Source organism: Mauremys mutica, unplaced genomic scaffold (genome assembly GCF_020497125.1).
Source record: "Mauremys mutica isolate MM-2020 ecotype Southern unplaced genomic scaffold, ASM2049712v1 Super-Scaffold_100290, whole genome shotgun sequence".
Classification (NCBI taxonomy): Eukaryota; Metazoa; Chordata; order Testudines; family Geoemydidae; genus Mauremys; species Mauremys mutica.
The window spans coordinates 515,955-568,834 of record NW_025423305.1 but is presented as its reverse complement, the minus strand read 5'-3'; the positions used below and the strand labels follow the sequence as shown (position 1 = coordinate 568,834).

At 51.1% G+C, this 52,880-nt stretch overlaps 2 non-coding genes across 2 annotated transcripts; one reads left to right on the top strand and one right to left on the bottom strand.

Annotated features, from left to right (window-relative positions):
- Positions 1-33,269: 33,269 nt before the first annotated feature.
- TRNAV-AAC lies at positions 33,270-33,342 on the bottom strand. The gene has a single exon. It is a non-coding gene; the product is annotated as a tRNA-Val (tRNA).
- Positions 33,343-38,276: 4,934 nt separating this feature from the next.
- On the top strand, positions 38,277-38,349 carry TRNAF-GAA. Its single transcript has one exon. It is a non-coding gene; the product is annotated as a tRNA-Phe (tRNA).
- Positions 38,350-52,880: the final 14,531 nt, after the last annotated feature.

The window sequence follows — 52,880 nt, the reverse complement described above, 5'->3', positions numbered from 1 at the left end:
CAGTTCCCCAGATAAGAATCCTCCATGTGATTTCCCTGGCTTCACCTCCAGATAAGAACATTCTGTGGAGGGGGTGGGAGGAAGGTTGTCTGGCAGATCTGTAAAGGGGGACTGTGTCTCCCTGTCTGGCCCAGGCTCCTGGGAGGAAGTGATCTCAGTGTGTCTGGCTGTCTCCATTCTTCCCGCCCATAAGAATCCCTGGTGTGTGGGTGCACCCTAGACCATTAAGGATCTCTGGTGGGTGGGTGTCTCTCTCCCCCTAGTCAGGATCTCTGGGGCGTGCCTGTATAAAAAGAGACTTTGACTCACCCAGGCTGGGCTGCCATCATGGAACAGACCAGGTCCTTCTGTGGAGGGTTTGCGTTCCTCCAAGGACGTGATCTCAGTGTGTGTGGGTGTCCCTGTCCATTCAACCCTTAACAATCCCTGGTGCGTGGGTGCGCTGGGCCCCATTATAATCCCCTCTGTCTTACCCCCCATGAGGGATCCGGTGGATGTGGGTGTTCTCCATGCTACGGGGGGTGTCTGGTGCCCCTGTCCCTCCTGGTTAATGGAGTGTGTGGGTGTCCCCCAGCTCGTTAAGGATCCGTGTTGTGCGGATGCCCCCGTTCTTCTCATTAAGAATGGTGCAATGGAGCATATGGGTGTGTCCCCCACCTCATGAACTAGCTCCCGTGTGTGGTTCCCCTGCCCCCATCCAGGCTCTGTGGTGTGTGGGTGTCGCTGTTCCTCTTTTCAAGTGTTGCAGAGGGGTGTCCCTCCTCCCAATTCAGAATCCCCAGCGTGTGGGTGCTCCCATCCCCCCAGCCAGGCTCTGCGGGGGGTGTCTGTATAAAAAGAGACTGTGTCTCACTATCTTGCCCAGGCTACGCTGCAGGGGCTATTCACAGGTGCAACCCCACTACTGATCAGCACGGGAGTTTTGACCTGCGCCGGTTCACCCCTCCTTAGGCAACCTGGGGACCCCAAGCTTCCCCGGGATCACCATATTGATGCTAAAGCAACAAAGAATCCTGTGGCACCTTATAGACTAACAGACGTTTTGATGCTGATTGATGCTGAACTTAGTGCAGACACCCGATCGGCACAGCCCCCTGCAGCCCAGAACTCCTGAGCTCAAGCGATGCCGCCAGCCTCAGCCTCCTCAGGCGCTGGGATCACAGGCACCAGCCATGGGGCCTGGCTTGTGTTATAGCCTGGCAGCTGGAGCTTTAAACTCTGCTTGTGAGCTCTGTGCCTTGGCCAGACGGGGACAGCCTGGAACTGGGAAATGCTCCTGCTTCCCCCGGGGTCAGGTGTTGAGCGACTCACAGCGCCCCTCCCCTCCCATTACATTCCAGGAGGGGGTGGCAGCACCCCCCACCCAATGCAGGGGAGAGGGCTGAGTGTATCTCTGCACCCTGAGCCCAGGGCACCCACTCTCTCTGCCCCACACATCGAATCTGGCCTTGCAGCAGAGTGACCCCTAAGAACCAGCAACTTCCAGGACAGCAGATTTGGCCTCAGAGCAGGGAATGTGTCCCTCATGCTGCTTTTAGGCCACTAGGTGCTCTGGAAACAGGAGGGCTCTGAATGTAACCTATAGCACAAATGGCCCATCTGGGGATGTAGCTCAGTGGTAGAGCACATGCCCAGAGGTCCTGGGTTCAATCCTAGCATCTCCAGGTTCTTTTCACCCTGCTGCTTTGCTCCTGCCCTGCAGGAGTTTCAATCCTGCTCAGTGAGGGGTAAGTGCCAACTGCATGGAAGGTCTGGGGGGGTTTCTGCTCCTAAGTCTCCTCTGCACATTTAAGATTCCTACCTGCTGTGCTGCTTGGGACAAGGGTAGATGAGAAGGGCAAATCCTCCAGCACTGGAGGAAAAGGTCCCATCTGCAAAGACTAGACTTATTTCTTGTCTGGGCCCAATCTTTTCACCTGCTATAGCCCTTGTTCCAGCTCAGGTGGTAGCTGGGGGATGTCTCATGACTGCAGCATGTTTGTTCAGTTCCACCCTCTTATAGAGCTTTGGTACAAGGCAGGAATCTTTTGTCTCTCTCCTGGGGAAGAGCCCCAGGTTTAAGATGGATTCCTGTACCAGGTGACATGGTCACATGTCCCGTGAGACCCCCCCCCCCAAGCCTTCATTCTTCCTGGCCTGACTCACAGATGGTGCAGGACAGAGCCATCTCCAGTCAATTGTCCTGGTTAATGGGAGCCATCAAGAGTCCAAACCACTATTAATGGCCCACACTTTGCATCATTACAACAGGACCTCAGAGTTATAGTTCATATTTCTAGTTTCAGATGCAAGAATGATCGGTTCATACAATAGGATGAATACACACAGTAGATTATAAGCTTTGTAATGATACCTTACAAGAGACCTTTTGAATGAAGCATAGTCCAGTCACTTTATATTCACACTCATTAGCATACTTTAATAAAATCCTATGGAGTGCAACTTCACAACAGGGAAAGGGTTTTACTGTGGCACCTGGGAACAGTTGAGTTGCATGTTCAGGCTGTGGTATGAGTTCCTTCACGTTTCTCGTAAGCACACAGGGACCTTCGCGGGTGCTCTCGATACAGGAATGGCCCAGATATGATAAAGTGATGGGAATTGCATTTTCCTTTTTTATTTCTGTATTTCCAATGACATTTCTGTTTGTGATTTCATTTTGCTTTGTATAACTGTGTTTTCTCCTGGATTTGATATTTAACAAAAAAAAGAATACGGCCTCAGGGCACCAGATGGAGGAGTAGGCGGGGCTAGGACTGCTAAGAGAGCGAGAGTAGCAGGTTTTCTGTATAGTTTCCTGCCCTCATTTTTCTTGACTAGTTTCTCTTCTGTACAAAATTTGCTTTTTGTAGAGTGTGAGCCTGGCTAGCTCAGTTGGCAGCGCATCAGCCTTCTAATTTGAGGATCCAGGGTTCAAGTCCCTGGTGAGGCAAAGAAACACTTTCCCCCTGTGACATACCCAAAGAGTTTTAGAAGGACTCTCCTTGACTTTAGTTTTTCCTTTTCAGGACATGGCCTTTCCCAGGAAGGGCCCTTTACTGCCTGGGACTGAAGGTGCTACTGCCTCACCTGTCCACTGTCCTCACAGTCTGGAGGAAGAAAGGCCTCTGGGCCTGCAGCAAAGTGCTGTGTGCTGACTTTTTCAGCAAATGCAGGGCTGGCCAGAGAGGCATGTTCCCACTGAGTCCTCCCTGCCAGAAAAAATTGTCCCCAGACACAGGGGCGGCTCCAGGCCCCGGCACACCAAGCACATGCTTGGGACAGCAAGCCACGGGGGGTGCTCTGCCGGTCACCGCGAGGGCGGCAGGAAGGCTGCCTTCGGCGGCCTGCCTGCGAAGGGTCCGCTGGTCCTGCGACTTCGGCGGACCTCCCGCAGGCAAGCTGCCGAAGGCAACCTGTCTGCCGTGCTTGGGGCAGCAAAATGCCTAGAGCCGCCCCTGCCCACAGAGTCCTCCCTGCTGGAAGTCTACAGTAATCAACAGGTGCTCTGCTGGTCCCATGGTGTAAGGGCCAGCACTCAGGACTTTGAATCCTGCAATCTGAGTTGAAGTCTCAGTGGAATCTGAGAACAATTCCTGGGCCACAAACCCTGCTGGGTCTTCCAAAGCTCTATCTTGCTTTCTCAAAGGCCACGAAAACCTCTACAAAAGGTTTTTTTCTCCTGCTGATAATAGCTCACCTTAACTGATCACTCTCGTTATAGTGTGTATGGCAACACCCAATTTTTCATGTCCTCTCTGAGTGTGTGTGTGTATTTTCCACTGCATGCATCCAGTGAAGTTGGTTTTAGCCCAGAAAAGCTTATGCTCAAATAAATTTGTTAGTTTCTAAGGTGCCACAAGAACTCCTTGTTCTTTTTGCAGATAAATTAATGGAGGTTAAGTCCATGAATGGCTATTAGCCAGGATGGGTAAGGAATGGTGTCCCTAGCCTCTGTTTGTCAGAGGGTGGAGATGGATGGCAGGAGAGAGATCACTTGCTCATTACCTGTTAGATTCAGTCCCTCTGGGGCACCTAGCATTGGCCACTGTTGGCAGATAGTAAAGGTCCATCCAACCTCACATCCTATGTGGGAATCAGGAAAATTATTAGAGAAAAAAAAGTATTGATAGCCCTAGAGGTGTTTATGTTGTTGATCTCCCTTGCAGATTCTCTGATGACTAACATGGGCTAAGTGCCCACAGAAGGTTTTCCCGCACTCACTGCATTTATAGGGTCTCCCACCGGTGTGGATTCTCTGATGTTTAGAAAGGCTTGAGCTGCGAGTGAAGTTTTTCCCGCACTCACTGCATTCATAGGGCCTCTTCCCTGTGTGGATTCTCTGATGCCTAATAAAGTCTGAGCTGGTAATAAAGGTTTTCCCACACTCACTGCATTCATAGGGCCTCTCCCCTGTGTGGATTCTCTGATGTTGAGAAAGGGCTGAACTGTTAGTGAAGCATTTTCCACACTCACTGCATTCATAGGGCCTCTCCCCTGTGTGGATTCTCTGATGTGTAATAAGGTGTGAACTGCGACTGAATTTTCCCCCACATTCACTGCATTCATAGGGCCTCTCCCCTGTGTGGATTCTCTGATGTTGAGAAAGGGATGAGCTGTCAGTGAAGCATTTTCCACACTCACTGCATTCATAGGGCCTCTCCCCTGTGTGGATTCTCCGATGTTGATAAAGGCCTGAGCTGCAAGTGAAGCATTTTCCACACACACTGCATTCATAGGGCCTCTCCCCTGTGTGGATTCTATGATGTTGAGAAAGGGCTGAACTGTTAGTGAAGCATTTTCCACACTCACTGCATTCATAGGGCCTCTCCCCTGTGTGGATTCTCTGATGTGTAATAAGGTGTGAACTGCGACTGAATTTTCCCCCACATTCACTGCATTCATAGGGCCTCTCCCCTGTGTGGATTCTCTGATGTTGAGAAAGGGATGAGCTGTCAGTGAAGCATTTTCCACACTCACTGCATTCATAGGGCCTCTCCCCTGTGTGGATTCTCCGATGTTGATAAAGGCCTGAGCTGCAAGTGAAGCATTTTCCACACACACTGCATTCATAGGGCCTCTTCCCTGTGTGGATTCTGTGATGCTTTATAAGGATGGAGCAATCACATACGTTTTCCCCAAACTCAGTGCATGTATTTTTTCTCTTTCTGCTGAGGATTTCCTGTTGTGTTGTGGTTTCCTTGAGGTCCTTCCGAGTTTCCTTACAGGAAATACATTTACCCACTTTCTCCCCTGGCTGGTTTCCCTGCTCTCCTTCTGGTCTGTGCTGAATGTCATGGGATTTTTCCTGCTTATGACTCCAGGACACATTCCTTTTCGATCTTTGTGATAATGCTCTGTGTTTATCCACTTGCTCAACATTTTCCTGCTGAGAATTCCGCTCCTCTTTCTCACATACCATTGCGTCACCTGCTGTGATAGAGACAGAAACCTCAAACAGGGATGGAAAGGGGAAGGCCAAACCAATACAAGTACTGGAGAGACGTCAAATAAAAATCAGGAACTGAACTCCCCCAAGTTCTTCCCCAAACAGGAGAGAGGAGGGGATCAATTCAGGCTTCACATCCCATCCAAATTCACAGGGGGAAGGGAGGAAGCTACTGCCTGGTGTCTGCTAGTGTCTACAGGAAGCCATGAGCTATATTTACCCTAAGGATACGACCCCTGCTAGGGACAATATTGAACTGAGAGACCTTCCAAGGGCATTGTAGGGCATCCCAGATGTTTCCTTCAGGCACTTACAGATTCTGAGTTGGTTTAATATTGCCTCACCTGTGCAGGGAGCTCTCAGGATCTCTCTTTCCTCTGAACCTTGGAGGTCTGGGACCCATGGCTCTTCCCCTTGTTCCAGCTGGGAGATCACATCAGGTTGGGAAATTGGAAACCCTGCTCAGATGAAAGAAAACAAAGGAGGTCACTTGATTTCATAACTTGGTCATAAAAAACATTCTATTAATTTAACTTCAGTGCTTAGTGTGACGGGTGTGCCTGGGGCAGTCCACACTGAAAATGCCAGGGTCAGGGCAGGATGAAAAAGGGAGAGCAGATGCTCCCAAAACTGGTGGTTAACACTGAAGTTAAACTCAACGACCAGTCACAAACTGTGCTTCTGATCCCACACACGGGTTATCGAGAAGCTGAAAAAAGAAATCACACGGCCCCCTTTATTGCATTCCAGTTCTCCGACTCCCAATCAGCACCTAGATCCAGTACAGTGAGAGGTTATTTAAAAACTCTGCTCATATACAAAATGTTTTTCTGACCCCAAAAGGTCAGCCACATTACAAGATCACTATAGGTTTGGATCTTACCCAAAAGACCACACTGCCAGCCAATCCTTTAGCATGGAAAGACAAGACAGGACACGACACAAAAACATTGTTAAATGGAAAAGCAGTGAGATGCATTCCAAAATCTATATATCAGGTTATTAGCAGTATTGTTGAGCTGCTGGCTTGAAAGTCCGTCTGGAACACATCCACAAGTTCGATGGGTCTTTCAGTCCTTTGTTCCAGGCTTCAATTTGTAGAGAAGTTGCTCCAGAGGTAGGAAGAGGGATTGAAGACAAAATGGAGATGATGCAGCTGCCCTTTATATTCCTTTTGCCATGTGGCTTGTACTTCCTGTGTCCCAAACACAAGCTTCACAGCACATGGCATGGAAAAGCCTCGTAAGTCTCAGCACACAGACATACCCCTGCATGTCTTGCTGACTCAGTAGGTTTATGCCCTTGATCAAGGATGGGCAAATTACGGCCCACGGGCCACATCCAGCCGACAGGACCGTCCTGCCCGGTCCCTGAGCTCCTGGCTGGGGAGGCTAGCCCCTCCCCCGCAGCCACACCACCATGCGGGCAGCGCTCCTGCGGGGCGGGGCTGTGCGCTCCTGCTGGGCAGTGTGTCTGGCTCTGCGTGGCCCACGTGGCTGCCAGACACGCTGCTCTGAGCGGGATGGTAAGGAGGTGGGGGCGTTGGATAAGGGGCAGGGAGTCCCAGGGGGCAGTCAGGGGACAGTTGGATGGGGCGGAGGTTCTGGGGGGACGGCGGTTGGATCGGTGTGGGAGTCCCAAGGGTCTGTCAGTGGGCAGGGGGGTGGATAGAGGTCAGAGCAGTCAAGGGACAGGTAGCAGCGGGGTTGGGTAGGGGGTGGGGTCCTGGATATGAACCCATATCCACACCCCTGCCCCCTGACAGACCCCGGGACTCCTATGCCTATCCAACCCCCCTGTTCCCCATCCCCTGACCGCCCGCCCAATCGTCCCCTGCTCCCTGTCCCCTGACTGCCCCCCAGGACTCTCTGCCCCTTATCCAACCCCCTGGCCCCCTTACCACAGCCACGCGGCTCGCCGGAGCTAGATACGAGGTCCCTCAGGAGCGCGCAGACCAGCCCCCTTACCATGCCACTCAGAGCAGTAGGAGCTCGCAGCCCCACCGCTGCAACACTGCCCAGGAGTGGTGGGCCAGAGCGCTGGTGGTGCGGCATGTTGAGTCTGCAGTGGGACAGCAGAGGCGAGGGAACAGGAGGGGAGGGGAGGGAGAGGGGAGCCTCCCCATCCGGGAGCTCAGGGGCCGAGCAGGCTGGGTGTGGCTTGCGGGCCGTAGTTTACCTACCCCTGACCTACATGTTAGTTTGTAAAAAGAACAGGAGTACTTGTGGCACCTTAGAGACTAACAAATATATTTGTGTTTTATCTGCATTTCTTTTGTAAACAATTCTGACTTTTATGCCTCGTTACCTGTAGTCACTTAAAATCTTTTTTTTTTGGTAATTAACAATCTTGTTTTATTGTTTTATCCAACTAGCGTGTTTGGATTACAGTGTGTTGGAAACTACATTTGGGATGTAGCGGGGTGGATCCCCGCTCCTGCCCTGAAGGGTTAAAAACAGCCCTGAGAGGGGGTTGTGGCTGGAGAAAGCAGCTTTTAGGCTGGGCTGATTGGGGGAAGCGGCTGCAGCTGGGGCCAGGCCCCAAACAGACTCAGCTGGCCCTATAAAGGCAGAGAAGCCAGGGGCAGATAGAGTCTCTCTCTGTTTGTAGAGGGAGATGGGCCTGGCTGCAGGGAGCTGGACACAGGGTACCTGAGTGGAGCAGGGCTGGGGAAAGGCAGAGGAGCTGGGGAGCTCCAGCCTGGAAAGCCCCAGGCTGCGGCCTAGCAGAAGGCAATAGGTACTGGGGGGTTGCAGAGGGCAGCCCAGCGGTAGGCAAAGGCAGCAGGTCCAAACCCTCCTTGCCAGTGATGAGTGGCTGATACTGCAGCCTGCCCCAGGGTGTGGGGCTAGACGATGACTGGCCTTATACTGAGCCGAGGTGGGAATAGTGGGTGGGAGTTCCCTGGGGAGGGGAGACCCCAAGACTGAGGGGTTACTGCCAGAGGGCAGCACCCCAGGTAAAAGGGGCACCAGGTCCAGGGAGGGACACGGGAGGCCAGAGGACAGGCGGATCACTGGCCTGCAGAGGGTGCGCTGGAGCTGGAATGAGCTAATTCCCAGAAGTCACCAGCAGGGGGTGCCGCAGGGGTGAGTCCACTCATCTACATGGGATAACAAGGCTGGTGCATGTCAGTTTCCACTGATGAAATGACAGACTTCATATGAGCTTGCCTTGTTCAGTAGTGTGCTGGACAGGGAAAGATTCACATTTCTGGGGGAAGTCTGGGAACAAAGACTTTTCTGGGGTTTTCCGGTGCTGCACTGTAACTCCTGAGTCGCTGACTAGCAGCACTAAAAACTGTGTAGCTGGGAGCGAGTTACATGCTGAAGACTGTGTGTTACCTGCCCAGGAGCGGCTGCTCTCACAGTAAAACAGTGTAAAAGTCACCCCAACCTGGGGAACTGAGGGGACACAGCTGTTCAACACTCCAGATTGCACTGTGGTTAACGTCACAGACACTCAATTTCAAAGAGGCTCCCAAAACACAGAGAAAGTAAATCCATGTCCCAGAAATCCAAGACTCCAGACACAGGGCAAGTCTCCCTGCCACTGCTTCTTGCTGACAGCGAGGTCCAGAGACAATGAGAGAGTCCTGGGGAAGCTGGGAACAGTAACCATGGGCTGGTGGGGTTCAGTGGAGAAAGGGAACAGGAAGGGCAGGGATAGTACTGAATGCAGGATCTCAGCAGTACTAGATGTCAGGATAGCACATAGTGCAGCCCATTGGAAAACATAATCCCAACTAGACATATAAAATGATGAGGTCTAAATTAGCTGTTTCAACTCAAGAGAGAGAACTTGGAGTCACGGATAGTTCTCTTAAAACATCCACTCAATGTGCAGCAGCAGTCAAAAAGCGAACGGAATGTTGGGAATCATTAAGCAAGGGATAGAAAAGACAGAAAATATCATATTGCCTGTATACAAATCTATGGTGCACCCACATCTCGAATACGGCTGTAGGAGCTGGATTTTATAATGTACTGGGAGAATTTAATGTACGATTTGATTTCATCCTGTCAGCCACCCTGTTTGAATAGCAGAAAGGAATGACAGACCAGAACAATCCTTCTGACTGATTATGGTCACCTTTTGTTTTAGGATAAGTTACACTGTCTACTATGGTTTCCTCTATGTATTACAAATTAGGCACTCTAGTTAAATCTACATGTCTTTGTTTTAAGGTTTAGTAAATAAGAGACAGGATTCACTATTGTGTCTATGTTAAGTAGATTAGAGAAACATTGAAGGCAAGGTTTCATTTGCAATGCCTTTTTGCTCGATATAAAACACTACTGTTTGTATTCTCAGTGGGTTTGTGTGAATGAGGATGTATGCATCAGGAAAAGAGAAGGTGTAAAGGCCATTGTTATAGCCAGAATCAAGGAAGAAGGAGTCAAGAGACTTAAATGACATCAAAGAATCAACAACGCGCATCCATAATGAAGGGCAGATTGATGACCCTGAGGTCAAGGCTGGCACCCCTGAGGACAATTGATTAAATGAGAACAAAAGGACAGGCTGACCCTCTCGGAGGTGCACTGGAATGTTTACACCAGTTAAGAAGTAACCGATCACAAACTGATACAGCAAAATCCATAGAGTTCAACAAAGGAAAAAACCCTGTAAGAACCAGGGTGCTTGGCCATGGGACTTTGGGTTCATCTTGCCACACTCCCGGAGCATTGGATTGCGACCGACAAGAGCCCAGCCCCACACTCGTGCTCAATCTAACTGGCCATTAGATTGACTTCAGCTACAACAGACCAGTAACTATGAAGAGAGAGAGAGAGAGAGAGACAGAGAGAGTGTGTAAAAAGCATATGCTAACTGTTATATTCTCAATAAATGCTGTGTATTTACCTTCCTCTATAAAGATCCCGTGTGCTTTGTAGGAGCATAACACTGCATGCAGATGTGGTTGCTCCATCTCAAAGAAGTTTACTTATGCAAACAGGAGATATTTGACACTGTGCAATACTGTTCCTGTGTTCTGCAGCAGGGGAGGGTCTGTGGCAGTGTGTGGGTCACTGGCATATTGGGGTGATGCAGAGACAGGACAGAGCAGAGGTGGCATTGTGGGGCTGGCATGAACCGTATCTCTTCATTTCCCCTTCCAAGAACTGAGGGGACAGGAATCCTTACCCAGCGAGGTCACAGTCTCATAGTTCTCCTGCATGACCTCTCTGTAGAGGGCTCTCTGATCAGGGTCCAGCAGAGCCCACTCTTCCCTGGAGAAATACACAGCCACCTCCTTGAAGGTCACTGGCCCCTGAAAGAGCAAGAGTCCAACACTCAGTACCTGCTGCCTCACTCACAGCCCCACTATTTGTGGGGGAGAGAAGTCAATCAAATGCAAGCTCTGGGTGGATCACAGTCAGAGTCCCACCTCCACCCCACTCAGAGCATCCTGGAAATACCAGGTTAAGGGGATGAAGCGAAAGCCCCTTTTCTCTCCCAGCAGATCCATCACACTCCTACTAGCCACAGACCGATACAGGAGATGGAGCCCCTAGCAGGGACCAGGGAGAGCTCCCTGGTAGGAAGCCCAACACCCTCCCCATTGTGAGGAGCTGGATATGAAGGGAGGGGAATCTCCCCTAAACCTCACTTGTGGGTGCCCCCTTCATATCTCACAGCGGCTGGTCAGTCAGGTCAGGCTCCAGCACTGGGAGTCTGGTCAGTTTTCCTAGCCCGATGTAGGAGGGTTATTTTCTGTTTCAGAAATTGGGGTATTTCCACCTCCTAATCTCATGGGTCTGTTCCTAGAATCTGGGCCATTCATTAAACTCCCCCCAGCAGGAATGTCACAAGCTGTCCTCCTCCCTTCCCCACCTTGTGCATTTCCTGCACCGCTCCAAACCAGACTGTGCAAATCTTCCCATCTCCGGTGTATTTGCTGTCCCTCTCCCTCCTGCAGGAACCCACCAGCAACCCCCCGACAATCCCTACCTGAACAGGCTCCTCTGCAGCCATTTCTCTCCCCTGTCCCATGGCAGGATGGGATGAGCTGGAGTGAAACACGGACGTCATTCTGCAGCGTGGGAGGGTGAGAAGGGCAGTTGTGGGGGTTACAGAACAGGCTTTAGTTAATGTCACAGGACGATTCCCCCAGGCCCTTTCCCTGCAGACAGACATCCTAGACTCTGCCATCCTGGGAAAATGCTCAATCTCTGTATTACAGTGTAGACCTGGCCCCTCCTGCCAGGCTAAGCCCACAGAGAGATTTTTAACCTTCCTTCTCCCTCTCCCAATCTCATAACTAAGTCTCTGAACACAAGGCTAGAAAAGAGCAGAACCAAAGGAGTCACTGTGGGGGATTCCCTCGGACACTGACCCCACGGCAGTCACACCCCAGCAGGGGGAATATGGAGTCAAGAACCAGCTTTTCCTCTGTCTGATCCTTTTCTTGATCACTGGAAAGTGGTTCTGCCCAGGGATGCTGCAATACATGCCTGGTCTCCCAGATCACAATGGAGGCTGCAGCATCTGACCCAGGAAGCTGAACAACAATATCCTGAGCAGAGAGGGACAGAGCGTTTGAGCAGCTTCCCTCCTTTAGCTCTCTGGGGAGAGCAGCTAATGAGAGCCCCTCCTCACAGGGAGAACTGCTGATCTCATTTGCCCCACTGTCCATCTGGAGTCACTCCTTGTCTTTCCATGCAGTGACTCTGGATTAACAATGGTCTCAATGAAACCAGATTTCAGAATGAATGAGTCCAGAACGCTGTGGAAGAGACCATTGTGTGGCATTTCTAGCCCCCTTCCCACCTGCCGCTCCCCCAAGATCTAGTATAAGGACTCCGGGCACAAATTTTCCCAATGGAACTGGAAGGTCCTGGAGTTTTCAAGATGTTTGATAAGTGGCTAGAAAGTTATCATGGTGACTGGGCCTGGCTGGGGAATGCTGGGATGTGCTTGGAGTCAGGATTCTGGCACAAGCTGATGAGCTAGAAGGAGCATGGTTAGTAGCAGCCCCCAGAGCCTCCATCCAGGGCCCCCCAGACACCCCCAGTACCCAGAGCCCAGACCCCGCAGCCAGAGTCCCACCAGATATTCCCTGGGACCCAACCACCAAAATCCCTGAACAGGAACTCCAGATACCCCTCAGCACCCCACTGGCCAGAGAAGCCCCACCAGACCATCACTGGCAGGCTGGGAATCCTAAAGGTTCCCCCCACCAAGAGCCCCCAACAGCCAGGGACCACCCCCCCAGGGGACCCCTCACTGGGAATTCATTCCCTCACTGCCTGCCCAGGATTCCCCTACTGCCTGCCTAGGACCCCACCTGTCTTCCAGCAGGACCTGCCAGGCCATTTGCCTGGGACCCCCTGATGCTTTACAACGGGACCCCTCACTCTGCTTGCCTGGCATCCCGACCTAGCTCCTGGCACTCCCCCACCCAGTTCTGTGCATTGGGCACGACTGAGCCCCTGGCACAGCACCAGGCTCCCTCCAGCCCCCTGCCCCGCCTCCCCAAGAGACGCCCACCCTCACTGTTCTGCACCAACAAGTCCCCAGTGCTACCCACCTCCAGGACCCACAGCCTCAGGGCTGGGCACATCAGAACCCACCCCCCCAAACCTCCAGAACCCCCTGCCCAGTCACCCAGAGGCCTCCCCCTCCCACAATGCCCCTTCAGCTCCAGCTGCAATCTCCCCACACAGACACCCCATCCCCTACCCCAGCAACAGTTACCTCACTGTGTCTGCTAAGTGGATAGAAAGTTATCACTGCCTCCTGCTGGCCAGTCACACGGGCAGAGGGATCCCTGGGGGGTGCTGCTTTAACAGGAGAATGGAAGGCCTGGAGGGCAAGAAGGGTCCATGCCCTGTCACTAGCTACATCTTCACACTGCGGGAAGCAACCCCTCACAGAGACCATTTGTCATGGGCTTTGAGATACTTCTGGACCCACGTTGCACTCAGAGTGACCTCCTCACCCAGTGCCAGCTGGAGAAAAGAAAAGGGTCCAACCGACTCTCCTGTTACCAGCTGGGAACCACTGATCCCCCAAACAGGGGGAGGCCTCTGGATTTGATGGGTATTAAATCTGTTTAGAGAGGAAAGTGGAAAATCAGAGGGATTTTATATCAGTTGTTGATAGGAGGTAAAATCTGAGTGTTTCACATCAATATTTGATAACTGAATAGAGAGAAAATGGGCAACATTTGCCAACATTTTATATCCATGTTCAGGAATCTGAGAAAAGGTGTAAATTTGAGATTTTCTTAGTATTTTATAATTAGAGAGACAGGGAAAAATCTCAGGCCATAGTCATTTAGAAAGAGACAATTGGAGAAAAAGTGGGGTTTAGGATAATTTTTATCAATCTTTGAGATTTGCAGAGAATACGTGTCAGAAACTACACAGTTGATAACATGAGAGGGGGGAGGGATAGCTCAGTGGTTTGAGCACTGGCCTGCTAAACCCGGGGTTGTGAGTTCAATCCTTGAGGGGGCCATTTAGAAATCTGTGGTAAAAATCTGTTGGAGGATTTAGTTGGGGATTGGTCCTGCTTTGAGCAGAGGGTTGGACTAAATTCCTCCTAAGGTCCCTTCCAACCCTATGATTCTATGAACACCACCAAGATCTGAGGGGATTTTATATTACTGCTACATAACTAGAGGGAAAAGGGGGCTGTTGGACTGGATTTTATATTACTATCCAATACATATACACAAAGTGATGGCTCCCCCCACCATTCCCACGGGCAGCAGGGAGCCCTTTGAGGAGCTGCTTTAAGAGGGCAAAGGGGGGGAGAGCTGGCAGGTCCCTGGATGAGGGAAGGGGGCAGCAGTGGGGGATGGGCAGGTGGCTGTGGTGGTAGTTAGGGGCAGTAACTGGGATTGGGAAACCGGGGTCCAGGCAGCCCCCACAGGGGACACGTGCCCCTCCCGCCCCCGCAGAGAACCGGCATCTCACCCCCCCCCCCACGCCAGGGGCAGCCACGTGCTGGGGACTGACCCGGGGGGGACAATTTCCCACCCGGACAAGGACAAATCGCTGCAGGTAAAACGGGGGGGGGGGGACCCCCCATGGGAGAGATTTTAAATGGACATTGGAGACTCATGGAGAGACCGGGGGGGGGGGGAACAGGGGAGCCGAGAGAGCGGATCATGGGGGGGGGGGGGAATCTCCCCGGATGTTACAGCCCGAGCGAGACCCCGAGAGAGAAACGGGGCAGAACCGGAGAGACTCTGTACCGGGGGCGAGAGGCGCCAACAGGGACAGGAGCCAATTAACTCCCCGCCCCCCCCCGCCACTTCCCCTCCCCCGGGCTCCGCCCCCCCATCCCAGCGGGGCGGATCCTGCTGCAGCTCCCGGGGCCGGGGCGGCTCCGAGGCTTCTCCCAGGTTCCCCGGGGCAGAGTCACGTGCCCGCCCCCCCCCCGGGGTCTCTCACTCACCGGCTCACACGGAGGTGGCAGCAGCAGCTTTGTTCCCCCGCCCCCAGCGGGGCTCGCACGGAGCATGCGCAGTTCCTGCTGCTGACCCCTCCCTTCCCTGGGCTGGGAGGGCGGACGCGCCCCGGGGCAGGCTGGGAGATGTAGTTCCGGACTCTCCCTGGACCGGAAGTGACGTCGGTAAGGGAGCCGGAGCGCGAACGCGCGCGGGGCGCTGCGGGTCTGCCTGGGTCGTGCGGGGCCGTTGGAGCCTCCCGCGGGCCGGAGAAGGGTTTGTGCCGCTGGGGCTCTGGGCATGCGCAGATCGCGGCGGGAGAGACCTTCATTAACCGCCCCCCCGTGCCCGGCCCGGGCCCCGCCCCCGCTGCGGGGCTGGGAAAGGGCCGGGGGGGGGGAAGTGTCGGTGCAGCCCGGACATGGCCGGGGGGGAGGAGCCGGTGACCCCCGAGGAGCGGGGAGAGAAAGGGGGGGGCTGAGATCCCCTCGGATTTACCGCTGCCCCCCCGTGGGGACCCCCCGCCCCCCCCGCGTCCCGCCCCCTTTCTCCCTAGAGAGCCACGAGCAGCCCCCAGGGTGACCCCCCCTCCCCCAACCCCTGAGAAGTTCCCTGTTCCCCCCCCCGATTGTGCCCCATTTTCTCTCCCCTTCGCCAGTGTCCAGCTCTCCCTGGGGCTGGTGGGGCTCTGGGGGTGTCTGGGGCCCCTGGCCAGGGACTCTGGGGACTGGGGGCCAGGGAAGATCTGGCAGGACCCTGGCTGGGGCTGTGGGGGTGTCTGGGGCCCCGGCTGTGGGGTCTGGGCTCTGGGTACTGGGGGGTGTCTGGGGGCTGCTGCTAACCCTGATCCTGCTCCCGGATCAGTTTGTGCCACTATCCTGGCTCCAAGCGCGGCCAGGCAGCCCCCAGCCAGGCCCACTCACCCTGATAACTTTCTATCCACTTACCAAACACTGTCAGGTGAAATCACAGATTTTGCTTTTCTCCCCTCTTGAAAACTGCAGGAACTTCTGGTCCCGCAGGGAATATTCATGCCCCCCACCCCCAGTCCTTGTCCTAGATCTGGGGGGTGCAGCAGGTGGGAAGGGGGCTCCATTGTGATCTGGGAGACCAGGCTTAGCAGCTGCTGCTCCCCCAGCAGGGTTCTGTGCTGGGAAGTGACCTTAATTAAAGCTGCTTCTCTGCCAGGCCCAGGTGATGACTTTCTCCAGCTGGTCCTAGCCCCTTGGGGCAGCCCTGGGCCCTGTTAATACAAATTCTGAGCTACGGACTCCAGGTTATTGAAAGACCTCAGGGAAAGTGCTGGGGACTGGCAAGAAAGTGACTCTGCACAAACAGCCCCTCGTCATTTCTCCTCCCAATAGCAATTGCCAGGAGCAAATCCAGCCCTGGGAGAGCAAAGCCCCCAGGAATGGGACTGTCCCAGCCAGAGGAGCAGGGAGAGAGGACAGGGGAAGGAGAGACTGAAGGGGGCAGTGGGAGAAATGAGTGGGTGGAGAGATTTCCAGCTCTCTAGTCCACCCGGACACATGTATTGCAGCATCCCTGGGCAGAACCACTTTCCACTGATCAAGAAAAGGATCAGACAGAGGAAAAGCTGGTTCTTGACTCCATATTCCCCCTGCTGGGGTGTGACTGCCCTGGGGACAGTGTCAGAGGGAATCCCCCACAGTGACTCTTTTCTAGCCTTGTGTTCAGAGACTTTGTTATGCGATCGGGGGAGGCAGAAGGGAGGTTAAAAACCTCTCTGTGGGCTTAGCCTGGCAGGAGGGGCCAGCTCCACACTGTAATAAAGAGATTGAGCATTTCCCAGCATGGCAGAATCTAGGATGTCTGTCTGCAGGGAAAGGGCCTTGGAGAATCGTCCTGTGAAATTAACTAAAGCCTGTTCTGTAACCCCCACAACTGCCCTTCTCACCTTCCCAGGCTGCAGAATGACGTCCATGTTTCGCTCCAGCTCATCCCATCCTCCCATGGGACAGGGGAGAGAAATGGCTGCAGAGGAGCCTGTTCAGGTAGGGATTATCGGGGGTTGCTGGTGGGTTCCTGCAGGAGGGAGAGGGACAGCAAATACACCGGAGATGGGAAGATTTGCACAGTCTGGTTTGGAGCCGGGCAGGAAATGCACAGGGTGGGGAAGGGAGGAGGACAGCTTGTGAAATTCCTGCTGGGGGGAGTTTAATGAGTGGCCCAGATTCTAGGAACAGACCCATGAGATTAGGAGGTGGAAATACCCTAATTTGTGAAACAGAAAATAACCCTCCTACATGGGGCTAGGAAAACTGACCAGACTCCCAGTGCTGGAGCCTGACCTGACTAACCAGTGGCTGCTGTGAGATATGAAGGGGGCACCCACTAGTGAGGTTTAGGGGAGATTCCCCTCCTTTCGTATCCAGCTCTGCACAATGGGGAGGGTGTTGGGCTTCCTACCGGAGATTTCTCCCTGGTCCCTGCTAGGGACTCCATCTCCTTTATCCGTCTGTGGCTAGTAGGAGTGTGATGGATCTGCTGGGAGAGAAAAGGGGCTCTGTCTTGGTCCCCTTAACCTGGTGTTTCCAGGATGCTCTGAGTGGGGTGGAGGTGGGACTCTGACTGTGATCCACCCAGAGCTTGCATTTGATTGGCTTCTCTCCCCCACAAATAGTGGGGCTGTGAGTGGGGCAGCAGGTACTGAGTGTTGGACTCTTGCTCTTTCAGATGCCAGTGACCTTTGAGGAGGTGGCTGTGTATTTCTCCAGGGAAGAGTGGGCTCTGCTGGACTCTGCTCAGAGAGCCCTCTACAGAGACGTCATGCAGGAGAACTATGAGACTGTGACCTCGCTGGGTAAGGATTCCTGTCCCCTCAGTTCTTGGAAGGGGAAATGAAGAGACATGGTTCACGCCAGCCCCACAATGCCACCTCTGCTCTGTCCTGTCTCTGCATCACCCCAATATGCCAGTGACCCACACACTGCCACAGACCCTCCCCTGCTGCAGAACACAGGAACAGTATTGCACAGTGTCAAATATCTCCTGTTTGCATAAGTAAACTTCTTTGAGATGGAGCAACCACATCTGCATGCAGTGTTATGCTCCTACAAAGCACACGGGATCTTTATAGAGGAAGGTAAATACACAGCATTTATTGAGAATATAACAGTTAGCATATGCTTTTTACACACTCTCTCTGTCTCTCTCTCTCTCTCTCTTCATAGTTACTGGTCTGTTGTAGCTGAAGTCAATCTAATGGCCAGTTAGATTGAGCACGAGTGTGGGGCTGGGCTCTTGTCGGTCGCAATCCAATGCTCCGGGAGTGTGGCAAGATGAACCCAAAGTCCCATGGCCAAGCACCCTGGTTCTTACAGGGTTTTTTCCTTTGTTGAACTCTATGGATTTTGCTGTATCAGTTTGTGATCGGTTACTTCTTAACTGGTGTAAACATTCCAGTGCACCTCCGAGAGGGTCAGCCTGTCCTTTTGTTCTCATTTAATCAATTGTCCTCAGGGGTGCCAGCCTTGACCTCAGGGTCATCAATCTGCCCTTCATTATGGATGCGCGTTGTTGATTCTTTGATGTCATTTAAGTCTCTTGACTCCTTCTTCCTTGATTCTGGCTATAACAATGGCCTTTACACCTTCTCTTTTCCTGATGCATACATCCTCATTCACACAAACCCACTGAGAATACAAACAGTAGTGTTTTATATCGAGCAAAAAGGCATTGCAAATGAAACCTTGCCTTCAATGTTTCTCTAATCTACTTAACATAGACACAATAGTGAATCCTGTCTCTTATTTACTAAACCTTAAAACAAAGACATGTAGATTTAACTAGAGTGCCTAATTTGTAATACATAGAGGAAACCATAGTAGACAGTGTAACTTATCCTAAAACAAAAGGTGACCATAATCAGTCAGAAGGATTGTTCTGGTCTGTCATTCCTTTCTGCTATTCAAACAGGGTGGCTGACAGGATGAAATCAAATCGTACATTAAATTCTCCCAGTACATTATAAAATCCAGCTCCTACAGCCGTATTCGAGATGTGGGTGCACCATAGATTTGTATACAGGCAATATGATATTTTCTGTCTTTTCTATCCCTTGCTTAATGATTCCCAACATTCCGTTCGCTTTTTGACTGCTGCTGCACATTGAGTGGATGTTTTAAGAGAACTATCCGTGACTCCAAGTTCTCTCTCTTGAGTTGAAACAGCTAATTTAGACCTCATCATTTTATATGTCTAGTTGGGATTATGTTTTCCAATGGGCTGCACTATGTGCTATCCTGACATCTAGTACTCCTGATATCCTGCATTCAGTGATATCCCTGCCCTTCCTGTTCCCTTTCTCCACTGAACCCCACCAGCCCATGCTTCCTGTTCCCAGCTTCTCCAGGACTCTCTCATTGTCTCTGGACCTCTCCATCAGCAAGAAGCAGTGGCAGGGAGACTTGCCCTCTCTCTGGAGTCTTGGATTTCTGGGACGTGGATTTACTTTCTCTGTGTTTTGGGAGCCTCTTTGAAATTGAGTGTCTGTGACATTAACCACAGTGCAATCTGGAGTGTTGAACAGCTGTGTCCCCTCAGTTTCCCAAGCTGGGGTGAATTTTACACTGTTTTACTGTGAGAGCAGCCACTCCTGGGCAGTTATCACACAGTCTCCAGCATGTAACTCGCTCCCAGCTACAGTATTGAGTGCTGCTAGTCAGCGACTCAGGAGTTACAGTGCAGCACAGGAAAACCCCAGAAAAGTCTCTGTTCCCAGACTTCCCCCAGAAATGTGAATCTTTCCCTGTCCAGCACACTACTGAACAAGGCAAGCTCATGTGAAGTCTGTCATTTCATCAGTGGAAACTGACATGCACCAGCCTTGTTATCCCATGTAGATGAGTGGACTCACCCCTGCGGCACCCCCTGCTGGTGACTTCTGGGAATTAGCTCATTCCAGCTCCCGCGCACCCTCTGCAGGCCGGTGATCCGCCTGTCCTCTGACCCCCCATGTCCCTCCCTGGACCTGGTGCTCCTTTTACCTGGGGTGCTGCCCTCTGGCAGTAACCCCTCAGTCTTAGGGTCTCCCCTCCCCAGGGAACTCCCACCCACTATTCCCACCACGGCTCAGTATAAGGCCAGTCATCGTCTAGCCCCACGCCCTGGGGCAGGCTGCAGTATCAGCCACTCATCACTGGCAAGGAGGGTTTGGACCTGCTGCCTTTGCCTACCCCTGGGCTGCCCTCTGCAACCCCCCAGTACCTATTGCCTTCTGCTAGGCCGCAGCCTGGGGCTTTCCAGGCTGGAGCTCCCCAGCTCCTCTGCCTTTCCCCAGTCCTGCTTCACTCAGGTACCCTGTGTCCAGCTCCCTGCAGCCAGGCCCATCTCCCTCTACAAACAGAGAGAGACTCTATCTGCCCCGGCTTCTCTGCCTTTATAGGGCCAGCTGAGTCTGTTTGGGGCGTGGCCACTTCCCCCAATCAGCCCAGCCTAAAAGCTGCTTTCTCCAGCCACAGCCTCCTCCCAGGGCTGTTTTTAACCCTTCAGGGCAGGAGCGGACGTCCACCCCGCTACATCCCAAATGCAGTTTCCAACACACTTTAATCCAAACACGCTAGTTGGATAAAACAATAAAACAAGATTGTTAATTACCAAAAAAAAAAGATTTTAAGTGACTACAGGTAACAAGTCATAAAAGTCAGAATTGTTTACAAAAGAAATGCAAGATAAACCACAAATAAATTTGTTAGTCTCTAAGGTGCCACAAGTACTCCTGTTCTTTTTACAAACTAACATGTAAGTCAGGGGTGGGTAAACTACGGCCCGCAGGCCACATCCGGCCCCTGAGCTCCCGGCCGGGGAGGCTCCCCCGTCCCCTCCCCTCCTCTCCCCTGCTGTCCCCTCGCCCCCGCTGTCCCCCTGCAGCCTCAACATGCCGCGCCCTCAGCGCTCTGGCCCACCGCTCCTGGGCAGTGCTGCAGCGGTGGGGTTGCAAGCTCCTACTGTTCTGAGTGGCATGGTAAGGGGGCTGGTCTGCGCGCTCCTGAGGGACCCCGTGTCTAGCTGCAGCAGGCCGCGTGGCTGTGGTAAGGGGGCCAGGGCCAGGGGGTTGGATAAGGGGCAGAGAGCCCTGGTGGGCAGTCAGGGGACAGGGAGCAGGGGACGGTTGGGCGGGCGGTCAGGGGATGGAGAACTGGGGGGTTTGATAGGCGTAAGAGTCCCGGAGTCTGTCAGGGGGCGGGGGTGTGGCTATGGGTTCATATCCAGGACCCCACCCCCTACCCAACCCCGCTGCTACGTGTCCCTTGACTGCCCTGACCTCTATCCGCCCCCCTGCCCACTGACAGACCCTTGGGACTCCCACACCTATCCAGCCCCCATCCTCCCAGAACCTCTGCCCCATTCAACTGTCCCCTGACTGCCCCCTGGGACTCCCTGCCCCTTATCCAACGCCCCCACCTCCTTACCATGCTGCTCAGAGCAGCGTGTCTGGCAGTCACGTGGCCACGCAGAGCCAGACACACGGCCCCGCAGGAGCGCACAGCCCCGCCCTGCAGGAGCGCTGCCCACGCGGTGGCGTGGCTGTGGGGGAGGGGCTAGCCTCCCCAGCCAGGAGCTCAGGCACTGGGCAGGACGGTCCTGTCGGCTGGATGTGGCCCGTGGGCCGTAATTTGCCCATCCCTGATCAAGGGCATAAACCTATTGAGTCAGCAAGACATGCAGGGGTATGTATGTGTGCTGAGATTTCCGAGGCTTTTCCATGCCATGTGCTGTGAAGCTTGTGTTTGGGACACAGGTAGTACAAGCCACATGGCAAAAGGAATATAAAGGGCAACTGCATCATCTCCATTTTGTCTTCAATCCCTCTTCCTACCTCTGGAGCAACTTCTCTACAAATTGAAGCCTGGAACAAAGGACTGAAAGACCCATCGAACTTGTGGATGTGTTCCAGACGGACTTTCAAGCCAGCAGCTCAACAATACTGCTAATAACCTTATATATAGATTTTGGAATGCATCACTGCTTTTCCATTTAACAACTTTTTTTGTGTCGTGTCCTGTCTTGTCTTTCCGTGCTAAAGGATTGGCTGGCAGTGTGGTCTTTTGGGTAAGATCCAAACCTATAGTGATCTTGTAATGTGGCTGACCTTTTGGGGTCAGAAAATCATTTTGTATATGAGCAGAATTTTTAAATAACCTCTCACTGTACTGGACCTAGGTGCTGATTGGGAGTCGGAGAACTGGAATGCAATAAAGGGGGCCGTGTGATTTCTTTTTTCAGCTTCTCGATAACCCATGCATGGGATCAGAAGCACAGTTTGTGACTGGTCGTTGAGTTTAACTTCAGTGTTAACCACCAGTTTTGGGAGCATCTGCTCTCCCTTTTTCATCCTGCCCTGACCTTGGCATTTTCAGTGTGGACTGCCCCAGGCACACCCGTCACACTAAGCACTGAAGTTAAATTAATAGAATGTTTTTTATGACAAAGTTATGAAATCAAGTGACCTCCTTTGTTTTCTTTCATCTGAGCAGGGTTTCCAATTTCCCAACCTGATGTGATCTCCCAGCTGGAACAAGGGGAAGAGCCATGGGTCCCAGACCTCCAGGGTTCAGAGGAAAGAGAGATCCTGAGAGCTCCCTGCACAGGTGAGGAAATATTAAACCAACTCAGAATCTGTAAGTGCCTGAAGGAAACATCTGGGATGCCCTACAATGCCCTTGGGAGGTCTCTCAGTTCAATATTGTCCCTAGCAGGGGTCGTATCCTTAGGGTAAATATAGCTCATGGCTTCCTGTAGACCCTAGCAGACACCAGGCAATAGCTTCCTCCCTTCCCCCTGTGAATTTGGATGGGATGTGAAGCCTGAATTGATTCCCTCCTCTCTCCTGTTTGGGGAAGAACTTGGGGGAGTTCAGTTCCTGATTTTTATTTGACCTCTCTCCAGTACTTGTATTGGTTTGGCCTTCCCCTTTCCATCCCTGTTCGAGGTTTCTGTCTCTATCACAGCAGGTGACGCAATGGTATGTGAGAAAGAGGAGCAGAATTCTCAGCAGGAAAATGTTGAGGAAGTGGATAAACACAGAGAATTATCGCAAAGATCTAAAAGGAATGTGTCCTGGAGTCATAAGCAGGAAAAATCCCATGACATTCAGCACAGACCAGAAGGAGAGCAGGGAAACCAGCCAGGGGAGAAAGTGGGTAAATGTATTTCCTGTCAGGAAACTAAGAAGGACCTCAAGGAAACCACAACACAACAGGAAATCCTCAGCAGAAAGAGAAAAAATACATGCAGTGAGTTTGGGGAAAACGTATGTGATTACTCCATCCTTATAAAGCATCACAGAATCCACACAGGAAAGAGGCTCTATGAATGCAGTGAGTGTGGGAAAACCTTCAATCGCAGCTCAAACCTTCTTACCCATCAGAGAATCCACACAGGGGAGAGGCCCTATGAATGCAGTGAGTGTGGAAAATGCTTCATTAGCAGTTCACCCCTTATCAGGCATCAGAGAATCCACACAGGGGAGAGGCCCTATGAATGCAGTGAGTGTGGAAAATGCTTCACTATCAGCTCAGGCCTTTATCAACATCAGAGAATCCACACAGGGGAGAGGCCCTATGAATGCAGTGAGTGCGGGAAAACCTTCAGTCACAATTCACACCTTATTAGGCATCAGGGAATCCACACAGGGAAGAGACCCTATGAATGCCGTGAGTGTGGAAAATGCTTCACTGACAGCTCAACCCTTTTTCAACATCAGAGAATCCACACAGGGGAGAGGCCCTATGAATGCAGTGAGTGTGGGGAAAAATTCAATCGCAGCTCACTCCTTATTAGGCATCAAAGAATCCACACAGGGCAGAGGCCCTATGAATGCAGTGAGTGTGGGAAAAGTGTCACTAGCAGCTCAGGCCTTACTAAACATCAGAGAATCCACACAGGGGAGAGGCCCTATGAATGCAGTGAGTGTGGGAAAACCTTCAATTGCAGCTCAACCCTTCTTACCCATCAGAGAATCCACACAGGGGAGAGGCCCTATGAATGCAGTGAGTGTGGAAAATGCTTCACTAGCAACTCAGGCCTTTATCAACATCAGAGAATCCACACAGGGGAGAGGCCCTATGAATGCAGTGAGTGTGGAAAAACCTTCAATTGCAGCTCAGGCCTTTATCAACATCAGAGAATCCACACAGGGGAGAGGCCCTATGAATGCAGTGAGTGTGGAAAAAACTTCACTAGCAGCTCAAACCTTTCTAAACATCAGAAAATCCACACTGGTGGGAGACCCTATAAATGCAGTCAGTGCGGGAAAACCTTCTGTGGGCACTTAGCCCATGTTAGTCATCAGAGAATCTGCATGGGAGATCAACAACATAAACACCTCTAGGGCTATCAATACTTTTTTTTTCTCTAATAATTTTCCTGATTCCCACACAGTAACTTTTACATCTGTTTGAACTGTTTGCAGCATGGTTATCCCTCAGTTTGACCAGATGAGTGGCCCATTTTTGCCTTTTTTAGTTTTCCCTATTTTGAGGTGGACCCATTTGTCCTTTCTATCAACTCCATTATCCCATGAGTAATTCGAGTGTGCCCTTCCTATCAGGAACCAGAGAGCATCACATTTATACTATTCTTCCTATTTCAAAGTTATTGTTAGTCACCAGTGATACAGATTGTATCATTGCCACTTGTTCTCACGTTGCTCTGGGTTGTGCTCTGGGAAGAGCAGATATAATGGGAATTTTTCAAATTATAGTTAAATGAAGAGGAGCAGGGGCAAGAAAAAAAAGTGTAATTTCAGCCTCTGTGACACTGGAAGGAGATGGGGAGACGCAGAGATTCCCTCCTTCCCCATCACTGCAGAACTGTTACCTTTTGTCTGAGCCATGCAGAGGTTATCATCATCACATTCTATCCATCCACTTCTCAAAGTGTCCTGTGAGGAACAGTTCTCAGCTGTCTGTGCTTGGAGATGATGCTTTGACTTCTTTAATCTTATCTCAGAGTCGCTCTGAGATGAAAGTGTCAAAGACCTGGAAGGGGAATTCAAATGGATCCCAAACACAGTGTGCTCATTGGGAGTTTAAATCCCAGGTTCCATCTATTGGTAAAGCCACTTCTGGCAAGGTGAGTGGTTTTGTCCCCCATTATGGCAATGCTCGGATACTAAAAATTTTGTAAATAAACATAACTGGCTATTGAAATAGTGCTGAGTGAAGTATGTTTGAATGGATCAGAGGAGAATGTGATGGGAGAATCTCTTGTCCTGATTCTGAATAATCAGATGTAACCTGCTCTGGAATTTCACTTCACACTTCCATTGCCATGTATTCTATCTCTCTGTGATGTGGGTTTCTATCTTTCCTGAAGGCTGTTTGGTCACCCAGTTGGATATTAGTTCAGTTTGATAGGATGTAGCTCAGATTTATTGGAGAATTTAAGACAAATGACTATTTGCTAAAGTCATCATTTCTCACTTCAGCTTTGCTTTTTCCCCATCCCTGCATGATGTCATGGAGAAGGTTGAGGTGCAGTTCTGTCTGAATTAGAGAACTCTCCAATTTACTGGACAGGCTAACAAAGAAACAGCAGTGATTTAAAATCTCTACTCAGAAATGGTGAACAACAGCGAAACCCCAACTAACTGAAGGAAGTGCATATGATCACAGTGTAGTTCAATTGTTTAAGTCAATATTGTCCCAGATGATCTGGGGAGAAAATTCCATGGTAAGTGATTTTTGAACTAGGCACAATGCCCATGTAGTTGGTTCCAAAGCCTTTGTAACCCAGGCCCTACAGAAGATCTTTCCTAGCTAATCTTATTGTATCGGAGATGCTGCCCTTCATGATGCAGATGTTGAGGAAATAGAAGTGGAGTTTTGTTGAATTTATCCTTTGTAGGTGCTAAAAATGTATATCGAATCAAATCAGTTTTGGAAATCTAATAGCTGCAGAAAAATAACTATTTTTGAATAGAAACTCCAGCTCTGGTCACTAATGAAGATTGTGATCCAGCCCTTTATCCAGTCCCTTGCCTGGAACTGTGCCACCAAATTAAAGAAAAGCTTGGCATGTTTTGGTAAGCCTCCATGTTTTGGTAAGCCTCACTAACACTGCTGAGATTTGGAGTGGTTTTGTAAAGGATTCTACTTCAGAGAAGTGTAAATTTACCCTACCCAAGGCCAAGGATTTGGAAAGAGCTGGGGCTGAAAGAGTCCACACCCAGTTCTTGGTTTCCACCCCAGTAAAGGAAGCTATGGTGACCAATGACCCAAGGAAAATTGTTTGTACAACTCCATTTCCTAGTTCAGTATCACTGATTACAGTTCCAAAGGATGCCAGGTTACATTGAGAACAATCATCCTTCACCATTTGGATCCAAAGAGAGAGAGCTTCAAAGGACATTCCTTCCCTGTGGATCCCAAACTGGCTGCCTGATTGGGTAACAAGGACTTCAAGGCTGTAGAAATGATGGTAACCAATGAGGCAATGAATGTATCAGGCTCCAATTTCAGACTTCCGGATACTCGCATGTTGAGTTCTGATTCTATGGTTTTGTGTCTGATGCTGTGGCTACACAATAAAGCTGATGTTGGTGCAGCTGCACCAATGTAGCTGCGCTGCTGTAGCACTGCTATTACAGACGCTTTCAGCCAATGGGAGAGATTTCTCCCATCAGACTTGATTAGTCCAACCCTCGCAAGCGGCAGTGGCTCTTTTGGCAGGAGAAGTTCTGCTGCTGATGTATCGCTATCTACACAGGGGGTTAGGGCTGTGTAACTACATTGCTCAGTGGTGTGGATTTTTCACACATCGGAGTAATATAGTTAACTGATAAATGTCTTTAGTGCAGACCAGACAGTTCTCTCTTGTGTTTTATGCATTTACATCACTTCTCTATCTTCTCTCACTTTGAAAGATTAAAAGTGTGACACGAGAGGTATTTTTCCTCATGATGCAAAGATTCCCACATAGGAGACCCCTTCCACCAACACATACTGCAGAAGATCCTGAGATATATGAACTCACAGAAGTGGTTGGGACAAACCACAACTTGAGCCAAGGTTCAGTTGTTGGCAATGGGCATTAGAAGAAAACTAACTTATATGATAAGAATTTGTGATCTTTGAATATGTTTTTATCATCTATTAAAATGAAATTATTGGTGAAGTTATTGGTTAAAGAAGAAGAGACTAAATGTGTGATAATCTGAAGTATTTTGGAAAACTGAAAGTTGTTTTTTTTGTTTTGTTTTGTTAGTCGTACAGGAAATGGTGGCTAATCTTGAAAAGATAATTGGATTTAATTTACCCCCTGTAGTATAAAGAGTTCCTGTAGAAAACCTCACTCCAAAGGTTGGGGTGGGAGAATGTGTGAGAGAAAGTGTGCATAAGAGAATATTGGCCCAGTATAGATTTTAGTATTTTGTGTTTTCTAATAGAATTTATTTTGTTTAGTTTCTAAGTCAATTTCTATTCAAAGGAAAGCTACTCGAGGTGACAAGTTGTATAAGTGTTTACCCACTTAGACTGTAAGGGTCACTGTCTTCCCCACTTCTCTAATTTGCAAAGGAAAGGCCTGACATCTGTCAAAGGATGTGTCCAGCAGGTAGCACAGCTGCACTCATCAACCATCAATATAAAGAAAAAGACTGAAATCCATTGCCTTTCAGATCAATAAGCCAGCTAAAGGCTGGTCGATGTAGAAAAGCTGTGTTGGCAGAGCCACATCTCTCAGGGGTGTGAAAAGTCCTCTCCACTGAGAGAAGTAGTTAATGTGACCTGAGCCCCAGTGTAGACAGTGTTAGGTTGTCAGAAGAATATTTCCAGTGTTTGAAGTGTAGACACAGCCTTAACATCAATTCCAATTTTGACCCATCTCCCTATGTGTGAGAAAGTTACTCGTATGGAGGGCTGAGCCAGCTGTCCGCTCACCTGGTTCCTCAACTGTAGCTACAGCTCTTAGTGCCCATGAATGCAAAGACTGAGAGAAATGGAGAGTTCCAACCATTGTCATTTTAGTATCTTATTGTTCCTCTCACTGTTTTTTGTGCTGGCCTTTCTGTTCTATCAGGGGGTGACTGTATAGCTCAGTGCATCTGTGAAAAAAGCTCATTGATGCCAATTGGCAAAGGGGGTCACTGTTCTTCACAAGCAACTCCTGTGTCAGACCTGACAAACTCCCCACACCTAATACACTGATTTTATGATATTTATCCAGGAAGCATAGCAGTGAGATCTCTACTGAAAGCTTGTAAATTATTGATACTCCTACTCACTGCGAGAGGTGTGTTCAAGTCATAGTTAAGGGGTAAAGTAAGTACATGGAAAATTATGCCCATATGGTATTGTTGTGAAAGTGAGTCACCCCAATCATAGGTCTTGGTGGGGACGGCCCATTCCAGTGGGAGGGAATTGGCACCTCTCCCTTGCTAGCCAGTTATGTGATGTATTGCTCCATTGTCAGCCTCTGCACCAACCCAGAAAAGCCAATGGAAAACCATCAAAGACAAATTATAGACATCAAAACCCTGTGGAAGTGACAAGGACAATATGAGAATGAGGAGATCATCCTTTCTGTGAATAAAGACAAAAGACTGATTCAGTTCATAACAGGGTGGAGAAAAACACTCTGGGTCCATTCACCAAGGAGATTCCTAATGACCAGTGGCGCTTCATGAAAGGCAGGGCCGTGGCTCCTAGGGACTAGCAATCAGTGAAATTGACTGAAGTGTGAGGTGAGACTCTACTTAGATAGGAAAGGTAACTATTAAAAAGTGTAGGTTGCATTTTCTGATTTTGTTTAGTTGGTAACAGTTGGTTTCCATCACTCACATTTGTTTGTTTAAATCTCTTTCGATTGTTAAATAAATTTCTGCTTGTTTGATAACTATACTCAAGTGCTGTGTGAGATACAGTAGCAGTGGTCCACAGTAAAACTAGTAACCTGGGATATACCATTGCTTTGGGCAGAGAGAATCTGGGATTTCTCTGAGTATCTGGTGATCCGGGCTGGACCCCAGAGGGGGACACATTGAAGGAACTCAGGGGTTAGGGTGGCTGCTGTAGCTCAGAGGAGGGTCCTTGAGTGCCTGACGGTCTGGGTGACTTTGGTCACTAACATCCAGCTGCCAATGCAAAACTCCGTCTTCCTAGTGGCAGGTGGCAACAAGGAAACTCACAGCCCTCAGCTCCCTGAGAAGGGTCACAATATGTCTCTATGTTGATTCACCTGTCAAATTCACACAGGGAAAGCTCCCTATAGCATAAAACTCTGCCATATGAAATCATGGAACATGTGCTCTTCACTCTGTGAAAGCATGTAAAGAATCCAGGCGCTGGAGGGTAGGGTTTGGGTCCAGAGTGACCTAGACAAATTGGAGGATTGGGCCAAAAGAAATCTGAGGAGGTTCAACAAGGAGAAGTGCAGAGTCCTTCACTTAGGAAGGAAGAATCCCCTGCACTGCTACAGCCTGGGGACCGACTGGCTAAGCAGCAGTTCTTCAGAAAAGGACCTGGGGATTACACTGGATGAGAAGCTGGATATGAGTCAACAGTACCCTTGTTGCCAAGAAGGCTAACAGCAGATTGGGCTGCGTTAGTAGAAGCATTGCCAGCAGATTGAGGGAAGTGTGTTCATTTCAAACCTGCAGCTTATTCATTTCATTTGGTGACCCCTCCTAGTTCTTGTGTTATGAGGAGGAGTAAATAATACTTCCTTCCTTGGTCCTTTAAAAGATATTATGTGACCCCCTCCTCCTTGTGTCTCATGTCTTGGGACCAACATGCAGGGCTGCCTCCAGACCCCAGCGCGCCAAGCGCGAGCTTGGGGCAGCGTGCCGCAGGAGGGCAGCAGGCGGCTCTGGTGGACCTCCCGTAGACGTGCCTGTGGAGGGTCCGCTGGTCCCGCGGCTTTGGTGGAGCATCCGCAGGCACGTCTGCGGGAGGTCCACCGGAGCCGCTGGACGAGCGACCGCCAGAGCGCCCCCGGCAGCGTGCCGCCCTGCTTCGGGCGGCGGAAATCCCAGAGCCGCCCCTGCCAACATGGATACCAGGGGCGGCTCCAGGCCCCAGCACACCAAGCGCATGCTTGGGGCAGCATGCCACGGGGGGCGCTCTGCCGGTCACCGGGAGGGCGGCAGGCAGCTCCGATGGACCTCCCGCAGATGTGCCTGCAGATGCTCCACCAAAGCCGCGGGACCAGCAGACCCTCCACAGGCACGTCTGTGGGAGGTCCACCAGAGCCACGAGACCGGCGACCAGCAGAGCGCCCCCCGCGGCATGCCACCGTGCTTGGGGTGGCAAAATGGCTAGAGCCGCCCCTGATGGATACAACAACACCGCAAACAACAAAGTTCAAAGTCAATGCACATGGGAGAAGCATCTTGTGTTTCATTCCTTATGTCCTAGTCTCATCGTGTGGCCATTTCCTTTTCTTCCTTTCTGTCAACAGCTTTGGTGTTTTGCACAGAAACATTATTTCCCCAGGAGAGACCCAGGAGTGAGGGCTGCATTCCTGTACCAAACAGTCACTAGAAGGGGGCAGACAAAGGCCTTTAGGACGAGGTGTCCGTCACTGTCAAAAAATCATCTCCCTCCTGTGGTTCCGCGGGCAGCAGGAGCAGCCGCAGCTCGGTGGCCCCCGGCAGCAGCACTCCTGGGGTGGCCGGAGCAGCAGCAGGCCCCCTGGGGCTCCCCCCTCTGGGGCAGCAGCTGGAGTGGCAGCAGGTTGTTAGGGCTTCTCCCCTGGTAGCTGGTGCTCATTATCCATCAAATAAATCAAAACACTTCCACCTGCAAGTGGATTTAGCCCAGGGCCCTCAGAGTCAGCAGCTCTTACACCCCCCTCTGAGCTCTCTGGTCAGGTGTCCTAGCGCCGGAAGCCTCCTGTTTAGATCCTCAAATAGCATTTTTGCACCGGGGCGGGGGCTGAAATTTTGGACTGGACATTATAGCTCCACCGTTATTTTATTGAATTGCTTCAAAACAGCAAGTCAAGGAAGTCTCCTAAGTGCCAGGCTCTCTGCCATGGAAACAGCTGCCCCTGCTCTCCAGGAGTCTGTGCGTTCCACCCAACGAAGTATAAACCTCTGCACTGAAGGGGGGTCACCGCCGCATTTCAGAGTTTAGAATTTACTCTCATCACCCTCATATGGCACTTTCCATGTGAATTAGACAAAGTGAGTGGGGGAAGCTCCCTGGCTAATGAAAACTTATGCTTTGGGTGAGGCCTGAACTCATAACCCCAGGAGTGCACCTCCCTCACTAGCCAGGTTTACCCCTGTAGGTGCTTCATAGACAAGCTTGGGAAGTAGGGTAGTTACCTGTGTCTGTGATCAACCTCTTTGGTGACTTAACTGAGAGGCTGATGGTTCAAACCCAGGGGACGATAGAGGTAATTTTTTTTTTAGTGATGAGACTCCAGTACGTTTTAAGAGGCAGTAAAATGCCTCAATTCTGGTCTAGCCTCATTGGGCAAGCATAAGGGGCACTTTTGCCAGATGCATTGGTGGTATAGTGGTGAGCATAGGTGCCTCCCAAGCCCTTGATGTGGGTTTGATTCCTACCCAATACAGGGATGTGATGTTTTCTCTGCTGGGAATTGGTTTAATTTCAGTCACATTGTATCAGTTTAGCAATGGAATGAGAGAATCAATGTGCTGCAGGTCATTAAACACCCAGTGGAGGAAGAAAGGGGCAGGACTATACAATGAGCAGGTGGAGTCATCCTGGTATTACAATATTTGGTTTATTTTTTATTTTTCCCCCTTTACTTCCCTCTCCCTTTTAGACTCAGAGCCTTTAAGGTCACAAGGGACCAATGTGATCATCTAGTCCGACCTGCTGCACCTTGCAGGCCAAAAGACCCCACCCACCCACTCCTGTAATAGACCCGGGAGGGGAGGCAGCTCTGTGCACTGCCCCTACCCCAGGCAGCACATGGAGGCCCTCTGCTCCCCTCCCCTCATAGGTGTGCAGAGATGTGCCAGCAGCACTAAGGTGGCTCCCTGGCCACTCTGCCTCCGTCCCTCCGTGCCACTCCCAGAAATGGCCGGCATGTCCCAGCATCCCCTGGGGCGGGGGGAGTGTCTCCATGCACTGCTCCTGCCCCGAGTCCCAACACCGCAGCTCCCATTGGCCAGAAACTGCAGCCAATGGGAGCTCTGGGGGCAGCGCCTGCAGGCAGCGGCACACGAAGACCCCCTGTCCCCGCCCACCTAGGAGCTGCTGTCAGAGGGTTGTGTGTACCGGTCACTTTTGGAGCTGCAGTGCCTGGGGTAAGCGCCACCCCTCCTGCACCCCAACCCCCCAGCACAGTGCCCGCATCCTGCACCCAAATGTTTCCTCCCAGAGCTTTGCTTCGCTTCCTTTCACCCAGAACCATCCTTCCCCTGGCCTGCAAGTAGCCATCCCTGGGAAGCCAAGAGGCAGGCACAAGATTCTGCCTCCCCGCAGCCAACCGCACCTCCCCAGGCTTTGCAGAACGACTGGTGACGCTCTACTAACCCCACTTAGCCGCACTGAGGCGCTTAGCTTCTGCCCTGCCTTCCTCAGCTCGACTTTCCTCTTTTGCCCCAATCCTGCCTCACTCCCTCCTTTGGCAAGTCACACAGAAGAGCCGGCCGCCATAGGCCAATCTCCAAGGGCAGAGGAGACCAAGCCACAAGGCTTCAAAAGGTGACTGGCCCAGATCCTCTAGCTTTCCCCTGCTGATGCCAAGGCTTTTTCTCAGCTCATTTCACTACCCTCTGTCATGCAGGGGTTGGGGTTATCACAGGTGTTACCCAAAATTGGGCCAGCTAGTCAGCGTAGGGAGCACTAATGACCCACCAGAGTTTGGCAGAAAGCAGCACGTTTATTATATTGACAGCTAAGCTCAAAAGAAAGGGGGGGGGTGTCACACTCACGCTCCCAGGACAGGCACGGCACTGGAGATGTCAGGATTCTGCAAGGTAAGTGTCCCACAGCGCAGCTATGGACGGTGCGATGAAGGTAAGTCTCCCTGAGGCACAATGAAATACAACGCAGAGAACCACTGGCCAGGCGGTCCGGGTGAAGGGCATTCACTGGAGGTACAAGCTTGTGAGTGCTCTCCTGAGCACAGGGCCCCTTCCCCTTTTAAGGGCCTGCACCTCATGGCCTGCGACTAGAGATGACTTGGCTGCATCTGGTTGGTCACACTCCACCTTGGGCAGTGTCCATGCTCTGGGTGTGTGAGCGCTGCCTAATTAGCGTCCCAGACACCTTGTCTACCTGGGAGCTCTTCTGCTCTTCAACCAGCCCATTCATCCCACGAGCATTCCAGGGGGGAGCGGGAGGGGAAAAGCCACTTCACAGGCATTCAGAGAGGGAGAGGAGACAAAAGTGGGAGCAGGGGAAGTATAACAGGCCTTCTGAGCATAGAAATCACTGCTGCTCCTACAACAGCAGGGACAGGCCAGTAGGAGCTGGGAAAATTAAGCCATTGTGTTTCTGCCTGGTTTCAAACCAGGGACCTTTTGCGTGTTAGGCAAACGTGATAACCACTACACTACAGAAACTCTGTCCCAGTACATTGCTCCTCCCTTCATAAGACCATAAGAACGGACATACTGGGTCAGACCAAAGGTCCATCTAGCCCAGTATCCTGTCTACTGACAGTGGCCAATGCCAGGTGCCCAAGAGGGACTGAACCTAACAGGCAATGATCAAGTGATCTCTCTCCTGCCATCCATCTCCACCCTCTGACAAACAGAGTCTAGGGACACCATTCCTTACCCATCCTGACTAATAGCCATTCATGGACTTAACCTCCATTCATTTATCTGCAAAAAGAACAAGGAGTACTTGTGGCACCTTAGAAACTAACAAATTTATTTGAGCATAAGCTTTCCTGGGCTAAAACCAACTTCATTGGATGCATGCAGTGGAAAATACAGCAGGAAGATATATATCTATATATACACACAGAACATGAAAAATTAGGTGTTGCCATACACACTATAACGAGAGTGATCAGTTAAGGTGAGCTATTATCAGCAGGAGAAAAAGAACTTTTTGTAGTGGCTTTCATGGCCTTTGAGAAAGCAAGACAGAGCCTTGGAAGACCCAGCAGGGTTTGTGGCATAGGAATTGTTCTCAGATTCCACTGAGACTTCAACTCAGACTGCAGGATTCAAAGTCCTGAGTTCTGACCCTTACACCATGGAACCAGCAGAGCACCTGTTGATTACTGTAGACTTCCAGCAGGGAGGACTCTGTGGGCAGGGGCGGCTCTAGGCATTTTGCCGCCCCAAGCACGGCAGGCAGGTTGCCTTCGGCGGCTTGCCTGCAGGAGGTCCACCGAAGTCGCAGGACCAGCGGACCCTTCACAGGCAGGGAGGACTCTCTGGTGAGAACCCTCAGCCTCCCGTCCTCAGTCTCTACCCTGATTGGCTGAGCAGGGGGTTATTGACAGGAAGGAGACTCAGGTCCTTGTTGTTCTCTTTTAAGACCAAGGAAATAAGTCATAACCAGTTATATGTTTGATGAATTTTTCTGCTTCTCTGCATTAATTGTCTCTGAGCAGTTCATGATTCTCTCTAACATTGCAGTTCTCCTCAAATACTTGCTGAATAATTTCTGTGCACTCTTGTTGGTCTGGAGCTCACCTGAGAGCACTTTATTCAGGTCATTCAATGTCTGAAATTCAGGATCCGATGGTTAGTTTTAAAATCAGGGCTCTTGGGTCCTATTCCCAACTCTGTCACTGACTGGCTGTGTGACCTAAGACAAGTCAATTCTCCTTTCTCTGCCTTAGCTTCTCCCTCTTTCAAGGAGGGATAATAACGAATCGCTCCTACCTACCTAAACACACTCACTCTCCCCCAACACACTCACTGTCTCTCCCCACACACAAACAGTCTCCGCACTGCAGTTGAAAAGCAGCTGGCAATCTAGTAGGATGCCGATGGAACATTACACCATGGGACTAGCTCATGCTGCTGTCTCTGTGCATCGGTGACCCTCAAGGGGCCGGCTCGAGTAAGGGACTGTTGACCCCTTACTAAAACTTAGTGGGCATTTTGGTTGGTTAGTTCCTAGTTCCAACAGAAGGGGAAAGGGCCAATGGAAAATCAGGACCCTGAGACTGACAGTCCCCAGGGGCAATGGGGAGAGGCCAAAGCTCCAAGTTAGCCGCACTGATAGGCCAGGCAGTGTAATGAGGGAATCACCAGGCCAGGGGGTCCCATCCTCCGTGGGAGCTGGAACTGCCTGGGCCAGAGTGGGGCGGAGCTAAGGAGAGAGCAGGAGCCCGAGAAGAGCCGGGGAGCAGAGCTGCACAGGTGTAGTGCCAGAAACTGCTCCCTGTAGGACTTTGCTACCTGTAGCAGTTACTGAGACCTGAGGTTGTTCTTATTTGCTGACTTGTCCTAATTGGCTAAAACTTGACAGTGGTGGGGGATGGAAGCATAAAGGCTTCATCCTCCAAGTGACCCTGCCTGGTGTCCATCTGTATCTATTACCTCTTAATACCGGATTGTAAAAAATAGAGTGAGGTCATTTAAACATCATTTATTTTGCAGCTTCATTTACTGCGCTAACAATGTAGCATCCTGACACCGATACTTCTGCCCACGTGCCCTGGGGGTTGGATTCATTTTAGTGGGACACGGGACATGTGGAGGATAATTTAAACTCTTAATTTCCTTAGTTTCCCTGCAATATACTTCTCTGCTGGTGCGATTTCTGACCATTGCACATCTATTGTATTTATTACAATAGCACAAGTAAGTCACACAAGTGACATAGTCTAGGGACTTGGCTACACTTGCAAGTTAGAGCCCATTAAAGCAGCCCCGGGTGCCCTAACTCCTGAGGTGTCCACACTCGCAAGGCACATGAAGCACCTGGGCTCTGCAGCTGGAGCGCTCCTGGTAATCCACCTCCATGAGAAGCATAAAGCTCGCTGAGCCCTGCTGAAACGCCCTGGCATCAGTGTGGACGACGTGTTGCACCACTGCACTATGTTTGGCCTCAGGAAACATCTCATAATCCCCTGAAGTCAAGTGCCCACTCTGGTCATTGTTTTGAAATCGGCTGCAGGCATGCGGATATCCCCTTTCAAAGCTCCGTTTCTGACAGCCGGCTGCTTATCTGCTCCGGGACAAAGCAAACATTAGTGTGGAATGCTGCTGCTGTTGTGAGTGTGTATGAGGGGAGGTGGGGGTCTGCTGCTGTTCGAACACACAAGACAGCATGCTGACACACTCTCAGCCCCCCAAACACACTGTCGCTCCCCCCACGTACACACAACACACTCCCTGTCACACTCCACCCCCGTCCCCCATTTGAAAAGCACGTTGCAGCCACTTGCACACTGGGATAGTTACCACAGTGCACTGCTCTCTGTGGCATTGCCAGAGCTGCTAATGTGGCCACTCCAGTGCGCTTGCAGCTGTCAGTGTGAACACACGGCAGCGGTTTCCCTGCTGTGGTTTAACTCCCAGTGCTCTACATCTGCAAGTGTAGCCAAGCCCTAAATTTGCCCGACCAACCGAACTCAGTAACTGCCCCCCACCACCACATGCAGGGAGTAGGGGCACCGTGGAGCACACGCCGCACTTACTGGCTCAGCCTTGTGCATGGTGGGGTGGCCACCTCCCCGTTGATGAGACCTGGTCCCACCATCTCCATGGAGCTCCGGTCTGCCCTGCTGCCATCCCTGTCTGTGTTGTCTTCTCTAGCAGTTGACTGGAAGATGAGCATTGGCCGCATGCCATGGAGCTGCGTTGTCTCGAAGGGTGAAAGCAGGAGGAATGGTGCCTTCATAGCCCACCCAATATTCCATAACTTAGTTAAAGAAACTATTTCTCAATGAACTCTCAGTAAAACATCAGAAGCAGCCAGTGTCCACATCAGTCTATGAGCATTGGTATTTTCTTGAAATTTGTCAGACCAACCTAACTAACACCTAACACACATTTGAACCTCTTCTTTTCACACTGTTGCTCATTCTCAGGTTCTGCTTTGTCTCCAGACAGATCCATTCTCTTTTAGGATGGCCTTGCTCTTTCTGTCTGTTTCACTCACTGAGGTGTTGGAGTAAACACTCCCCTTCATGCTATTCTCAGACAAACACTAGTATTAAGTGTTTGCTACTGATGGGTCTAGAAAGCATTTGTCAAGTGGAAGATGCTATTTCTGGGGGATTGCTCCCAAGATCCAGTACTTTGGGTTCAAATGTCTCCCAGCTTCCTTGGTGAAAATAACACAAAGGCTTCTTTGCAATATATAAGAAGAAAGTAGCTTTTCACCCCAGTCGGGACTTGAACCCACAATCTTTGGTTTAGAAAGCCAATGCTTTACCCATTAAGCCACTGGAGTCCTGAAATGCACCTAAAAGAGTGACAGAAATTCCCTCTCAGGATTGCACATTCCTCACATTTAATCGCCTTTCAGAAACATCTGCATCCCCTGGCAGTGAGGCAACTGGGCAGGTCACTGACAGAGCTGAGCACCACCTTTCTGCCAGCCATCGTTAGAGAAGAACCCCACCCTAGAGTCACCCCTCCCTCCTCCAGCACCTCCACTGCTGTGGCTCTGAGTGGCAGTAGGATGATTAGGGGGTGAATCCAGGGCTGGAAGGGGGGTAAGGTCGGCTTGTAAGGAGTAACCAGGTGGGGCAGACCCAGAGGGAGGCTGTGGGCTGCTGGTCGGTTGTTGGGATCTGAGCTCTAGATCAAAGCTGCACAGTGACCTGACCCCAGGGTTATAAGGCTGACATAGTGACCCCCTTACTGGCCTCGGTGACCCCCAAACCCTTGTTACTAAGGGCATTGAGGAGTCTCTGTCCCTTATTAACTTCTGGGAGCTTCCCAGCAGGCTGCGGGCGTCAGCCACCTCCTGCCACACAGGTTAGACTCTTGGCGCTGTGCCAGCCGCCCCCTCGCTTGCAGGCCCAGTGTAAGAAGAAGGAGGCCTGATGCTGGCAGAAGAGGGTTTTGATTGATCAACCTCTGTGTTATGGGCACAGGACGCTTCCACTCAGTAGCATGGCTGGGGGGGAGCAGAGGGAGCAGCTAAGGGCGTCGGGTTCCTCCGGTGGGGGTGTGGAGCAGCCGTTTGTTTTCCTGTTCACACTCCTCTGCGGTGTGAAAATCGGGGAGGGGAGGCAGAAGCCCCACTTCCCTCTTGAAACGACGCCCAGTGGGGGAAGCCAGGACAACAGGGTGGGGCGGCAAGTGGTGGCCAGACTCTCACCGCCAGGGTCTAGTCTAGCTCAGGGTCCAGCTCAACTTCCTCCCCGCGCCACTGGCCCCCAGTCCCCTTCCACCACCAGGTCAACCCGGGCACTAGGGCAGGAACGGGGTGAGGCAGCAAGTCAAGCTGAGCAAGGCAGGCAAAAGCGAGTCTTGTCTTCATGGGCCGCTCACAATGACGTCCTTTTTGTGTGCAACTGCTGCAAAAACCTCCTGGATGGAGAAGCAACAGGCCAAAATATTTCTATACAGCTGCTAAAGTAGCTCAGTTGGGAGAGCGTTAGACTGAAGATCTAAAGGTCCCTGGTTCAATCCCAGGCTTTGGCAGGCCTTTTGATCCTTCTTTGTGCACGGGGGGCTTGTTCTCTGGGAGGGCAGCAGCACCTTTATCTGAGGCAGGTACCTGATTCTGAGCTTCCCCAGCAGGACAACAGAGAGCATGGGCTTCTCCCCCTAGTTGGCCCACCTGATCTATAACAATGAGAGATGGGAGCTGTCTTTCCCACATGACTTATTTGTTGACCCAAAATGGCAGGAACAGAGTGAGGCAGGACGGCCCTCCGAGATGGTGCCAGAGGGGGCAGGGACTTGGGAGGAAAGCTCCTCTGCAAAGCTGAGTGACGACAGTACTGGGGAAGGGGCATCTGGCACCTGGAATGTGGCAGGGATTCAGAGGCCCAAGAGGAGGCACTTGATGTTAAGGTGTGAAAGGAAAGATCTATGGTAGGAACTGGCTCCCTTCCTCTGGACCACACAGTGTTTGGTGTTGGGGTGGATTTTAATTGTCTCAGCCGGCCTGAGAACCGCTGGTCCTGTTTTCTTGACAGTCAGAGGAAACGTTTTTACAATGAGCACTACCTGGCGCAGGTCTGTAGCGAGGTTGTCTTAGAGGACATGTTTCTCCTTAACGGTACCAGTGGGGGGTGGGCAGTAGCCTCTGTCACGGAGTGTAGGGGAGTCAGGCCCTGCACCCCCGGGCTCCCTGCCGATTCACCAGGACTCTCAGCCAGCCAGTAAAGCAGAAGGTTTATTTAGACGACAGGAACACAGTCCAACACAGGTCTTGCAGGCACAGATAACAGGATCCCCCCTGTTAGATCCATCTTGGAGCCCCATAACCCCCATCGGGGATCAGAGCCCTCTCTCTCTGCTTCCCCTCTTTCCCCAGCCAGCCCCAGTCTTCCCAACCCCCTCCGGCCCCTCCTCTCTGCTCAGCTTCTTTCCCGGGCCAGGAGGTCACCTGACCCCTTTGTCTCCAACACCTTTAGATGCACCTTTGCAGGGAGGGGCCCGGCCATCAGTTGCTAGGATACAGAGTGTCAGGCATTCGGCCTTCTGCTTTGCTAGATACTTAGAGGCCTGCACCCAGCATTCCCAGCCCCCAGTAGGAACAGTCCCACTTCGTCACAGCCTCCTAGTCCTCTGACCCGAGCTCACAGCAGCCACAGAGGGGGTTCACCTTTCTGTGGGGACAGGCCAGGAGTCGCACTGACCAGATTTACATGAAGGAGAGCACATCAGCATGGCTAATCTATGGGGTACTAGGTGAGTGGCAGAGATTTCAGGTGCTGAGAGTTTGCCTGACACCCCAGGGACACAGTGTGAGGTGGTGTCCCAGGCATCTTGATGAAAGGAGCAGAACAGGACCTACTTGGGGTGGGGAGAGAATTGAGAGTGTCTCAGGGGGTTGTACAGAGGTAGTGCCTGGGTGAGAGACTGGCTAAAACACAGGCCTCGCTGTGAGCAGGATTTGAACCTGCACAGGGGGACCCTATTTGATATCAACTCCAACACCTTAACCACTCAGCCATCCCAGCTATAAGCACAAAACTGCCCCAGTGCCAGGGAAACTGGTAAAGAATCCCAATGCCCAGGTGTGAAGTCATCTGAACTACAGGATTCCCACTGCAAACCTGGCTCCCAAAGCACAGGGGGGATTGGGGGTTTGTTCTCTTTGCTTAGCCATGTGCAGTCGCACAGAGAGCGCATTTAAAAGTCTCCCCTCCCACAGAGCAGGAATGGGAAATGATTCTCAACTTGAAGCTTGATCTGAATGAGGATGTCTGGACCAAGGGGCCAGGGACTGGCCTTTGCTAGAGAAACCACTGTCAAGTTTTAGCCAATTAGGACAAGTCAGCAAATAAGAACAACCTCAGGACTCAGTAACGGTTGCAGGCAGCAAAGTCCTAAAGGGAGCTTTTTCTGGCACTACACCTGCGCAGCTCTGCTCCCCGGCTCTTCTCGGGCTCCTGCTCTCTCCTTAGCTCCACCCCACTCTGGCCCAGGCAGTTCCAGCTCCCACGGAGGATGGGACCCCCTGGCCTGGTGACTCCCTCATTACACTGCCTGGCCTGTCAGTGCAGCTAACGTGGAGGTTTGGCCTCTCCCCGTTGCCCCTGGTGACTGTCAGTCTCAGGGTCCTGATTTCCCATTAGCCCTTCCCCCTTATATTGGTGCTGGGAACTAGCCAACCACCCCCCCCCCACACACACACACTAAGTTTTAGTAAAGGGCCAAGAGCCCCTTACACAAGCCAGCCCCATGAGGGTCACCGATGTGCAGAGAAGGCAGCACAAGCTGGTCCCATGGTGTAATGGGCAGCACTCAGGACTCTGAATCCTACAATCTGAGGTCAACTCTTAGTGGGGCCTTGTGTTGGCTTGTGGTAAAGCCCTGGAGCTCCCACTGCTCAATTTCTCTGTCTCCACTTCTGCAAGAGCCAGTCTTTCCCCTCCTGCTGGGTGACTCACACTTCCTAGAGCCAGGTCTCTGGTTGGGATGGCCACAATGGGTTAGGGCTCTAGAACGTGTTACCCTGGTGGTTGGGATTCTTGCTGCTTCACCTGATGCCCACAAGTTTGGCCTTGGTGCTTCCTTCCACACTTTTCCTGGGGCCCACATGGTGCTTGAAGAAAGGAGCGTCAGGGCCGGGATTGATAGTCAGGGCTTGGCAGGAGGGAGGAAGAGTCCCAGGCTGGAGCCCCACACACCTTCCCTCCTCCGCCGGGCACCTAGAGCAGAGGCGGCCCAGTTCTGTCTGCTGGACACCGTGGCAGAGTAGGTGAGTTCATGTAAATACAGTCTGGTCCCAAAGCCTCCCCCAAACCCTGGCTCATCACTAGCTGTCAGGAGAGAGCTCATTCACACCTTGTTTCCAAATCATCATTTGAAATTCTGAGGTTGGCCAACATTGCCGAAGCCAATGCACTGACATTGTCAGCAAACACAACAGCTGGGTGAGGAAACCCGGTTTTGTCCAGACTTTTCAAACCTATTTTACTTTCTCAGGTACAAGTATTTTTCATAGGTTGTATCTGCTTTTAAAGTGTGTGTTAACGTTTCAATTTCCATTCAAATTTGCAACCAATGACAACATTGGCAGCGCTGCAAGTAACTACCTGACCACTGGGGGGGTGTTGGGGAAATTCGGGGGAGGGGGTGCACAGCCCCCTGGCTGGGGGCGTATAGGAAATGCCGGTTTCACTGAACTGAGTCTCCTACTGCAGCACCTCAGTAGGTTACATCAGAGAGGAGCTGCAGTGTCTAGGCAGTGGGATTCCTGTGCCTTTAAGAGCCCAGCCCTGGGAAGCCCATGCTGAGAGGTGCTGCCTGTGGGAGGGGAAATAGAAAAGCCCCTCCGCTCCCCCCACCCTGTTTTTGCAAACACTGGAGTCTCAGCCCCCCCGGGGTAACTGTTACCTCTCTGCCCCTGCCTGTGCCGGGGTTTAACCCTCTGGCAGCGCCTCCCCCTGGGCTGAACTCCGGCTCCTTCCCCCCTCCCTGACTTTGCCCTTCAGCCCCTCTCCTAACTCTGCCTCTGGCTGCTTGACCCCCTGACCAGTCAATTTCCACCCCCTGCTCAGACCCTGGCCACCCCCCTCCTCTGATTTGCCCCCCTTTGCCCCTCTTTAATCCCTGTAAAAAGTAGGGGGGGCTGGGTCCCATTCTTTGGGGGGGCTGGGCGCCTGGCCCCTGCCTGCCCAATGCTCAAAGCGCCCCACGATCTTGCGGATGTTTGCCGAGTGCTGCAGGGTCACCTGCAGGGGGAGAGAGACGCGGTTAGGAGGTGATGCAGCCAAGGGTGCCTCACCCAACACTGAGATGCAGCTACCTCTGGGGTGGGTTACACAAGTCAGCAAATGAATTTGGAACAGGAAATGCACTGAAAGGACCAAGGCAGCTGCAGGAGGTGGAGAAAAGCAGAAAAAGCAGGAGCCCTGCCCCTCCCTCACTCTACCCACTAACCCTCCTCCCCTCTCCTCCCAGAGTTGGGGGGAGAACCCAGGAGTCCTGGTCCCCAGCCTTGCCCATCCCCATATTCCATCCAACAGCTGCCCCCCCCATTGCAGGGCAGTGCCACGGGGCACACCATGGGCTGCCTGTTTGCACAGGACGGGTGACACCAGTGCCCCAGGGTGGGGAGAGATGATGCTAAGGGAGAAGCAGGCAGCAAACACCCCCACGAAAGAGTAAGAAGTGCTAGGGGGTGCCGTGCTGCAAGGAGTGAGGGGGGTTGGCAGGGAATGGGAGGATCTCCCCTCACAGCGGGTGCATCTGTCTCCCCAGCAATTCCTCCCCAGCCCTACCCCGGCCCAGGCTAATCCCAACCCAGCTACCATGGTTACATTTGGCCTGGATTCCCCAGCTGTTGGGGGAGGGGCGTGGGGCTGGGGAGCATGAGCCTCTACTCCCCCTTCCCCCGACACAGCTGCATGGGCACTGACCAAAGGAGCCTGCAGCACTGCTGCCTAGAGGAAACTGAGGCACCAGCTAGTGACAGACACATCATGGCTCTCCTCATCCTCATCCTCTTTTCCATATGCAACACGGGGTGTGTGTGTGGGGGGGGGTAAACTCAGGGCAGTTGCATAGTCAACCTGTGGAACTCCTTGCCAGAGGCTGTTGTGAAGGCCAAGACTATAACAGGGTTCAAAAAAAGAACTAGATAAATGAACAGAGGACAGGTCCATCAAGGGCTATTAGCCAGGCTGGGCAGGGATGGTGCCTGTAGCCTCTGTTTGCCAGAAGCTGGGAATGGGCGGCAGGGGATGGATCACTTGATGATTCCCTGCTCTGTTCATTCCCTCTGGGGCCCCTGGCACTGGCCACTGGCAGAAGACAGGAGGATACTGGGCTAGATGGACTTTGCATCTGAACCAGTCTGGCCGTTCTTATGTCTCCCTTGGTGCAGCAGTGACACCCAGTGGGCAGTCAGAGTAATGCACAGAAGGTGTCTCCGTTGGCGCAGCAGTGACACCCAGTGGCTAATCAGGGTAACACACAGAGCATGTTTCCCTTGGAGCAGCAGTGACACCTCGTGGTCATTCAGGGTAACACACAGAAGGTGTTTCCCTTGAGACAGCAGTGACACCCAGTGGCCAGGTGGCATAATGCACAGCGTGTGTCTGCCTTCTAGGAGCAGTGACCCCCCACGGACCAGTCACGGTAAGGCACAGAGTGTGTTTCCCACCAATCTGGGTAATGCACAGAGCATGTTTCCCATGGAGCAGCAGTGACAGCCAGTGACCAGCAGGTGGCATCAGACTCTTCTCATTTGGTGGGGGACTGAGGTGGGCTAGATTAAAAAAAATTGGGGGGCTGTGCTCCCCATCACCTGGCCCCACCTTTCATGGGGGGGCCATGCCTCCCATGCCTCTGCTCCTTCTCAGTTAAAGGCCAGGGGTTAGAGCAATACAACCTTTATTAAAATAAAATAGTAAACAGGGTTTACTTTAAATAATCTAAAGCTGTCCAAAGCCTCGTGGCTCAGATCAAGTGTGAGTAGTCTCTTGGCCTATCCAAGGCCGTGATCAAGTGTCTTGATGTTTTTGATCTTTTGGCCTCGAGATGAAAGTCTTGTCTGTGTCTTTGGAACCTTGAGGTAAAATATTATTTAAATCCAAAGTTCTTAAAGATCCCATCAATAACCAAAGCCAAAATAAAAAATTGAAACCAAAAACAATGCTTAATTTAAAACCCAAACACTAAGAAAAACTTTGTTTTTAAAAATAAAAACTAACAAATACCATAAATTAATAATTTCAACATTTTTCAAAAAGGTGTGCTACAGCAGGATGATAAAATAACATAAAATAAATAAGCCTGACCACGAAAACCTCCTATAAAGGAATCGAATCCTTGAATACTGGCCAAATCTGTATAAAATATGCAGAACAATGTCAAAACTGGTGTTGTAGGTCAGCCATTTGAATCCAGCAAATGTCAATTAAAAGCTCCATTCCAACTTAAAAAAACAAAACAACCTAATAAACCAAAACAGTCACAACCTGAAACAAGCCTACACAGAAGCAAAACTGGAACAAACGATGTAAATTTCTAATTCTAACTTCTTGTTTCTCCCAGGAGGAAAGTGTTTTGCACCCCAGTAACCAGGCTGTCACTGCAGCTTTCCTTTCACTAAATAAGATTTTTACTAAATATAAATTGCCCTCAGATTTCTGTATGAGAAATTGAAATTGTATCTTTGCACTAATATCCCAAGTGTGCAAGTCCGTCCCCTCAGAACAGCCCCACACCCTGAGCCCAGGGGAGACTCCCAACTGGTTTGTGCATTTGTAACCCTGGGGCCTGAAGCTGATGAGAGAAAAGGAAGTGAACCATCTTGGAGCTTTCCGATACCACCTGCTGGGAGCAGAGGGATTTGACTGAGCAACGTCCTGGCTAATTTTCACCTTGTTCTCTGCCAGCAGGCTCCACTGGAGAGCTCGGGAGTGACTTGACCATGGCAGCACCCTATATACATTTTGGAGCCATTGGGGTGAAATGTGAGTACTTTTGGGGTTGGGACCCACATGAGAAGGGATGTGGACAAACTGGAGAGAGTCCAGCAGAGGGCAATAAAAATGATTAGGGGGCTGGGGCACATGACTTATGAGGACCTACAGGCCATATCCTGTATGTTAAGCTAAGGCAAAGATAGCATACCTATATTGTGACCTTTTACTCAGAAAGGAAACTTGACCTTTATCTTGTTACTTAAATAGAGAAGTACCCACGCCTGTCTAAGACCTTTACCTAGACCAATCGACAATGGAGAATGGCATAAGGGGTTTTTCAGTGTTGTACCCACAGAATTAACAGGTACACCACAAGGGAACTTAGGTACATGTCATCAACACGCACAAACATACTAGCCTATGAAGTAAGCGTACCCTAATGTTTTGTGGGTAAGGAATGAAATTTGGGCATAGGAGGAAGGATTTCCGGCACTTGTGCCCTATAAAAAAAGGTAACCCACCTCGCTAGAGCACGTCGCTCTATCAGTCTGTCTTACTTCCTCCACTCTCTCTCTATCTACTAACAGTAGGCTGTACTTGTTCTTAAACTTTAAGTTTCACAGTAACTCGGCTAATCTCGGTTTCCCTACGTTTTTATTCTTTGTTTATTAGGTTTTGATTTTAAGTTTAATTTATTCAAGTAAACCCAAAGTAACATTAGCTTTTTCTAAGCACTGCATCTTTCACTCAATAATTGAGAAATCTGAACTGCAAGGCTGGTCCTGTGTCTCTTACCACCAGGTTATCAAGGAAGGGTGTGAATATATTAACCAAAACTTTGTTGCATACAATGCCATATGTATCTTTTGAATAGCAGTAATGCAACTGTAACTTTATAACTCAATTAAATTAAATAAAATGTAAGCTAATAAATTAAATTTTCATCATATTTTCCAAATTAATATTATTAGTACACCCTAAATCAGGCTGCATGGGACAGAGAGTTGGAGTGCAGGGGGATGAGAGCACTGGCTAGGAGGTGCAGGCTTTGGGGCGGGGTTGGAATGAGAGGTTCAGGGTGCAGTAGAGGGCTCAACGTTAAGGCAGAGAATTGGGCTGTGAGGGCTCTGGAACAAGGCCAGGAAAAAGAGAATTGAGGCATGCAGGGCCGTCTTTAGGATTTATAGTGCCCTAGGCGAGATTATTAAACTGGAGCCCCTGTGCCTGATCTGCTCTTAGCAACACAAATATAAGCATACAGTATTGGAAAACTTGCCACATTCACGTTATTAAAACCAGTTTAACTTAATTAAGCACATTGTAATGCTGATGCACTAGCACTAAAGAAGTAGCACTATAGAAAAAATTCTGATTTGACAGAATGATGCAAATAGTATAATTTTTTTAATTTTGTCAAAATTTTATTGGAAATTTATATGAAGAGGTATTGAAACAAAGATTTGTTTTTAATTAAAAGCAATCTTTATGGCTTTTTTGGCTGCAAAATCAGTTTAATAAGCTGGGTCTCCAAACAGTGGGAAAATATAACCCTAGTTTTACTGCTAGGTAAAGCACAAAGTGACCAAAATGAAGTTAGCACAGAATCATCTCATCTAGATTAAGGTAGCACAGAAATGTTACAGAAGTCCTATTGTGCCTTATTTTGTTTGGAAAGACATTAGCAATAGCAGCACATTCACATGATAAAATACATGATAAATCACTGCCTCTAAAGTTCCATCAAAAACTGACATTTTCACAGCTCTAGCATGAGCTGCTGTACAGATTCTTCACAAGGAAGTGTCCCTGGCCTTTTTAACTCATATTAACTATGTAATTACTTTATGAAAGTTGGAGAAAACATTGTGAAAACGTAAAACATTGGCTGCCCAACTTCTGGGCTGGCAAAAGCTATACTGACTCACAGGAAAAAAAAAAGCAGGAGAATCTTAGTACAAGATATGGTGAGTCTATACCAGGGGTCGGCAACCTTTCAGAAGTGGTGTGCTAAGTTCACTGTAATTTAAAGTTTCTCATGCCAGTAATACATTTTAACGTTTGTAGAAGGTCTCTCTCTATCTCTATATTATATAAATAAACTATTGTTATTATCTGAGGTCCTGCTCAAGCCACTGCCAGCTGAGTAAATGGAACCCCAGACCAGCAGCGGGCTGAGCGGGACTGGTGGCTGGAACCCTAGACAAGGATCCCAGGCCCTGCTCAGCCTGCTGCTGGTCTGGGGTTCTGACCACCAACTCCTGCCAGCCAGGATCCCGGCCGCCAACCCCCCTCAGCCCGCTACTAGCCAGGGATTCTGCTCACCCAGGCTTGCAGGAGGCAGACAGGGGCCGGCGGCTGGGCTCCTGACTGGCAAGGGGCCGGCAGCCAGAACCCCTCCACCTGCCCTGCTCAGCCCGCCACCAGCCCACTCAGCCCGCTGCCGGCTGAATGAATGGAAACCAGGCTGACAGCAGGTTGAGTGGTTCAGCCGGCCAGCTCACCTGCCACCTTTGGCGCGTGTGCCGTAGGTTGCCGACCTCTGCTCTATACACTAGTAAGGAGATGAGCATATTACAGTTGCTGGAGGGCTCTTATCAGGAGTAACAGGCTATAGGAAAGTCAGTCAACATTTTTTGTTTCTCTGATGAAAACTGGCCCACTCCCTGCCTCAAACCAAACCTGTCACTAATAATTGTCAACAACTTAATTTTCTGTTTTTGGCTAAGATATTGATTTTTTTTAAAAAAAATATTGAAATTGGATTCAGGATTGTTAGCAAGAATTTTTGGCAAACAAAGTTGTTAAATGACAACCTAAATGGCAACACAGTACTGCTTTCATGCTTGGCTCACTCCCAGCCTGCTGGTCCAACAGCTGCAGTAGACCCCAAAATCCACCTCTTGGGGTGCAGAGTGGCATCATCAGCAGCAAACCCTCAGGTCCAATCACACGCCAATGGGCACCACCACCAGCCTTACGGACCATGGTGAAGTTAGCACAGCATCTGATCTCAGGGACAGGTCACCCATGGAGCCACAGCAGCTCATCCTGCCCTGTGCAGCTCCCCCAGGATGAGATGGATCGCTGGCAGCTGCCAGCCCGGGGGAGAGGAGCTCCCCAGATAGGGTGACCAGATCCAGATGTCCTGATTTTATAGGGCTAGTCCCGATATTTGGGGCTTTGTCTTATATAGGCACCAATTACCCCCACCTAGAGTGACCAGACAGCAAGTGTGAAAAATCAGGACAGGAGGTGGGGGGGGGGGGTAAAAGGGGCCTATATAAGAAAAAGACCCCAAAATTGGGACTGGCCCTATAAAATAGGGATATCTGCTCACCCTACCCCAACCCCCTGTCCTGATTTTTCACACATCTGGCTAACCCCAACCCAGCCCTGTGTGACATTCCAATCCTGGCTCACTGCCGAGGAAGTGAGTGAGGCTGTGGCTACACTTAGCACTTCAAAGCGCTGCCGCGGTAGCACTGCCGCGGCAGCGCTTTGAAGTGTTAAGTGTAGTCAAAGTGCCAGCGCTGGGAGAGAGCTCTCCCAGCGCTGTCCATACTCCACCTCCCTGTGGGGAATAACGGACAGCGCTGGGGCTTTGACCACACTGGCGCTTTGCAGCACCGCAATTTGCAGCGCTGGAGAGGGTGTGTTTTCACACCCTGCTGCAGCGCTGCAAATTTGTAAGTGTAGCCAAGCCCTTACTTTCCCTTTCATTCCTCAGCAGGCAGCCAGCCTCCTCCCCCCACCTACCCCCCAGCACCTCACCCAACCCAGCCCTGGCGGAGGGGAGGGAGGGGAGAGAGAGGGATGCTCCTGGGGAGGGGGAGAAAGGAGGGGGTGCTCCATGGGGCGGGCGGGAGAAGAATGGATGCTATGGGGGACAAGGATACTGGTTCCAGAGCCGCAGAGCCTGCCTCACCTCACCTCAGCCGGGGGAAAGAGTCACACTCACAGATGAGCTCCTTCCCCAACCCCAACCCCCTCCCCTTCCCAGAGACCCGAGCAGCCAATCCCCTCCCTCAGACTGTGCTGCATTCAGCTCTCTCTAGGACCCAGCAGCCCTGCTCTTACATGCTCCACTGCTTCCTATCTGTCCAGGCTCCCGGCAGAGCGGTGCCCCCAGACCAAGTGGTGCTCTAAGCAGCTGCCTATGGCTAAGGATGGTCCTGGAGAAAGGAGAAAGATATCAGGCTAGAGCAGAAAGTGGGCGGGGGAGAAGAGTTTGAAATACAAGAAGAAAAATCTTCCACCTGCTCCTTCTCATCAGAACATCTAAAAACCAGATGAGAAATACCTCTCCCCCACTGCAACATCAACGCTGGTGGGCTTGGACTGAGAAAGGAACTTCTCTCCCCAGCAACTCCAGCTCTCCTGGGCTGAGCCATGGACATCTGCCCCCACAGATCTGGTATGCCTGGCCATGGGCGCCAACTTATATGGGCTCCTGGGGCTAAAGCCCCAGGAATATTCACAGTCAGGTGCTCTGCTCCACCAATATTTGGAGATAGGTTTCGCCCCTTTAAATCCCAGCGGCAGCCAGGAATCAGAGTGCTCTGGGTTGCCCGCAGCTGCGGGGAGCCCAGAGCCCTTTAAATCCCAGCCGCGGCTGGGAATTAAAAGGCTCTGGGCTGCCTGCAGCGGTGGGGAGCCCAGAGCCCTTTAAATCCCAGCCACGGCCGGGAATCAGAGGGCTCTGGGTTGCCCACAGCCGCGTGGAGCCCAGAGCTCTTTAAATCTCAGCCGCGGCCAGGAATCAGAGGGCTCTGGGCTGCCCGCAGCCGTGGGGAGACCAGAGCCCTTTAAATCTCAGCTGCGGCTGGGAATCAGAGGGCTCTGGGTTGGCAGTGCTCCCCTCCCCTGCCCCTACCTGTAGGAGACACGAAGGGGACTTCCGGCCAGGAGACGGACATCACTCACCTTAGCAGCTGCTGGGGCTTCCGTGAGTGTTTGACCCTATGATTCCCCCCCTGCCCCAGCCCCCACTCCTGCCCAATGCTGGGGAAGGGGCAGCCCCATGCCATCCCCTCCCACCATCCCCCAGTGAAGCTATAGTGAGGGGCAGCAGGCTGCACAGGGGAGGCAGGAAGCCACATGTGAAGGCAATGCCCTCTCCCCCAGCACCCACCAACCCACCCGCCACAGGAGGGATGGGAGAGGGAGGCTTCCTAGATCTGAGCAGCTGGGGCTTGGGTGAATTTTATGACACCCTGCTCCCCCACCCCATAGCCACCACCCTGCAGACCCCACTTCTGCCCCATGCTGGGCAAGGGGCAGCCCCATCCCCCATCCACAGTGAAGTTATGGTGAGGGGCAGCAACACGGAAGGCCACCTGTGATGGCAACCCCCCCCCCAGTACCCATCATAGGGGAGGGGAGTGAGCTTTCTGGACCTGAGAGGGGCCCTAGGAGCATGTGCAGTGACTGTGGTGCAGAGTGAGTGTGCTGTGGGGGGCTGGGGGGGAGAGGAGGGGTCCCTCCCCTGGAGCTTGCTGCTGCCAGTGGTGGTGATGGGGAGTCCTCTCTGGCCCTAGCCCTGGGGCAGCCTGTCTGCACCCCAAGTTCCTCATCCTCAGCCCTGCCCCACCCCAAAGCCTGCACCCCCAGCACCGAGCATGCTCCTGCACTGTGAACCCCTCATTCCCCAGCCCCACCCCAGATCCCTCACCTGAGGGGAAAAACATGCAACTTAAATTTGGTGGTCAGTTTGGAGTATCATTTTGTTTAGCACGATACTTGACTATTTTACACCCCTTTAAAGTATATAACTAGTCGTATACAGGTGTTACAAAGTGGGAATGTTTTCTCTGAATACTGTGCGGGTGCTTCAGTTTCCTCTCTGCATTACTCAAGGATCTAGATGGTAGGATAAGGGGGTGTGATTGTTGTAGAGCCCTAGAGGGATAGTGTGAGCTGTCTGCACAGAGAATGGCTGAAACCCTGTCTCCTGGTAACTGATGGCCTGGACCACTCTCCTGCAAGGTGCCAACTGAAAGTGTTGGAGAACAGAGAGATCGGGTGGCCTCCTAATGCCTGGAAAAGAGACCAAGGCAGAGGATCGAGTGTCAGTGCCTGTGTGGACTTCTGGGAAGTGCACGGTGTGGAAGGGGATGCTGTGATGCTTTGGAACAACTCCATACAAAGCCAGTCAGGACTCTGGGGGAGCCTCCTCTCTCTGAGCAGACTGTCTCCAGGGCAAGAAGCTTCATCTTCCTGGGTCTGACCTCGGAGCATTCAGCCCTTCCACACCATGCACTTTCCACAGCGAGTCTGCCCAGGCGGGTCCTGGGGCAACCAGAGGTCCCTGCACCCCAACTCCACAGTCAGATGTGACTCTCAGCCAGACAGTAAAACAGAAGGTTTATTAGATGACGGGAACACAGTTTAAACAGAGCTTGTTGGTACAAAAAACAGAACCCCTCTGTCAGGTCCATCTTGGGGGGTGGGGAGCCCAGAACCAAGTTCTGGGTCTCTCCCCATTTCCCCAGCCAGCTCCAAACTGACACTCCCTCCTCTGGCATCTGTGCCTCTTCCAAACAAGGAGGCCACCTGATCTCTTTGTCCCCAACACCTTCAGTTGGCATCTTGCAGGGGAAACTGAGGCACCCACTCAGTATTCAGAGAAAATATTAAGAACATTCCCACTTCATCACAACAGGTGCAACAAAATATAATACTGTATATTGAAGTAGGCAAGTGCTGCTTCTGACATTCCACTTTTAATTGACCCTTGTAATCTTGTGACACTGACGCGTTGTAGCTTCATTTTATATCGGCTTACAAGGCGGGAGCAGGGGGGGCCCACCATTTTGGGCCCCACCAAAAATTATACAAACCTGCCGCCTATGTGCCTGGCCTGGGACAGGGGAGGGGCTCCTCTCCTCTCCATTGGGGACATGGTGGGATGATAGATGAGACAGGGCTTTACAGGAAATCATTATTTGCCTGATTCATGTGCCAGTCCTAGTCCTTGCTGACCAAACAAACAGTATCCTGCATGCTGATGCCAGTTTGGAGGGTCTGGGAGCACTCTCCTACCAGGAAGTGGAAGGTAAATGTAAATCTGTGGCCTTTGCCAACTGAGGACTGTCTGATAGTGAAACTCACCATCCCATCCACCAGCTGCAGTTCTTGGTCTTGAAATGGGCCATCATTGAGAAATTTTGAGACTACTTGTCTGGTGCTCAGTTTCAGGTATGGACAGAGAACAATCCACTGACTTATGTGTTAACAAGGGCTAAGCTGGATGCTACAGGGCAGAGATGGGTGGCTACTTTTGCTAGCCATAACTTCAGCATTCAATACCAATGAGCTGGTATAATAGGGAGTGTGATTTATCAGGACCACCAATTCTTGGCTGGTGGGAGGATGTAGGCAGGGTCAGAATGAACTCTACCCTGCCATCTGTTGGTGATGTGTTATAAAGGCCTTTGGTTGCTGATGTGCATGATCACACCCACCCCGCATTGCATGATGGGGGTGCTTGTCCAAATGGTGATTTTGGCTGCTGTGGGATCCCAAAACACTTTCTTATTAGGGCAGGAAAAATAAAGTGTAGTAATCCTGGATATATGAATCAAGGACAGTAGAACGGTACTTAGCAGTTCATGATTTTGGGACTCACCTGAACCTACATAAAAATCGTTAGACAAGGGACATGGGTTCCAAAGAATAGCAATTTAAGAAAAATTGAAAATAAAAATATGTGTGTTTAGCACAATGGGATTCTTTTGAACTCTCTAAATGCACATTTTATGGTTTTTTTCTCTCTTGAGTTTAAAAATAGAATTAATTATTATCCTATTACAAATAATGCGTTATAGCATACACCTAAAATCTTTGACAGATAGGTAAAAATTTTAGTTATACTGAAGCAGGTGGTCTCTGATGGTACTTAAAAGCTGAAGTTGGTAGGAATATAGTGCTGAATGAGAACCTGGCAGAAAAGTTTTTATGGAAGAGTTAGCAGAGCGAGATTGTGAGTCCCAGGTCAGTGGGTGGGTTTATACAAATACTGGACTCTTGGACCAGAGCAAGGGGGGGCACACAACTTCTGTGGCACACATGGCACTTCTGCAACTAACATTTGCTACCTCACTTCCCTTTTACCTCTCAGGA